General features: G+C 33.0%; 2 protein-coding genes and 1 long non-coding RNA gene across 7 annotated transcripts; 1 reads left to right on the forward strand and 2 right to left on the reverse strand.

Annotated features, from left to right (window-relative positions):
- Positions 1-2,155: 2,155 nt before the first annotated feature.
- LOC117688267 (NADPH oxidase 5) lies at positions 2,156-40,042 on the reverse strand. 5 transcript variants are annotated; one of them, XM_066088879.1, is made up of 17 exons: positions 39,918-40,042; positions 18,378-18,975; positions 17,899-17,940; positions 12,619-12,730; positions 11,929-12,079; positions 10,543-10,753; positions 9,861-10,051; positions 9,241-9,444; positions 8,476-8,657; positions 7,688-7,879; positions 7,146-7,278; positions 6,690-6,776; positions 5,444-5,490; positions 4,939-4,995; positions 4,532-4,741; positions 3,833-4,114; positions 2,156-3,178 (listed from the first exon to the last, which is right to left on the reverse strand). In XM_066088879.1, the coding sequence occupies exons 1-17, from the start codon at positions 39,946-39,948 to the stop codon at positions 3,047-3,049; spliced, it is 2,862 nt and encodes a 953-aa protein (XP_065944951.1). In that variant the 5' UTR covers positions 39,949-40,042; the 3' UTR covers positions 2,156-3,046. The 5 variants fall into 5 exon arrangements, with proteins under 5 accessions (XP_065944951.1, XP_065944946.1, XP_065944941.1 ...); XM_066088874.1 differs by lacking the exon at positions 17,899-17,940 and adding an exon at positions 15,383-15,397 and having other exon boundaries at positions 2,157-3,178; positions 6,624-6,776; XM_066088869.1 differs by having other exon boundaries at positions 2,157-3,178; positions 6,624-6,776.
- Positions 40,043-50,073: 10,031 nt separating this feature from the next.
- Positions 50,074-57,090, forward strand: LOC105345456 (E3 ubiquitin-protein ligase TRIM71-like). The gene is made up of 2 exons (XM_066088886.1): positions 50,074-50,148; positions 50,522-57,090. The coding sequence occupies exon 2, from the start codon at positions 50,535-50,537 to the stop codon at positions 52,194-52,196; it is 1,662 nt and encodes a 553-aa protein (XP_065944958.1). The 5' UTR covers positions 50,074-50,148; positions 50,522-50,534; the 3' UTR covers positions 52,197-57,090.
- Positions 57,091-64,518: 7,428 nt separating this feature from the next.
- On the reverse strand, positions 64,519-70,096 carry LOC117692220 (uncharacterized). The gene is made up of 3 exons (XR_010715074.1): positions 67,583-70,096; positions 67,213-67,356; positions 64,519-64,958 (listed from the first exon to the last, which is right to left on the reverse strand). It is a non-coding gene; the product is annotated as an uncharacterized lncRNA (long non-coding RNA).
- Between the last annotated feature and the right edge of the window lie 1,993 nt (positions 70,097-72,089).

Consider the following 72,089-nt stretch of genomic DNA (forward strand, 5'->3'; position numbering starts at 1 on the left):
GTTTGGAAAAAATCCCAAAACTAACTTCACGCACCAATGGTTAATTGGAAACGAAATTATACCTATACAAAAAGATTATAACCATCTTGGCATAATCCAAAACTGCAATTTTAAATCTATTACTAGAACAAAAGAAGCATGCGACAAAGGCCGGCGCTCATATTACGCAATAAAAAATTTGTCGTCTGGAAACTCTAACCCAGTAACTCTTGTGAATCTTTACAAAAAAGTAGTATTACCCTCTACACTTTATGGCTGTGAAATCTGGAATGAACTTAAACTACATGATTATCAATTATTAAATAAATTTCAACACTTTATTGTCAAAGACATTCAAGGCCTGAAAACATCAACACGATCGGATATGTGTGAAAGTCTAGTAGGTCTAAGACCCATCACATCAGAAATTGATAAAAAGAAATTACTGTTTTTTGAAAAACTGTGTAATTTTTCCCATGACATATTAGTAAAAAAAATATTCCTCTTCAGACTGTTTACATATTTGAACGACAAGCAAGATAAATCGTTTGGATATGTTAAAGATATATTCTCAATTCTTCACAAATATTCTTTAGAACAATATCTTACTTCTTATTTGGAAACAGGTATCTTCCCGAGCAAAACCGAATGGAAAAAAGTGATAAAGTCGGAAATCTTCCGTTACGAAAGTCACCAATGGACTAATCGAACAATTCATGATTCGGACTTTACAAGATTTATTATACTCCATAATGGAACGGGCTTACCAAGAATCTGGAAATTTGCGTGGTCGGCACAACAAAGTAATATAATCAAAGTTATAACAAAACTCTGGACTATTACCCCTACAAGAAATATAAGCACCTGTCAACTATGCAACACTCAATACACAGACATTTTTAAGCATGTTGCTTGTAGTTGCGCGTACTTCTCCACAAACAGGGACATTTTCTGGAGTGATATAATTAACTTCGATCTGGGCATTTGTGCTGAACTTTGCGCTCTTGACGAGGAGGAACTGTACTCATATCTATTGGGTAAAATCCCAGCCACCCCATTATCGGAACAAAATGAAAAAGAACTCATACTTTTATGTGGAAACTATCTTATTAAGGTATTTGCATTATATAAAAGAACAGTCAATGATACACAGTAGTCCTGTACATATATATATATTTTTATTACTATCGTTGTAATTTTTTTTTTTTTTTTTTTTTTCTGTAACCACCTCATTGAATTTATTTAGCATGATATATTTCACCTTTCAATTATAATATTCACATTTTCACACTTGTTAAAACATGTATATATATATATATATATTTTTGTATCTCTTTATAAATATTTCATAATTGTTGTATAATATGCATGTTTGATTTTGTTCAATAACATACATTCCATGTACTCTCTGAAAAGAGGAATAAAATATTGAATGAATGAATGAATGTTAAGAACTTTTCTAAACTCACAGCGAAGTCACATTTCGATTGACAGCTAAGAAATTCTTAAACAAAAGAGAGATGATATCTTATTGGCGCAGAACTATTGATCAGCCAATTAAAATGTGAGTTATGTTCTATGTAAGTTAAATCATATTCAGTAAAACTCACGCGATTAAGAAGGTGATCGGTCGCTTCGCTCTCTCCGCCCCCTTCTTAATCGCGTAAATTTTACTTAATATGATCTATTACATAGATGACGAAAGGCTATAGCAATGTCCTTTCCGATATATTTCATTTTATCAAATAAATTATACAGCATGACTACAATATATCGGAAAGGACAGCAACTGTCAAATAAGGCTCGAGTTTGAAAGATCGACAAACATTTTTTTTCAATGCATTCGATTCTGAAAAGAAAGCCAGTTTGTTTGTGAATTCATTTAATTTGCATTTTGAATAAAGCGATTTTTGATTTACTGTCAAAATGAATAAAGCTCATAACAATTCATATATTATGCATTACATGTAATTAAGTGATATCAAAGAAACGAAACTCTATATACAAATATCATTTTGTGTTTAAAAACCACATCATATTAAAAAATATGGCACACATGATTGATAAGACAATGAAAAATCGTATAACTATATCAAGAAAACGATATGTAAAAGAATAATAAGTTTTTCATTTCATTAGGTTAAATGTCAGACTGAAATCAAACTTAACATTTGATTTGATTTTTCAATGTGTTTTTTTCTTGGTCTTACATATAAAGACATGGCATTTCAAATGGAGTACTTATATATATGTTTCATCCAAGAAATATGCAATGAAATGAAAGTAAAAAGGCAAGGCTAAAATTCATTCGGACTACTTGGCCATTTCCGCTATTATTTTTTTCTCCAGCGGAAATGACCGAGTAAATACGATTGGTCTACAAATTTTAACGAGACGTTGATGTTAGAATGTATAATATAACTATATATTAAAACATCAAAACAAAAAAAGTTCAAATCAGTGCAAACTGTCGCAAGTGAAACATGCACGAATTACGTCATCACATCTAAGAGTCGCCAAAAAGCTGTTACAGTAGATTTCTGTAAACTAATGGGTGAATGGTGAATGGCCGAGAATAAAGTAGACACATCGCTGTTTGACACAAACTACATAATGGCAATGGTCGTGTTAAGTAAGTTGATGAGGTGGCGGAATCATAAAACAAGAGTTCTAGATCTACATGAAAAAACAACAACAACAATTTTATATACATTAACAGGTTAAATGTTTTGATTTTCACGGATTGTCTTATGCAGGAATTGCGTACGGTAGTCACTAATTTAAAATCTTTACGACACTCACAAATTGAATTTAAAAAAAAAATCAAGTAATTGCAACAAAATTTACAACAACAACAAAAGAACCTTAATAAGAACCAGCTTGTACAAAGAACAACATATTGAAAATGAATCAAAATACAGGCACACTAAATCAAATCGATTCAGATACAGAAGATGAACTCATTTGTTTCTTACAAATTCAACGGTCAGTCTGTGTTTTAGAAAATACATTAGCATATATTCGTTTGTGTACAAAGTCATTTTCTTTGTTATCATTGTTATAATAATTAAAAGTTTTCTTTGGAGAAATTAAACTTGTATTTCATACAGGTGGACTTGATTATTTTGCCCAGCTGTGGGGCCCCGCAGAAGAACACTTTGACTTTTCCTTTTTTCTCCTTGGAAATTTTGTCGAATATCTGCAGAAAAAAAAACATAGCTTCACTTTTTTGAAAAACAATCCACATCTATTTAAGAAACACACAAACGATACACATCTGTATATTCAATTAACGCTTATTTCTGCGATTCGGCTGGTTTTCATAATAATTGCATATGTGAATGTACAGTGTATTAACTTACGATTAAAAATTGCATACATTTGCTAGCGTTATATTTCTTTAACTATTTCATGTAAATCAACTTCGATATATTTCGCAGAATTAGAAATTAACGGTACCTGATCGCTTTTGAACAATTTTACAAGTATCATAAAGAAATTTACAGCACCTAGATGCGATTTAACAGTGTTTTCAGTATCGTAAAAAAACAATACCGCACCTGTTTGCGTTTTTAGAGTCCTTATGATTTTGACAGTATCATAAAGACATTTACAACACCTGACAATTTTTTTTAACGGTTCTTGCAATTTTTTTGAGCATCATACAGGAATTTACAGCACGTAATTGCGTTTTTTACAGTGTTTTCAGTATCGTAAAAAACAATGCAGCACCCAATCTCGTTATTTTTTTTTTTTTACAGTATCATAAAGACATTAACAACACCTGCTTGCATTTGTTTAATAGTTTTGACAATTTTTACAGCATCATACAAGAATTTACAGTTACAGGTACCTGATTCCAGTTAGGTCTCCCCGCCTGTGTCCGGGTCTTCAGCCCTGTAATTAGGTCCCTATTGTCCTTTTTATGGATGAGGTCCAGGGCTATCTGCAGCCCTATACCCTTCATGTCCGTCTTGCCCTGGGCGGCCGTCATGTACATGTGCATCTCTATCACTTTCTCTGGCTCCTTGCCCTCCTCGTACGCCACGTCTATCTGTTCTTTCTCTATGTGGTTCAGTAGGCCCACGAACCATTCAAAAGACTTCTGGTCCCGGTTGATCCATATAAAGTCAACCTACGGAAAAAACAGTTAATTTGTTGGGTCTTTTTTCAAATTTAATCAGAAGGCAATCAAATGGGTATATTCTTGCCTCAAAATTTGTAGTTTCATTATAACTCGTCGGCATCTATTTTTTGTGGATTAAAAAAAGTGGTCAGTTTCGAGGATATGGTAAGTTTTGTGATTTGTGTATGGAATTTGGTAATCATGTTAAAGTGTAATAAATTATAAATGTACATGTAATAATGTCTATAAACATTTGCTTCTTTGCTTAAAATTATATGTTCAACGAAAAATAATACATGTAAAACCACACGAGCGTAAATTCATTATAATTATGCATGTTCGCAGAAATTGGATATACATGTATATTCATGGGAAAACACAATTCAAATCAAACTGGTTGATCAAGATTAATTGAATCATTCTAACCTTTTTGAGTTTCATGGCGGCCTCTGAGATCGGTCCATAGAAGCTGTGCTGACATTGGGGACAGGTCCTCTTGGATTCCTTGTACCTATACATCACGCTCTGTAGAATGGAGGCCATGGGGGTGACGCCGATCCCCGCCCCCACCAGCACCGCGTGCTCTGTCTCAAAGATCTCCCTCGTAGCTGTCCCGTAAGGACCGTCTATATGGCACTGTTAAATGAATGGGAGATATCAGTTGGAAGTTGTAATTTTCTCGATTTGTAACACATGATATATGCAAATCAACTGGCAGTTGATTTGAGCGAACCTTTTCATTTATGAAAACACGATGGGCAATTCAAGCGTCAAAAAAAAAAGTTGAACGATTTTTCTCAGATATAGGTACATTACTTTGAGAAAGCACTGACCTTAATACGGACTTTCTTGTTTTTCTGAGCGACCCTTTTCTCGTGCTCCAATTCTTTCTGTGAACAAGAAATGTAGAAAATATGAAGCATTTATTGTATAGGGGGAAATATTTGCCCCCGTTTTATTTTCGACGTTTTCGCTCTCGTTGTTAGCGGGCGAATTATAGATTGTGCGGATTCCAATGTATCTATCCTTAAACACAACTTATTCTGAGTGAATTCAAAACGGGGCAAAACTGTTTGCAAATGTAGAAGGGCAAAAATTACATGGAACGATCATAACACTGTATACAGTATTTAGTTGTGTTTTTTTTTTACAACATATGAATGATCTTTAGTGTTTTTAGTACTTTTAATATCTATGGTTTGCTATTGTTCAACGTCGTCTAGCTTAACTTAATATACTAATTTAATTAATCGTACTTCGTATAATGATGTGAGAATTCATTTTGAGGCAATATTCAAGTAGACAAAGTAAGATTTACGAGAAGTTCTAAAAGCAAACCTGGCTTTTTTCCAAGTACTGTGAGCCCTTTCTTTTGATTCCTGACGCTGGTAAAATAAAAGATAAGAGTAAAAAATTAGTATATTGTAATTTAACAAGAAAGTCTTGGTCTGTCATATTAGAAGCTTCAAACATCTCTAGAAGGCATAAAAACTTTAATCTTGTAGTTTTCAAAACAATTTTCTGTAAGAATTCAATTGTTGATAGTTTGTGTTAATAATTAACATACCTTGATGACTTAAGCAAGACCATATTTCAAAAAAAACATTTTTTGTCTCAAATTGCAATATTTTTTGTATGTTTTATTTTAAATGTAAAAACGTACATAAAACAATTACAACAGAAGAATCACTATAAATGGAATATTACAGCCTTTATGATTCTGATCAATACTAATATTTTGAAGATGTTAACAATGACACAGAAACCATACCATGATATACAGGATAATATCTACACCCATATGACTGAAGTGAATAATTTGATGGGAAAATATGAACTTGTAAGACATTCATTCTATCTACAGCAAATATATCTATATCTAACTAATTTTCTGTTAAAAACATTTGTGAAAACGTCAACTATGTACATTATTATTATTTTCTTTTGTTAACAGAACAACCCATTCGTTTCAAAAGAGAATACAATCAAAGTGTTCAGCTGTTCTTACATTTAACAACTTTCTAATAATGTCAAAATAAAAGAAACACAATAAAAACCACACAGAAAGGGAAACAAATACATGAAATATTCATGCATAATTTACACAACATCTAAGATGGATGCATGAAGAACGTATGTGGCTTACCAAAAGCACCAAGAAATTGTAAATAATATAGGAGATGTTAACAAAAATCAAAGATTAAAAAAATTATGCATCATACGTAGCACTTTTAAATATCTCAAAATGCTTGAAAATCTAGTCAATACAGTAACGCGTATAAGACAATTGCAGCTGTGGGAAAAGAAAATACGGTCCGAAAACCCGAATTTTCTCCGTAATTTTCTCTTAAGAACTACCTACTAGGATTTAAATCTGCAGAAATAAATCAATTTAATATCTTTTTTATGAAAATCAAACAATAACAAATTGCCACTCTTTCGATCTATCGTATGCATTAATGTTTGCTTTGTAAGATGCATAACAGGAAAAAAATGAATAAAGAAAAGAACTAAATACCTTTGAAATTAAGAAGAGCAGGGGAGAGGGTTTGGCGCCTCTTTTTGAGGACAACATCCGGCTTACCAAGATTAACTGGGTCAAGCTCGGAAAAATACTCATATAGTTTGTTTGTCCAATGTCCGGCAGATCGCACGTGAAGCCAAATGTGACCTTGAATTAAAATATTAATAATAATTAATTATCATACTAAACTAATAGAAACACAGCTTTTGCCCTAACAGTGTTCTCATTTGACATAAAAAAGGTTTGGGGTGTTTTTTAAAATCACATGAAGCTGTTAGACACGCCTATTTTATGCCAATCAAAAGTTTTATTGAGGCATACATAAAGAAATTGAATTTGTAAGCTTTATCACGGTATAAGGCACTTGGAAATGTACCTATGAATCTTTCATTTCTAGATTACTGCTGATTGTGAACGTTTATATAGCAGTTTTGAGGATCAGAATAATATTTGGTGTTTGTTTTTCTCTCCATTACGTTTTTTTTCTATATAGTACATTTATTTTGCTTTTACAACCTTTCATTTCTGGGGCACTGCTGATGGTGAACGGATGCCACTCGTTAGCTGCTATCACTGGGATCTGTATGAAGATGTAGTCCCCGGGCTGGTACTTAAAGTTGTCCGGTCTCGAAATAGTCAAATGACAAACCTAAAAAAAGTACGCCTTAGAACTTATATCTTGGCTCGGACATTTTTCTATAATGAAGCTTTAAACAATCAAAAGTATATGTTTTTGTTTCATCAATAGAGATACTAGTATTACATTTTTCATGTTCAATTCGTAGAAAAAAAAATCAGATTTTTTATCTAGTTGCCTTAGGCTCATTCACTTGATGATATACATGCGTGGATCCAGAATCCAGGAGGGGGCATATTTTTTTATTTTACCACGTAAATATAAGAAATTTGGGGTTCTTTTCAAGGGTGATCAAAACTGACCCCCCTCTCTCTCTTTCTTTCTAGATACGCAGTAGAATATAGTCTACAAATGCCTACAACCATTCAGTTCTCTGATATCTAAATTCAATTTAACCTCAATTGCGTCATAACATCCATACCCTTGACGGAAGCAAATGGACTTCCGTAATATGTGTATTTCCGAACCGAGCCCGTTTGATGATCTTTGACCGTGATATTTTTTCAAGGATAAAAATAACACCCGGAAGAATGAAAAACATCCAGAAAATGGGACCGTGCAAGATGAGAAGTATCCAGAAAGGTATATACAGCATGTGTGTCCAGTAAAATACCTGTAGAATTACAAAAAAAAACCAAAATCAAATTCTTGACTGTGCACAAACTTTAATTTGCATGCACAGGATAAACCATTGTCATTAAGTCAACTAAAATGTGACTGAAATGTTACTGAAATGTGACTAAATGGCATAATGTTGCCATCCAGTCACATTTCCAGACCTCCCAGTTAACATTCAGTTGATTGAATGGAATTCATGTAGTTTGTTATTGTGATTCGACTTAATCTCGCAAGAACAGCGTTTGCGAATATTTCTTGCGGCGAAGTCATGTTAAAGTAGCTATTTATGCGTCATACTTCGATACACAGTGGGAAATTGTCGACAATAATGGGAGTTTAAATAAATCAATAAATGAAGCTGAACAGTTGATCCTCGATATCACAGAAATATTCTGGATAGGACGCTAAGAAAGAAGAAAATACAAGTGTATAGCAAATCTAGCACAGGGAGGAATAAGAAAGGGATTAAAATATCATACTTTTTTTTATATTATTGACATGATACATTTCATTTTAGTTCGATTAAAAAACATAAATGTTACGATTTAATTCCGCTCACACAAAACAGCAAAATAATGGACGCTTTCTTACTTGAAAATGGCCGCCTCTTCTGACAAACGGAAGTGAGCAGATCACTATAACGATAAGAATGACTAGGATGGGCCATCCCGTAATATAGGCTGAGTGCCCCACCCACCCAACTCCGGCTTTTGTTGTGAACAGAATATCAACGGTGGTGAGATTCTTTTCTGGGGTGGCGAACTCAATGAACACTAAACCAGAAGACAATGAAAAAAATAAATAAGATTTTTTTTTTCAAATGTGTATAATGGTTCATTTAGTATGAATTATCCATTTTCTCTATCATTTGTACACTGTAACATTACACATTTCATTTTTTATTCACTGAAAGAGTGTAGAGACAAAATCAACAATAAGACAACTATTTATATAAACATTGACCTCAAACATTCAAAATCTACAAAATGATCTTAAAAGAAGCTTATAACGAAGTCCCAGGGACGGCCAATTTAACTTCGTTAAAAGCGTAATTCGTTATATCTGTTAAGTTTACTACATGAAATAGAGACTTGGGGAATCAAATCCACTTCGCTGTAAGCGTCAATACATTACAAGCGTGTTCACTATAACCGTGTTTTACTGTATCGAAGTTTTTGGTACCAAGTCAATTGTTTTCAGTTTAAATATATATATATATATATATATATATATATATATATATATATATATATATATATATATATATATATATATATATATATATATATAAATATATATATATAGACAGGTCTACTGGCTAATTTTCCTGACCTAACCTACTGCTATTTGACTTACAAGCATTCCCTATGTGGGCGAGGGTATGCGTGATTCCATAGAACGCTATCATGCCACCAACCATCTTGTGAAATACGATATTTTGATCCAAGGGGAGAAAACCCGCTAACGGAGTAGCCCGTATGTAGGTCAAGCACTTCCGCAGCATCAGAACCAAAATAAACATACAGTTAAAATTGAGATTCATTCCTCCAATTCGGGCAACTGAAACAAAACAACACACTCTTGTTTAACTTTAATTTTATATTAAAATTTATAAGAATTAAAAATGTTTGTTATTGATGTCATGAAATACAGCAATAAACTTTCAGAATATGCAACATTCATAATACATGAATCTTAACAGCTTTAAAAAGACACTGGGCGCAAGAGAGATGTACGATGATGAAAATAAAAAATGTGCAATTTATTTTTCTATTTAAAATAAATCCACTCTCGCACATTTACAAAATTCCTGTGCTAATAAGTCAACCAAAATTATAACTAAAGTGACTAGAAATGTGACTGAATAGACAAGTTATATTTCAGAATTCTTTCAAGTTGACTGGTTAACGGAACCTCAACGTGACTTCGATCGAGTCATCAATACTGTTTTAGGAATACTTTTACGTGATCTTTACCTATAACGAATGCGTTGGAGTCAATGTACTTATTGATGGTGTAACCCGCCAGCCCCAGGTTGATAAGGACGTACAGAACAAGGAAGACAACTTTCCTGAGGTTGTTCCGAATGTACTTCCAGGTCAGCTTTTCGGTCCACCCTTTGGTCTTTTTCTTGGTTCCGGCCGGGGGTTTCAGCCACTGTGCTGCACTGTACAAAATTTATGTCAATCAGCGTGATTTTCGAACATTACAGAATTATATATAAAATTATACATTCAGTAAAAAGCGAAAAAAACTAGATGTACTAGAATAGATACTCTGATATCAAACAAAAAATGTTTCCCTCGTAATTATTAAATTGATAGCAGTGTGGTAATTAGTATTTGTATCTTGAGAATTCGAAAAAACCCAAAGTATTTCAGTCTTTAAAATGAAATCTTGGCTTTTACAACTATCTGTTTTTCTTGTGATTATCTACAAGGAGTAAGAGATGCTGTGATGTCAGGCGCGGGGGTCGTAGTTACGGGGGATAGTTTTACTTATATTTATCTTCCAAAAAATCTTTTACTATCATGACTGAAGATTAACATCTTTAAATAACTGCGTTACTGCTAGCTTTTTTGGTTTTGTTTGTTTGTTTGTTTGTTTTTTTTTTGTTTTTTGGGGGGAGGGGTAGACAACAGGGGATATGTATCTGACCTGATGGTGAGATTCTCTATGACCCCGGGGTGTTTTTCTAGCTCCGCCTTCAGCTCCTCGAAGGTTATACTTCCGCTATTGTCTTCATCCGCGGCGTCAAATAGTACGTCGGTGAGATCATCCAGGTCTTCCTCGCTCAAAGTGAGGGAACTCTCCTCCATACACGATCGTAGAACAGTCTTAAGTTCTTCACGATCGATAGAACCCGATCCTGTAAAAGAAGACGATTACGTTAAGATCACAATTTTTTCTATGTATAACAGAAATATGACATGATTTTGACTTTTTAAAACATATTGACGATCTTTAATGATTGTACAAATATGCCGTTTGCTTCAACTGCGACACTGCATTTATTTTTTAATGTGCATGACAAATTCATGAATTACATAGCCTGAAGTTTAATTTTGGTACTGTGTATTCCCCTTTTTTACTCCAGTACTTAAATTCACAATTCTACGGTTTTCCATCAAAACGCGAGAACATAAAATCGCGAATGCCGACATTTAGTTCTAGTTTCATGTACCTTACATATGTTCAAAAATTATAAGCGAGATTTTAAAATTTTAAGTTTAATCAGAAATTTTCTTACAGTAAATGGCGCTTAAAGGGACTTGGACACGATTTGACTTAAAATTTTCAAATTTTATTTTTCCATTTTCAATGTTTATAATGATGAATATAGAAGTTTTTAATGTTATGTCAAAATTTGGAGGTCAAATATCAAGTTATTAGCAAGATACAGAGTTCATAATTCTTTGTTTTGTAAACAAAGCTCGAATATTGTCATTTTTACATATGTGTTGTATTGGTGTAAATTTTAATCAAATGTAACTTTCTTTTGTTGATAATAGTATTTATGAAGATATTGAATCACTTGAAATTGTTTTTACATGTCATTTTGTCTAAGAAATGGCAATTCTCTACATTACATTCTTTGTAAACAACTATAAGACTCGAGCTTTGTTTACATAACAATCAATTCTTACCTCTGTATCTCGATTGTAAGTTGACCTCAACATTCAATATTTTGGTCATTCATTTAAAATGCACCAGTAAAACATTTTATACATTAAAAATAAAAATATTTTTTTTTATCTCAAATTGTGTCTAAGTCCCTTTAAATCAAATATTCGTCGTTGTGTCATATTTCAGCAACCAATATCAATTTGCCAAACGAAAACAAAAGCAGTATCGTAGTTATTCCAAAGATCGGTTTTTTTTAGTCTTGAAAATAAAATAATATTTTGAGAGATAAAAAAAATACAATTTGAAATGGTAAGGTACATGTAGCCAACCTAGTAGAAATATAAAATCGAATGGCGGTAACCGTTTTTAACAAAAACGTAATATACTAGCATTGTTACTAAAAACCGGAAATCATACCGTCTACATCGTATACATCAAACAGGAACTTCAATTTCTGCGCAGGCGTGCCCTTTGTCAACATCCGGAGTCCATCCATTAGTTCTCCACATTCGATACTTCCGCTTTTGTCTGTATCGAACAGATTGAAAAATCGTTCCGCGAAAAAAGACTGTAAAGTTCAATGAAAACTTTATTAAAACTAATATGGTTGGTCCTAAAAAAAACAATCAATATACATTCATTTCAATGAAATGAATTTATGAGTGACATTAATATGTAACCAGTGTAAGCAACTATCATATGTTTGTTATTTGTAAGTATTTTTTCTCATTGTCATTGTCATTGACTGTTTCATTACTAGTGTATACATGTAATTATGTGTGTGCGTGACTTACATGTAGATAAACATGTACATGTGCAATGTATTTTATAAAATCTACTTTAATGAAAAAAATCCTCTTTCATTCTTTAATTCATTACTCTTTCTTTCTATTCTTCTTTTTTCTCTCATTCTTTGTTTTTTGTTCTTTTTTTCTTTGACTTTCTTTCGTTGTTTTCATTCTCTTCATTTTCTTTCCTTTTCTCTCTATCTTTAATTCTTTTTCTTCTCTTTCTCTTCTATATCTTATTATTATTATTCTACTTCTTTGTCTCTCTCTCTCTCTCTCTCTCTCTCTCTCTCTCTCTCTCTCTCTCTCTCTCTCTCACCCGTTTGACCCCTAGAGCGTCCTTGAACTCCTCCAGGTTGATCTCGCCGTCCTCCCCCGCGATCTTGGTGAACTGTATCTCCATCCATGACAACCACTTTAATTCCTCGTCCCTGTTTTTAAATTGTACATCAACTTTAGATTTCATCACATCAAGTATATTCAACAAATGCTAAAAATCACAGGACAGGCTGCTGATACACAGAACTAAAATTCCTTTGCATTCCCAAATCAAAAGATTTTGATTGATTAATTAATTAGCCCGGTGCGTCTTCATTACAGTATTATTTGTCAATTTAACAGTTCATCATATGTAAAACTGACTGAAGAGTACTTTCTGGAATACAGGAATGAGAAAGTTGCCTGTGGTATTACTGTCTCTTGATCTGTTGATAGTTAATACCAGTGTTTTCTGATATACATGTATAATTAAAAACTGTGGTCAAATAGAGAACAGAAAATTGAAAAAAAAGACAAAAAACCTTCAGAAAGGAGGCAGCGAGACAAATCTAATAGACAAAATCGATAAAAAAAAATATTAGGAGAATCTTATCTTTGGTGTCCCTGATTTCTGCGGAATCATTTATTTTTCTCCAGAACGCAATATATATATTGACTGAAATGAGCGCTAACTTTCCTAAGGTCTGATATTATTTACCATTTAATCCAACGTACATGATTAATATATAATACAACTTCAAACTTGTGCCGGGATAATTTCTAAATAAATGAAAATCATTGAAGCAATCCTAAAAAAACCAAAACTGTGCAGATTAAAGAAAAATTCCGCATGTCGAAAAAACAAAAAATCGAGCATGTATTGGTTTATATTTCATAGTGTTTTGACTATGAAAGTATACATACAAGTGATAAAGCAGTAAATGATTGATGCCTCTAGGTGTGTGATCCAAACTATACATACAATGCATTGATTGTGCACTTTTCATTTCTTTTTTTATAAAATGAGTGATATATGTACATGTAGATAGGAATTGCTGAATCAAATTTCTAATTTGAAACAAAATCAGCAATATATGCATGACAATTGATTGAACATAAATTCTTGGAAATATTAAAGATAAAACAACATTAAACCAAACTGCACTGAAAAAAAACCTTGTTGAACTACATGTAAAATTAGGTCATTCAGCGTTTTAGGTTCAAGGCTGAATCAAGTTGTTCATTTTTGTCTTAGAACCATTTTAACAAGAGCTTGGTCTTTGGGTATTTGTGTCAATCGGCGATATGACGTAGGCCTGTCTATTTCATTGATGGCCACTCAGCCATTGCTCTTTGATATCAACACGATTTGTCTGGCTTCTGAGCTGAGACTACGCAATCAATCGGTGTATAATTCACTTGGAACCAGCGTCATTTTCAACTTGTTTTGAAGCTAAAAAATAAAGTTACGTCCTACCGAAAGTCCAAGGTCTTGTTAAAATGGTTCTATGATACCTTTATTTAAGGAGGCTGAATGGTCAACAAAATAGCTATCGGGTCTACCTTTCAAAATTTTCATGAAATTATTTCAGCTTCACACTATTATTTAGTAAAGGATTTTTTTTCCCAAAAGCATTAAAATTTGAACATTTTCCTGATATATAACTGTATAAACTATATATATAACTGTTCTTCTCAAGAAGATCAATAGAATTACAGAATATTGTTCTATTTTAATATCTAGCCCCCAAATATTAAGATAAGCACATATCTGCATGATTATGCATGTGATTTTTGTCGTTTAGAGTTCAATATTGTTGTTGTTGCCTTTGTTTGCTATTTCTGTTTTTTTTTTAATTTACAAACAATAGTATTTTTGTCACTTTTTTAAAGATAGGTATTTTGCATGAAATTTTCAATACGTACAATAAAAGTTCTATACATTTGATAGTTTGATTTCTTCTCAGGGTTTCAGGTTATTAACTGTAACAAAATGACAATTGACTTTACTAGGAAAAAAAAGTAATTTGTTGGGGTTTTTTTCAACTGAATGTTAAATGAATATAAAATGAATCATAAAAAGGATATATTTACAAGCTTTGAAACTAGCAGATGCAAAACTCTAGACATTTGGACAGACATTTAAGAGGATGGAATGATTGAAGGAAGAAAAGAAGGATGATAGATAGATAGATAGATAGATAGATAGATAGATAGATAGATAGATAGATAGATAGATAGATAGATAGATAGATAGATAGATAGATAGATAGATGGATGGATGGATAGATAGATAGATAGATAGATAGATAGATGGATGGATGGATGGATGGATGGATGGATGGATGGATAGATAGATAGATAGATAGATAGATAGATAGATAGATAGATAGATAGATAGATAGATAGATGGATGGATAGATAGATAGATAGATAGATGGATAGATGGATAGATGGATAGATAGATAGATAGATAGATAGATAGATAGATAGATAGATGGATGGATAGATGGATAGATAGATAGATAGATAGATAGATAGATAGATAGATAGATAGATAGATAGATAGATAGATAGATAGATAGGTGGATAGATGGATAGATAGATAGATAGATAGATAGATAGATAGATAGATAGATAGATAGATAGATAGATAGATAGATAGATAGATAGATAGATAGATAAATGACCAGAAATTCGAAGGACATAAACTCTGAAGCATGATAACCAATGTAAGCCATTATGTTTCGCAAATGATCCTCCTTTGAAATATATCATTCTATATAAGCAAAATATATTTGGCGCGTGCTAAGACAATACCTTACCGGTTCTTAAAATATCTGTTTTATCATAAAAACAAAATGATAAAAATAGAATTGTGCAAAAAAAGAGAAATAAGAAATAAATTTTAAAATATCCAGGTTTATAGCGAATGTAGCAAACATCGTTTTGTGATGTCCAGAACCGCATTTTCAAACTCAACTTACATAAAAGACTCGATCGTCAAAGAAATTTGAATAACTTATTGTTTAGCATTTACTATAAAATAGGAAAGTGTATACATGTAAATCTAAATTTGGCCGGACCGACTCTAAGTTAATTTATACATGGTGCTTTGGAAAAAAAATATATACTTTTGACGTGATGCTCATCTTTACCCACGGGTTGACAACGTCTGAATGATATAGGATATAAGTACACATAATTCATGCATGTCTTATACACTTTCAGACATAAATATGATCATTTTCAAATTGTTATGTTGTCAAATTTTGAATTTAATCTCACTGTTGTAAGAGGCTCGCAATCCAAAAGCTGCCTATTGGTTTTTATACAAAAACTTGAATGGATTTGTCAGACAAAAAAAAAATGAATGCAAATCTTTTATTTTTTTAGATTTATTCGTTGAGCATTTCATAAGGTATTTAAATGATCGCTTTGCGTGACACTAGGAAACCGGTTAAATTAGAGATGCTTCTTAAAATATATCAATAAGACTGTTCATATATCCACTGTTTCAAAATATAATATTTCATATTTTAATTCGTTTAAGCATCTCAAAAACATCTTCTATCTTTAGCGTGTCTAACCATACAAACCGAGGATGTAGGCCAACCTCCTCTCAGTTAAAAAAACTGAGATTGTTCATATATCCACTGTTTCAAAATATAATATTTCATATTTTAATTCGTTTAAGCATCTCAAAAACATCTTCTATCTTTAGCGTGTCTAACCATACAAACCGAGGATGTAAGCCAACCTCCTCTCAGTAAAAAAAACACATGACCAATTAACACGTATTAAAATGCATGCGCATTAGGAATAGGGTAAATCAACAAGTAACAAAAGCCCGATGAAAAGCGGGGCGGTATTAAGTTTGCAATAAAACGGACATTGCATCAATGGTCACTGGACATTGACCCTCTAACCTCAACACCCTACACCCCCCACCCCCCAAAAAAAGAAATCGCTCCCCTTAAGGAACATGTAAGGTGTAAACATCACATATATCTTTCATAAAAATAAATATCAGGTATATACACTACGTTCATTTACCTACATAACTACAATAAGTACGTATATTTTAAAATTGCAGGTTAGTGGATTTTGACACGTGCGCTGCTGTAAAGTTGATATTACATCGGGATCGAGTTACACATTACAAGGATTTTATTCTCTCACGAGAGGTCGTGCAACCCAAGCTTGCTTCTATGGAGAGAATGACGGTGATTTATGAATTCATCAAGGTTGCTGGATTTTTTTTTGGAGTGTCAGGCTTTACTAAAGAATAAGGATGTTGTTTGATCAACAATGTACTTAACTTAAAATATAATAAAGTATGTTTTTCATATTCAGTATCCATAATGTTAGTTAAGAAACAGTTTAATAAAGATATAGTTAACTGATGGTCTTCGCCATTCTACTTTCCCTTTTATGGATAACGAGCGATTCTCAGTTATACATGTATCCACTAGGACCAATGTAGAAAATTGGCTATTCTGAATTTCCAAAGTCGCAAACACAACTTCTCGGGCCTTTTCGGAGGAGCTCGAAATAAACACGAGCACTGTCGGAAAAACCCGAGAAGCACCGATTAATAAAACTATTAACCAACAACAATTTTTTTTAAGGTTATGAAATGATTGAATAATTTGCTGCAGTGTCTTGATTTATCAATCATTTCTATTATTTATTTACTTTTACTACCTTTACAGTCTTTACAGTACTGTAATACACGTATCCTTACAAAGAAGGATATGGGGTTACATAGAAACGACATTTTATGGGTTGGATAAGTAATCGAACAACAGTTAATATTTTATGCACTGTATAACCATGTGGGATATGTGAGTACATGTATATTTGTAAATTGATACATGGTATAAGGAGAGAGAATGTTATTGACTTGTCGACTCACAATACATGTACATGTGCCTTATACTAATTATTGTCATGGACTCATTGACAATTAAAAATTGTTAATTAGTAAAAGGCACATGTATCATGCCAAATAGAAGAGAACGTGCATATTTGTAAGTCTAAAGGAGTTTGGGGAGGGGATTGAAGTACAAATTAATTGAGGATTTGTTAAGATAGACTTAAGTATAGTGTCCATACCAGTTATAGGTTTTCGTATAGTGACACATGCAAAATGCGTGGATCCATATTTTTTCCGGAGAGAGGGGGGTGGGGGGGGGTCGAATGATCTGAATATTTGTGTTTGCCGGGGGAGAGGGGGGGGGGGGGGGTCAAAGACATTTTTTCGCGATAATATATTAAGTTTGGACCACAATCTCTCTGCTAGATCCACGCATGCACACGTGTATGGGACGTTTTTTACCTGATGGTAATGTAGTAATGGTAAAGATCGTAAAATGACGTCCTTTTTGTGAAGAAACAAGTTTATGTTAAACAAGTGACATACTGTAGGTCGGCACAATTATTTCATTTTAATATTTTTAGAAATATCTATAAACAAAAAGGATTTTTAATTCGAAAATATGGTGTTAAAATTCAAACGAACGAATCAAACTAAAAAAACTACAATATTTTGTTAATGTTTATCAGGAAATAAATGGCCGATAATCTAAAAATGAAATTATCAAATCCGTGAAATCGGTTTAAATTCATTTTTTTTTTATCTTTTCCGGCTTCTTCGTCGATTTTTTTTGTTTTACCTTTAAAATTAAACTTTATGAAAATCTTAGGAATTATTCAAGAGAGAATTTACTAATCATCTACAAATAAACTTAAAATTTAAATCATTTACGAAATTAAAAAAAAATTAGAACATCAGAAATAAAAAAAAAATAAACTTACTGAATGGCGACACTTTTCTTCCTATCATTGGCTTTTTCCGGTTGTGTCTGTTCATTCTGTCTTTCGCCGTTACCGACAAATTCAACCTCGTTCTGTTTTGATTCAGATCCACCACCATTCGGCAAATCTCGGCCATCTTCATCAATTCCGTGTACACCGAACGATTCAGCAGTTTTCTGTGTTGATGACGTCACGGTTCTGTCATTAACCTCGATATCGATAACCGTGTCGTCTGTTTTTTTGGCGGGTTTTATTTGATCGCCATCTTCATCGTCTGCTTTAAATCCAAGATTGTCATGATTATTGTTTGATTCTAAGGTCGCGACAGGCTCCATCATTTTTGTTGAAACTGAATTCAAATTCCCTGAGTAACTAATGATGGATTTTAATTCGTGTTTTGGTGACGGCGCTTTCTCGTCCGGAAGGTAGCGCTGAATGTTGAAACAAGGCTTCTCGTTGGTCAATTGCTGCAGACGTAGGTTTTTATTGTTCTCTGTCGTCACCTCCGTCCACCGGATTGATCTACTTCCGGTGATTTCTACATTGTCCTCATTGCGAGAAATTCGAACGATGAAATTGGCATCGGACAAGACTTCTTCTAGAAAACAATATATAGATAAGTGAAGTAGGATATTTTATAGTGTTCTACCCTCGTAAAATATATCAGTAAATCTTGTCTCGCTTATCCAACTACAAATTAGTGACTGTTTTTACTAATCATGTTTTCTCATACATGAGTTCAAAATTGAAATGTTTTAAAAATTCATTTTCTGCTTTTTTCAGAAAATAAAACAAGAACATCAACAAGGAATTACGTTGCAGTTTTTCTGTCACCAACCTTACAGCTGTTATAGTATTTCAAAGATGATGCTTTAAATATATACAATGTCATGTTCCATTTTATTTATTCCGGAAAGAAATGACAAGTAATAAATTTGCGGATTGATGCATTTGTTTTTCCAGGAAACATTGGTTGCAAACACATGTACATGTATGTGCTCGTACTCGTACTGTTTTACTTCCTGCATAGAACAAATTCTTTGTTAACTTTATCCGAAGTATGTTTCTGTTAATTCATGTCAGTATCCCAATGCATTTACACCGGAAAGCCTGTGCATTTATGTGTTTTGCATAATGAGCTATGTATATGAATCGGTGAATCTTCTACCTGCTACTGATATGTTTTGCAATTATACAATAATTTACATTATTCTGCCATTTTCTTGTTGCATCACTCGAGAGACCCGAGGAGTTGATTTGAAATTCGCATTTTTGTCTAAATCAATACATTTAGAATTACAAAACAAGTTTTATCTCACCTAAGGCAATACCACCTGTTTGAACATTTTTCCCCAGTCTGAAAAAATCCAAGTTCGAATAATGCACATAAATGTCGTCACTGCTCAGAAATCGTCAAATTTTGACAGAAATCATTGAGTCTGATGACATTGCAATTTTAACATTGTTCCAGGTTTGAAATATGATAAAGCTCAACTTACATTTCAGCACAGAAATTATAAATCGGCGGATACGCATGTCAACAACAAAAAAATATTCTGACTTTTCTCGTATCACGTGAGAGAATTATTCGTTCGTTAGAATGTACATGTTTATTCATTTCCGTCAGTATTTCCTGTAGTTTTCTCTATACATGCATGTTTCATTCATATTTTTGTTTTACAACCCAAGCCTTTTATTTGTAGCGGCAAATCTCATGGGTGCAGACGATGATTTTTTCTTCTTAAACATCTTAAATTCCAAGCCATCTACCTTATCTACATGTTACAACTATAATATTTTCAAAAAAAAAAATAAATAAATAAAAATTATATTTGTAAAATCGTGTACATATAGTCTCCGGCATTATCAATACAACGTATTTCATAATCATGGTAACAACAAATTCATGTTAAATTCGTAAGGACGTTTTCGGTTTTTCAGTCAGTGGAATATATTCTTCTTTATATTTTGCACGTCGTTTTCTATCCGTGCTCTAAAATGCGTAAAAAGTGTCAGATCTTGACCGCAAGCAGTTTATATGTGTCATTTATTTGTCATTTATTTATTTGTGATTAATTTTAACTGGTTAAGCAGTAAGCAATATACATGTAGGCTATATTATTCCTTGCATCTTTTATGCCAAATACAATTGTATTTGAAAAGTTAACACATGTCTACATGAAATAAAAGTATTTTGGAGCTATGTTTTCCTCTGTTATATTTATCATATTATCATTTTCGCTGAATATAAACAAAATATAATCATTTAAACCAAATATGTACATAAAAATGCACATGTACAGTGATATACAAAGTAATAAAACAACTCATGTCTTAAATAAGGTATTCCATGTGATTAAAAACTGTATAATTCAAATTTGCTAATGTTAAATAAAGCTAAGTTCAAAAATAACATTCGTGTACATGTATAACTCACTTTTTTCGTTGTTTTTTTTTTTTTGTTTTTTTTAACAGGTTAGGCTTTTTGCGTGCGCTACCCAACATACCTCCACTGTTAATGAATCTTTTGAAATTGTTCTTTAGTTCAATGAAAACAAGTTCTATGCTCTTTTTTCCCCGCGCGCGTCTAAAGAAATTGTCATTGTCATTGTCAGATTTCACTAAGTTACGTAACTGGAAATCTTGCCCCGAAGAACAACTCAAAGAGAATTTAAAAGAAAAGTCCAACTGAATGAAAAAATTTACAAAAAAAAACACTCGCATTGAATTTGAATTTCGGGTATCTTTTTTTTTAAATCTTAAGATTATAAGATAACATACCTAGACATTTACCCCTCATTCTGTGGCGTGTGCTATTTGCCGGAGACACTGTGTAAAGACCTTACCGTCAGAAAAAAAGTCGTCTGCCCTTGGCTATTCAACGAATTGAACATGCGTTTTCACCCCTATTTGCAGTGTATGCCATAATATTTTATTGCCTGTATTCTTGTAATTGCATAATTTTTCTATAATTCGATTAATTACATTATAAATGATAGAAAACATTTGTAGATCCGTCATCGGTGATTTCGGTATCGCACTGCTTTCATCTTTCTGGGGTTTTTTTTTTTTGGTTTTTGCTTTTACATGTATTTAAAACAACTTCATTACTTTTATTTAGTTATCAACAAAATTTTCAATTGAATATATTTGTTTCGTATACATTTATATTTGTATATCTGATGGGAAATTAAACGGGGGGGGGGGGGGTAGATGTACATGTATAAGTGTAAAAATTGCTCGTAAGATTTGTATGCATACCCTTGGTTTTGTACATACATGTATGTACGAAACGAAACTAGTGACACCCCGGGCTAACACTAACATAAATATCCCTCGTACACCCCCGGACTAACACAAATATTCAAATATTCCTCGGACACCCCCCCCCTTCCCGGATTAACACAAATATCCCTTGAACACCCCCCTCTCCGGACTAACACAGCTATCCCTCAGACACCCCCCCCCCCCGGACTAACACAAATGTCCCTCGGGCTCCCACCCCCCGGGCTAACACAAATATCCCTCGGACACCCCCCCCCCCAGGACTAACACAGAAAAAAATCAAAACTTTGTACATGTTCTCAGTGTATAAATCTATCAGGTATGCTGTAGTAGTTTTCAATAACGGCAGTCAGTTTGTATTATTATGTCTTTACATTTTGACTTTTGTTTACGTTTTTATACAATAAAATATGTTCAGTTTATTCTGGATAACAAAATTAATGTGATTTATCAGTTTAAACGTCGTGAAAGTGACAGAGATTTTTATTTGTAAACAACGCCATTGTGTATATTATCAAAACCGATTTGGTTTGACTTTTCCTATAGCGTCACGATCATTTCTGTCAGCTACGTCATGCATAAATTATACACGCCGCCGGTGTGAAAACTATATGATTGGTTAACTCCTATTTTTAGGCCGAGTTATCAGTATACGCTTATGCAATGCCAGAGCTGAAGGATTTCTCAGAACAGTTTATTCCCCCCCCCCCCAAATATTATTCATTCAAAATCGACTATCCCGTGTGTTTAAATTCTGTGCTAAACCCCCCCCCCCCCCTCTCTCTCTCTCTCTCTCTGTGTGTGTAAACGGGCGTTAAACCATAGCCTCAAGCTACGGTCCAGAGTACGGCGTTATAAAAAATATAATATTAAAAAGTTGCATGTGCTAAGCGTTCATTTCATGTAAATACCGTAAATGTATAATGCACATGTATTACCTACTAACTTGCCAGTCAAAGTGATAGGTATGAATTCCTCGATTTCTACACCTTTCGATCGGCAATCGACAGTCAGTAAAAGTATTGAACGATGATGTGAAAGAACGAGACGGAAGTGGAGAGTGCAAGGAGGTTTGTACATGTGCGTCTTCATTAGGCAAGTGTCCGATTCGTTTCTCTTCTGTTGCCCTATCACTTTCGGTGTAAATATATATATACTAAAATATCCACAAACCATTTACTGCAGATTTCTTTATTTTACCTGTCTCTGAACCCCCGATCACCCGCTCCATACATGAACACTGGTTTGTTTACATACATAAAAAATACAGTTCTTGATCCGCTTTCCGAGTACGGTTAAAGGTTGTTTAATAGGAGAAAGTTTGGGGCGGGTAAAGCTACAATTATTAACAGTAGTAAACTAAATGAAGAATTATTTAAATGGATTATTTGCACAAAATGTGGTATGGTATGATGTAAATATTTTTTAAAAATAGTGTTATTTTTATACGCGGCAAATTGCCGTAAAGTTTTTTTGTACATGTAAGTATTGTATGCACTGTAGCTTTATATTTTCTAACCCAAAATTTATACACAGAGCTACAGCTATATATGTTATGTACCGTATGTATTGTTTTATCACAAGTGAATTTTTCATTCTCTGATATGTTGTTGTTCTGTCCGTGCATAATTTAGTCTTAGTTAACCAGCAGCCAATCAGCGGTAAGCTGAATCCACCAATAAAAAAACTGTGGTTAAGGTGCGGGTATTGTTTATGTATGACGTAGCTGAAAAAGTTGAACGCGACGCGATCGGGAAAGTCAAACCAAATCGGTTTTAGTAATATCCGTTAAAATTGCCAGGGAAATTTAAATTCTCTACTACTACATAATCCTTTTTAAATAACCGTGTGGCCTTTTGTCAGGTTGGTTTAATGCATGAATAGGTGACAGGCTTTGTCACAGGAAAGTATCGCGTAAGTAACAAAAGGTCAAAGATATATCCCCCACCCCGAACTCCCACACACACCTAAATGACAGAAAATTTAATATAGTTACCATAACTCTTGTCCTCTGTTTCGTTTTGATTAATATAAAGTTTTTTTTTATTATTTTGACCGTTTTACCAATTTTCGTCAGCTGTGTTAGTGTTTTTTTTTAGTGTATAGAACCATTTTAGCAAGACCTTGGACTTTGGGTAGTTGGTGTCAAACAGCAATGTGACTGAGGCTGTTTATTTCACTGTAGGACACTCAGCCATGGCTCTTTGAAATCAACAAAATTGTCTGGCTTTTGAGCTAAGACTACGCAATCGGTGTATATTTCACTCGAAATCAGCGTCATTTTTAACTTGTTTTGACGCAAGAAATATTGAAAGTAACGTCCTACTGAAAGTCCAAGGTCTTGTTAAAATGGTTATATCTAAAACACGACCGACGAAAACCGGTAAGACGGGCAATTTAACTACATGTTGTTCAAAAAAGTGTTTAAGACGGGCAATTTACCTACTTGTTGTTCAAAACAGTGTTTAAGACGGGCAATTTAACTACGTGTTGTTCAAAAAAGTGTTTTACATTGTTTTTACATGATATTATTGTGTGGACCCTGAGGTCCACGCAGAAAATATATAAGCGAGGTTAAACCGGATGCTATGGGGAAAATTCAGCCTGCGCATGAGCTAGCCTGGTTCCTGTGCGTAATGGGTAGCTCAGGGAACCAGACTAGCACACGTTTATCTAAATCGGGTTCGGGATTCCGTGCCATATGCACACGTAAGTTCAAAGGCGCTGTAATTGTAAAGTTGTCGCTAACAGTACAGAAACAAAGTATTACTTTTAAAGAAATGATTGGCATGTGATATGGACTATCAGTATTATGAAATAAGTTAATGTTGTGCCGAAACTACAACATGCATCAAATAGCATAATTTGCAATGTTTTGTTGTTTTCCGAATACACATGTAACTTAACTTTACTTTTATAGTAGGCGAGGCTAGAGTACTTCCCGATTAAAAATGTTTAAGCATTTAAGTATGATTGAATAATTATGTCACTGTATACAAGTTTAAATCTCAAGAAAAATGCATCAAAATATAAAAATTTTAATTTACACAAAGCTGTCACTGCATAGTTAACAAAGTAGTGCGAATCGTAATGTGTGCGCAAATAGTAAAATTCACCGAATGCCTGATACTATACATGCAAACTTCATTCATAGATAGATTATAATTATTTTAGAAGTATGAACCCTTTAAATTCTGAGATAAAAAGTGAGGGCTATATACGTAATACAACGTACAAATTTAGTGGTTAAAAGCAGAGGGCTAGAGACGGTGGAATCTCAGATAATCTAAGGCTCTCACTTTTCCGTTGGAAACACATGCAAATGGTCCACGTATTGTAGTCCTTTTTTAAAGGACAGCAACTTGTATATTCTATATACATCGTTAGCCGTCCTGATATATACACCACAAAGAATCGCCCGCCTTTCTTCTCTTTAGCGCTTGCATTACTTTAAACTAAAAGATGGCCCCTTTGGTCAAGTAAGAACCAAATTTCAACCCACACGCCCCCCCACCCCCCACACACACACAACAATATCACTACCTCCTAATTGTCTGCTTTGACACAACATTCTGTCCGATTAATTTCTGGCCGCGGATTACATCTGTTGTTATCACGATCTGGTATAATCCCCCTTGCGATAACTAAACTACTAGATCATATAATGATTATGTGTAGGATAAGAGTTAAAGCTACGTGTAGCATACATTGTAATTTAATTGGTCACCGATTTAAAGATCTCATTGTTGATAGATAAGGTTTAATTTTGTTTTCAATTCTACTTGGATTCTTATCTCTAAACAAAATATTTCACCAACTAAAGAATAAAAAGTTATGACAGCATGTGTCAAAATTAGGGCTGTCGTCTCAATATTTTTTCACGTTTTGATAATTTCATGATTCTTCACACCCTTCTTAAAACGTCGGTGCTTTCATTTTTCTTAAAATGTGAGAACTACCGGTGTATTGTACATGTGTCAAAGGAGCAGGTTTATATTACAACTTTTTTGGACTGTTAACTTATATTCTAATGTACTGTCATGCTTTAAATTTTAATTTACTGGCATGGGTGTAAATACAAAATTTACAACATGACAACTAGTTGTCATGTTGTAAATTTCGTATTTACACCCACCCAGTAAATTCAAAATTTACAACATGACAGTACTAATGAAAGCATGAAAAAAATAGAATAAATAAAAAAAATATCAGAAAAATAATTATTGCAACGAAATGCATCTACATACATGTATTTAATTAGAAGGGAGCGTATGCTTTTATATCTGAGAAATATACACGTTGCAGCGCGGAGGGGGGTGATGGGAAAATAGCTAGGCCCTTATCTGTCTTATGAGAAACATGCCGTATTAAGGTTTTGGGCTTTTGGTTTTTATTTCTTTTTTTCGATATTTTTTTACCTACTACTCAAGATATTTTGAGAAAACGGAAGTTCATCTCCACCCACTACATAGAAAAGCGACACTCCCCATCGGAGTAGGTGTTAGGAGAACGTAATTTTAAAAAAACGCACGACATCCATTCCTTTCGTGTCGTTGTGTGAAATTCGACCCTTCAGACTTTTTTTCAATTAAATTGCGTTAATGAACTTTTAAACTTTTTAGGACTTCGTGTTAACTGCGACAAAAACCTTCCTTCTATTTTTTGACAACTATTTTAAAAACGTTCTATAATTTTCACACATTGTCATCTAACTTTATTCTCGCCTGAGGAATAGTCAGGTATGGACAGCTAATCTTTTAATTGACTTCTGTTTTATAATAACACTACATCGCGTTAATCCTTTCATGTACATACGTGTACTGCTAAAATGTCATGAGTTACTCAATAGCTTTTGATTTCCTTACATCTCACAGTGTACATATTATGGTAATCCCTTATTGAGCTATTTCATTGATATTAAATTGTAATTAAACTATCGTCAGTTGGAATCAGACCTTTGTCGCTGATACACCCCAAACTCATGTAAAAATCATATTTCATGCAAAGTTTTGGAGAAGTCTGAAAAATTATTAAAACGTTTTGGTTTGTTGGAGCTTTGATAATCTCAAGGTTGGCCCAGTAATAGTTCTGTACAAAAGAGAGCGCGCAGTAATACTGGACTATACTAGACGCTCTCTCTCTCTCTCTCTCTCTCTCTCTCTCTCTCTCTCTCTCTCTCTCTCAAAATAATAACACAGTAAGCTTCAGTTCTACGAAAAACAAAAATTACATTCCGGGAAATAACAACATTTATTTGCAATCGCAGATTTGTAAAATTTTAAGTATCTTTTAAAACCGTATGATTGACCATATCAAATGTGTTTGCGCTACAGAGAAATCTCTGTCCTTGATGGTTATTGTTTTTTTTTAAAGACTATATTAATGTTTTTGAGGAGGAGAGCTTTATAGACAGATCTAGGAAAACATGGGTAACTAGAATTACCGAAATGTCTGTTGAAAACATCCAAATTTTAAGCTCTATTATTTGGAATTGTTCATTACTTAATTTCAGTTTATGGTTAAAATTTCATTTGTATTATGATATCTAAATTGTTATGGACAATTTCTTATCATCCAGGCTCCTTTAAATTTGCTTATCGTGTTACAATTATATCATAATTGTTTCTAACCTTAAACCCCAAACAAGAGAAGAAAAATCTGAAAAACGATATATACAAATGTACAAATGAATTGCCTTATTCGTTTGTTTTCAAGATTCTTGTATGGTAATTTCTTAATAATGAGATCTACATCTAATTGATATTATTGATAAAATATGTTTAATGTAAATAATCCTTTAAGAAAAATAAATAACAAACAAACTTACTGTAATTCGACAAGCGTACTTCATTCCTTCCTCTCTCTCACCATAATAAACCGATTACGCTCGACAGCACAGACTCAACCTTTGACCTGCTTGCTCTCTCTCTCTCTATCTCTCTCTCTCTCTCTCCGTATGCATTTTTTGTTAGTGATCTTTTGTCTCATTTAAAGATCTTATGACTTTATGATTAGAATAACTCTTGATTGAAAATAGTAAGAGTTAGGAATTCCGCCCCTAAACCATAGCTAATATCTCTCTCTCTCTCTCTCTCTCTCTCTCTCTCTCTCTCTCTCTCTCTCTCTCTCTTGATAAAGTTAGGAGTACGGCTTAAACATATACTATGTTTTTTGTACGTATGTTATCTTTAATTAAATCTTGAATTAAACTGTTTTTACAACATGAGTCAACCTTGCAGAACCACCCTGATGTCGCGTGTAAGGTAGACATAATTACACTGACCGATGAAGTATTATATTATACGTGTAGGCAGACTTTTTTTTTACTTTTTTTTAAAGAAAAAGCACAATGCAGCTTGTTTTCATAATCTTTTCATTATTTTGCAATAAGTACATTCAGAGTTTGGGGCGACATGTTTCTAAGACGTTCATTAAAATAAAAAAAAAACGGATGAGGTTTTTACTTCTGTATATACAAAGTTTAGTAAATCAAGAATTGAACAAAAATCATCACAACAACAAAAGTAAGAAAGATAAGGTAAAATATTTAACAATTAAGCAATTGGTAACATTTTTTATCTATTCAATTCAAAATCAGTTTTGTAATCATATAACTTGAAAGTAAATACTGAAGGATTCTAATATTGGCAAATAAAACAATCATGAGATAGGATTGTTAAAATTATGGTGAAAGCTGAGGACCAAAGTTGGTATTTTTTTTTTATCTTACAAATTAAAATGACGGTTTCAAAAATAGCCGTGTAAAGACATCTGGGATCTTCATCTTCCCGTCATCATTGTCTCTTTGTCAAGTTTTAAGCACACATTTAAGATATGATACACTTAATTTTTACACCAATAAAAGGAAGAATTAAAAAAAAACAACATTGCACACCAATCTTTGAACACCTTTAGGGTAATCGTGACCGATTTGAATATCAGCTAGAAAAAAAACTATTCATTAAAAAGTGCAACTAACTGGTTTCTAAAATCCATGTAAACATAATTACACGGACGAAACACGATTTCCTTTCTTTTTTGTACTAAGATATGGGTCAATGTATTTAAAAAAAGAATTCAAAAAAATATATAAAGGGACAATTCATTATGGGCATCTTTGTAAGTAATCTTTGGCATTTAAAGATCTTACGATTTTATACTTAGAACGTTGAATGAAAATCGTGAGAGTTCGTAATCCATGGCTCTCTCTCTCTCTCTCTCTCTCTCTCTCTCTCTCTCTCTCTCTCTCTCTCTCTCTGCTACTCTGGTTTTATCGTGGATTTGATTATCCCGACCGTATTTGACCACTTTAAAATGCATGAAAAATGGTTTCTTATTCCTTAAATAAAAGCAACACCTTTTTTATAAACGGTATCATCACTTACATATGACTTGATCTAAATGGATTTCGGGTGTATCTTATTCAAAAGTCCAGTTTGTTACATGCAACACTGGACAAAGATATCATAACTTTAATTTTAATTAGCAAATGAACCTATATTGAAACTCATGCAAAAATATATTTCACTAAAAGGAAGAAACATTTTCCTTATTGAATGGAACTAAAAAAAAGTTTAAAATAAAAATAAAATATCTTTTTTCAATTCACACAATAAAGATAAAAAAACACGACCACAGCTTTAAGATATAATTTCGTACAGCCCACTTTAATTTTTAGAAGTTTCTTCTAATGTAAGAAGTCGGTGGGGTTACATTCGCACATACACTTGTATTTCAAGATTCAAAATTACATGTAAGAAGGAAGCGCATCAGTCCACTGTGTCCTATATAGTCGCCGTGCAAACAAATTGGTCTATGCAATATTAATAGCCATTGGATTGTTCACGTGAAATGCATGTGAAGCACCACTGTCTGTTTAGCCGTTCCCATGACAACTCATGACGAATTAAGACTTCCTCATTATGCTGGTTTCGACCAATTGTATTTAAGAGATTTTTTTTGTTGAATTTAGGGCGTAATTTTTTCTCCAAAGAGAACTTTCTCATACTCAGTTAATACTGTTGGTGGTCTTCAACAATCCAATCGTAGCTCTGAATCCCCGCTCCAAAAATAATGCACCTGCGCTTAAGTCATGTTGGTAAACACTGGTTTAGTAAAATCATGACAAGTTTTGTCACTGTTCAAACATATTGGAGTGCACCCCAGAGATAACAATAAAAGAAGTTCTCCATGGGTAGGTATGAGGAAGTAACATTTTCGAAATTTAAAATTTTTAAATTTGAAAATAATGTTTGATAAAATGGGATGGGCGAAGATTTAGTTCTCTTACAAGTTTGAGTAATGCAAGAAAAATAAATTACAGTACATAAAACCTGACTGACGGAAAGGTTCCCGATCTAACATTTTGAAAATCCTAATATGTTATTTTCGTATCCATTTTTTAGTTATCTCAACTTTTGTATTGAATTTGTCCATACAATTAAAAAAAAATTACGGAGGCGGAGCAGACAGACATCACTTTTAAAGGTGGCCTGATGTTTGGAGTTGACGTGCATCATATTTTTTCCCATTTTTTCATCTTAACCATACATCAATGTTTGTTTTATTTGCATGAATTATTTTTTTTTTTTTTTTTGGGGGGGGGGGGGTTCAAAGCTAAAATTTTAAGACTCGCAGAAAGTCTAATTCGTGTCTTCAATGGCTTTACTTTTTCAGCAAACACATTTTTCTTAAAGTCGCAATAAATAAGAATCAACGTACTGAAGTACTGACGGGAGTTGATTTTATCGATTATCATTTATTCAAAATCAACGATATGTGATTTTGCATGGCAAGTAGTATCAGTAATCGAAATATTTCTGAGAGATTGAACTCTTGTCTTGTTCAAACAAACGCTCGGCTGTCTCCGTTTATCTCCGACAAGCAAGAGAGACTCTGTTTTGTCGGATATTAACGGAGACAGTCAAGCGTCTGGTTGAACGAGACTACATTGAACTCTAGCGTAGGAATATATACGACTTTAAAAAAATATCTAAACTGTTTGTACAATTTAAAATCTTATTATTTTCATGGTATTAATAAATAAGTTTTCTTGAAAAACAATGCTTCAGAATACATAGCTTCGAATTTATCGATTATTAATTTTCAAGAACTAAGTGTTGTCAACGGTATCGATTTGTGCTTACATGTAGCTCCAAACACTGTTTCACTTTCGCTTTGCCCGAGTAAGTGCATAGGAGAGTTGATTAAAATCAACTCCCGAAAATGTAATCAGATATAAGGGAAGATGAGTTCTTTATTAAATTCAATACATGAACATTGTACTTTAATTTTAGGAAAATTCCCTACATCTGAGAAAAAACACCTCATATGCTATGTTACTATATGTATTTATAGCAAGCACAAGAGTAAGGCGGGTAAAGTCAATTCTAAATGTGCATTTGTTATTCATACGGGAGACTCTACCCTTATATTTTACAGAGAGAGAGAGAGAGAGAGAGAGAGAGAGAGAGAGAGAGAGAGAGAGAGAGAGAGAGAGAGCTGTTCTAATTGATAGAATGGAGGGGGCCGGGGGGGGGGGGTATACTCGATTTTATGTGATGAACATGAATCAAAAGGTAAAATTGAGTTAGGGTCTATTTTATATTTTGATAACTGAACACTTAGTAAAACTCGATTTGAGGGTGATTTGTGTTTTGAAATCAAGAAATGGTTGGATGTAGGTTGTTACAGATACAATTTCGTCCTAAAAATTGTAATGCATGTGTAAATTGTCAAATGATAGCAACTAGCAAATGCAAATCACGTTTATTCAACTGTTGAAGAATTCGAGACTTCCGCAATACAATGATTCCAACCAATCATATTTATATATTCTTTTTTTTTTCACATGAAATGTATTTTTTTGCCAATGAGTAAATTTTAGTGGGTGGGGACCGGCCATGGTTTTCTGATGCCGTGAAGGCAAAGTTTCACATGCTTATAAAACTTCTTTGATTTGGCGACTCAAAAATCCAATTATAACATTGAATGAAGACGCATACAGGCTTACGTGATGGCAAATACGAATTGTGTTGTAAGATAATATTACTAAAACCGATTTGGTTTGACTTTTCCGATCGCGTCGCGTTCAACTTTTTCAGCTACGTCATTCATAAACAATACCCGCACCTTAACCACAGTTTTTTTATTGGTGGATTCAGCTTACCGCTGATTGGCTGCTGGTTAACTAAGACTAAATTATGCACGGACAGAACAACAACATATCAGAGAATGAAAAATTCACATGGGTACTCGTGACTGTCGAAATTGGGCTATTTTTCGAAAGTGTACACTTGTGATAAAACAATACATACGGTACATAACATATATAGCTGTAGCTCTGTGTATAAATTTTGGGTTAGAAAATATAAAGCTACAGTGCATACAATACTTACATGTACAAAAAAACTTTACGGCAATTTGCCGCGTGTAAAAATAACACTATTTTTTAAAAATATTTACATCATACCATACCACATTTTGTGCAAATAATCCATTTAAATAATTCTTCATTTAGTTTACTACTGTTAATAATTGTAGCTTTACCCGCCCCAAACTTTATCCTATTAAACAACGGAAAGCGGATCAAGAACTGTATTTTTTTTATATGTAAACAAACCAGTGTTCATGTATGGAGCGGGTGATCGGGGGTTCAGAGACAGGTAAAATAAAGAAATCTGCAGTAAATGGTTTGTGGATATTTTAGTATATATATTTACACCGAAAGTGATAGGGCAACAGAAGAGAAACGAATCGGACACTTGCCTAATGAAGACGCACATGTACAAACCTCCTTGCATTCTCCACTTCCGTCTCGTTCTTTCACACCATCGTTCAATACTTTTATTGACTGTCGATTGCCGATCGAAAGGTGTAGAAATCGAGGAATTCATACCTATCACTTTTACTGGCAAGTTAGTAGGTAATACATGTGCATTATACATTTACGGTATTTCATGAAATGAACGCTTAGCACATGCAACTTTTAAATATTATATTTTTTATAACGCCGTACTCTGGACCGTAGCTTGAGGCTATGGTTTAACGCCCGTTTACACAGAGAGAGTTTAGCACAGAATTTAAACATACGGGATAGTCGATTTTGAATGAATAATATTGGGGGGAAATAAACTGTTCTGAGAAATCCTTCAGCTCTGGCATTGCATAAGCGTATACTGATAACTCGGCCTAAAAATAGGAGTTAACCAATCATATAGTTTTCACACCGGCGGCGTGTATAATTTATGCATGACGTAGCTGACAGAAATGATCGTGACGCTATAGGAAAAGTCAAACCAAATCGGTTTTGATAATAACTCATCCGACCCTGTTCAAACATTTTATGAAATACATCCCACAGATATTACTATGAGGACGTGCACTATAAGTGTCCGAATGAAAAGAAATCGTGATCGAAAAGGTAAAAAAGAAATATTAGGGGTGTGGCATGTAAGGGTCTGACATCTAGTGCACAGTTTTGTTTGAATAAGAAACACGGAACAGAATATTGACCAATCGCGATCTGCCAGAAGTCTTATAGAAGGGATGAAGTGTAGCTGTTTTAAAAACTCCCGTTTAACAAAAAGAACGCACTCGTCACCCCCCCCCCCCAACCACACACATCACCACCCCAGTTAAAATCATTTATATGAACCAATAACGATAACGAAAAAAAAAATTATATTTTACTATAAAAGAAAACCAATTACCTTGCAGTATTACAGAGCGACGTGATATTTTCCTGTTTTCCTATTTTTGCACGTTTCTTCAATAATAATTTTCTGCAATGCTTTTCAAAGTCCATAAAATGGAGTTTGCCTCCTTTAAAAATTCGCATATTATCATAAAACCATCCCTGTATGCGGACAATGAGTGTATCTATATACATGTATGTGTTATTATGTCGCTCTATGAATGACCACACATGAAAGATATTATGATATGATATATAACCATTAGGCAGATATCGGGTGAAGAAATTCTGACGTATAATTGGAGGTAATTGCTCTTTGCGTCCAGTGTCATTATAACTAAACTGCTCATCATTTGTATAACAAACAATACAAGCATACATCGGTATATAATCGTTAATATTTTATGCTACTCTATTATGATAGCATTTTCTCCGATTTTAAATCCACCTAAATGATATTTAGCAGCGTTTTTGCAGGTGCCTGCATCGTGGGAAAAAAATGGGGGGGGGGGGGTGTTAAGCAAAAAAAAAAAAAAGGGGGGGGCATGCCCATTTATATTTAAGGAAAACCCCATCCAATTTTTTGCATTTAGATTTCTCTATTCGAAAACGAATTTTGAACCATCTTCGCTAGCCAAGTATTTCCGATACACTACGCTTCTCATAATGAGAAGCGTAGTGTATCGGAAACCCTTGGCTAGCGAAGATGATTTTGAACATACTGCTTCTCCCTCCAATTTTGATATGTATAATCAAACTTTACCACTGATACCATGTACCCCATCCGCTCTCTTCAGCAGATAAGATATTTTGAATATTTTTTGGAAAAATTTAAGTAGCACCCCCCCCCCCCCCCAACATCCCATCCCTCCCCACCACATTCAAAGCCGACGGTACGTGCCTGCTCTCTTGGTTTCAAATTTATATATACATGTATATATGTACGTGTCGTATATCGAATTGATCAGTCTTCATGGAGAAAAAAACTCAGATTCTAAGCTGGGAAGGCCCATATTCTCTCATACAATCAATTACTGCATGTGTTTTGTACATTATTGATACCTTTAAATGGCCTTCTAGGTCATTAATGTCCACGGACGTCAAAAACCATTAATATTGAAGTGATAAAGTAATGAATACAAATAGAATGGGATGTCACACCGCGGATCCGATCTAGATGTGTCTCAATAAAAGTTTAAAAATCTGGAGAGTTGTCTATATATTTTGTTAAATGACCTGAGTATAAAGGGCATAAAGGTGGTACTTTTATTCATATAAATAATAAATTTCAACTTTTGTTTGACATTTATGGTTAGATCCTGTTTTTTCTTTTCTTTTCTGATTGGCCCGCCATTTTTTTTATTTTCTAAAACATATCCGGTGCAAATATTTTGGTGCTATGAAACTTTAAGCTCTAATTTAAAAAAACTATTCTTTTATGCAAATGAATACAAAAAGGAATTGGCGTTACGAAGAGTTTGCTCTTAATTAATGCGTAGGTTTATTATTTTTTTTCAATTATACACAGTGAAATGATTTGACGTAAAGGTTATAAAACTGTTTGTAGTATTTAATAATAAGGAAATATTCGTACTGCGTAGATAGATAGTTAAATTTTGATTGAATTGAGATGAAGATATCTTTTAGAGTCTCAATTTACGTTTCATTTTCTGCTAATTATAGCGGATACTAACTCAATAAAGATTTTTTTTAACTAAAATTATTTTATACTAAAATACCAAATTCAATGAAAAATCATTTATTTATCGTCGAAAGTCATTAAGATGTTTTCAAGGCTAGCAAAAATATGTTTGTCTGTATTGAAACAACCAATTGAACAAGATTTCCAATCAAATATTGGACCAGCAGTGTTAAATATGATTTGGCGATTTATGATGATGACGACATAAAAATAAAATTTGGAAACGTAAACTACCCATAAAATATAGGGAATTTCATGCATACTTTTATTAAAAGTCTCTTGTATCAATAAATTTTCCATTGCACTTCATTACTTATTATGGCCGGCCCTTGTGCGAATCGAGAGGGAGAGTCGGAGAAAGGGGGGGGGGGGGGATCCGAAACTTATCATGAAGTTCAAACCTATTAATTTCATATAGAGTAATTACCAAAAGGGCTTCAAACCCCCACCCCTCTTTCCCTCTCCTCTCCTTTAAACCCGGCAAAAGCAAATCATTTGTCGGACCCCCCCTCCCCCGCCCCCCCCCCCCCCCCCCATCGATCACTCAAAAGTTGATTTTAAATTATTAAGTCAACGAGACTTTAACAAAAATATGTTGTACCTTTCTGGAATTTGGAAAAAAAAGATACAAACATTAATACTACAGTATTTTACATTTTTAATGTATGAAGAATTTTTTTAAAGCATTTTTTGCTTGTAGGAGTGTTTTTTGTATACATACAGTTTAAATTTACCTTTATTCTTTTTTCTTCAATTTCTTGCGTGCCCTCGCCGGGTTAAAGAATCGAAACCTTAGAAGGTGACTATTGAAATATTTTTACCCTGTCACGACAAATCTAACAGTATCAAATTGGTCAAACCTTCTCATTGTTAATGAAATTTGACATCTGAATGAAACTTACACGACCAAAAAATTCTTGTTACACCTGTTTTTTATTTTGTTTTTTCTTTTTCTTTTCTTTTTCATCTTTTCTTTGGTTACATTGGTTAAAAGTCATATAAAGTTGATGCAGAAATATATGAAGCATATTTGAAGGTTTGTACATATTAGCTACACGAGGGAACTGTGTAAATATTGATGGGGGTAAGATATTTCTCTTGTGCCTAATCTCTGACCTAATTTTCTTCCCCCGATGGAGAACGGGGTCTAAACCCTCGTTTGCCTATAATGAAAAATGAGATAGAATGTATTAAATATTAAGTATTAAGTAAATACTTCTTGTCCTCGTTATCGTACGTGGGGGAAGAGAATTAGCAGAAAAAGGAGAGAGAAGAAATTCAATCGTTTGACCACGCCCATTCTGTGGAAGATATTTTGAAAAGTTTAAACGTTGATTTGTTTAGAGTACATTTTAAACGGAAAATCGTGACGCGAAAAGAGAGAGAGAGAGAGAGAGAGAGAGAGAGAGAGAGAGAGAGAGAGAGAGAGAGAGAGAGAGAGAGAGAGAGAGAGAGAGAGCTATGAACATAACTAATCTTGAGTATACAAGTCAAGTGTCAGGGCCTTATGTAGACAATTCCCATTACAGGTTAAATGTACGAAAAGATCTGTGACGATTCAATATCAATTTAGTTTTATTCCTGATTTGGTGCTGTGACAATACCCATTACAGTAAAAAGGTTAAATGTACGAAAAGATCTGTGACGATTTTAATATTAATTTAGTTTTATTCCTGATTTGGTGCTGTGTGGTTTATTGAAATTTTTTTTGCAGTCATCTACAGTGTAGATGTCAAAGACAAAGATATACTTCTCATACATACCAATACTTTACCCCCCCCCCCCCTCCCCCTAAAAAAACCCTGGAAAAAAAAAATTAAAACAAACAAACAAAAAATCCTCCCAAAACAAGGACCCCCCCCCCCCTATAAAAAAAAACCCAATAAAAACAAACATAATACCTCTTTTGTCAAATGAATTATGATGAATTTCATGGACGGGTGGATATTATTAATATTACGGCAAGGAGTTTGAATGTGATTTATCGCGTTGAGTCACATTTCATCAAACCTACAAGTTGGGCACCAATGATCAACGAAATATTACATGATCATTTTTATACCATTACACCATTAGATAACATGCTTTAAATATAAGTGTTCAATAATTTTTAGGTTTGTACAAAACAAAACTAAGTGAAGTTTGGAGACAGAAAAAAAATTCAATGTGGTTGAAATATTGCAAGGCTAACTTATAATAAGACGTCATTTTTTAAAAAGCTTTTTCTTTTAAATGTTCAGTTTTCTCGTTCATACGCGCAGATTTTTTTTTTAAGAAATCACCCAATTTTAAATTCGCCCACGAAGAGTTCTTGTGTAAATTGAAATAGTATAGAAGTAAGGGGTCACACAGTATCGGGGTATTAATTACATATTATGTATAATTGGCAATGTGTGTTTGTGTGTGCAATGCCAGCATACACAGGAGATGTCAGCAGAAATCGTGAAGACCCAGATAAAGATATAATCTGTGCTTTTCAATGGCTGGATCGCTGTGCCTCAATGCGTTCCGGTTGGATGCCATGTTCTGGCATTTGTTCTAGATTTTCCAAATTTCGTATTCAAGGGTTTTAGAATTGGAAATAAACGTGACTGTTTGTTCATTCTTTTTTGGGTTTTTTTTTCTTTTGAAAAAAAAGGGGGGGGGGACGAGTCGATACTCAAACTCTAAAGAAATGCATTAGGTAAGTTGTTAAAACTTGTGTTCGAATCATTTATGTATGTTTATACAATAAACTATGCTTAAACCAAACGAAAGCATTTTCTGTGCATATTGCATTATTATGATTTCAAAGGAAAGGAATATTATTCAGTCAAAAGTATATGCAAAAAAATAATTTTAATATTCATAATCAAATAAAAAAAAACCGGCCAAATTCCGTGTAACGATTTAAATGTTTAGAGTAAAAAAATCGATAATCAAATTTTTTTATTCTGATTTAAATTTTTTAAACTTGAAAATGATTGTAAAATTCAGAAACAAAATCAAAAACTTACCCCAACAGGTTTGTTGTTAAACCAAATATTGAAAACACTTTTCAAAACTTCTGATGTTTGACAGCCACATAAAGATAATCATTTTCCGAAGAAATTGTCACAATCTCCAAATACATAAGCAAATATAGCCGTGAATCCTTTATCACGTGACACTGATATTGTATTCAAAGTCGTGATGAGATTTACGTCACAGCAAAGAAAAAAAAACAGGGGCTGTGAAAATGTCAGCTTTTCGCACAAGAAAATTAAAGCGCCAGGATTGAATTAGAGAAACGGATAGTTAATCCCCATAATATTATCATTGCGAATTTCGATTGTTTGTATCAAATTAAGCGCTAACCTCAAAAGAGAACTCTTCTTCTTTGGAGGTAGAAAAGGGTCAACAATAAGGCGCTTTTTAAAACTCAAGAGGAATCATTTATTCACAGCATTAGGTTATGAGAATTCTGAACAAGTGAAAAAAAATCGTGAGGAGGTTTTAAAAATAATATTGTGATCCCGTTGTCGAAAGGTCAAGTCACTTAAAAAAAGAGTAATTCAATACAAGTATATACACCCCGACACACTACTGCGTGTTGACTTGCAATTTTGTTCTATTCAATGGACATCTAGAGATCTATATCTTCAGCGATATTGACTGCGCTGAATTTTGGGTTACTGCGCACAATGAGAGAGAGAGAGAGAGAGAGAGAGAGAGAGAGAGAGAGAGAGAGAGAGAGAGAGAGAGAGAGAGAGGACAAGGGGCTTTCTAATTATTGTCGACAAGTGTTCAAACTTTTGAGACATTAGAATCAATGTAAGATAAATGTTTAGATGTGAAAAGATGCAATTACTAGTAAGCATCATATCTATTTTCAGTTTATGTGAGCGTGTGTGTTAGAGAGTAAGCACATGTATTTGATTTTATATTATAGCATTATAAACTGCATTATAAAAATGCAAAAAGTGTCTTTAATTGGAAAAAAGGAACATAATATCTATGTTTTACATGTAACTGTGCAATACCCGTGATTTTTGTTCTAGTTTTGCTTAACCTTTCAGGGATGGTAATTATCCCGGCACCGTTTATGTCTACTTCTTATTTTGATGTATAATAAAATATTGTTTGAATTAAAATTGGTATTCTATAGAACTTGAAAATTGGGGAGTGGACCACACACGTGCTTTTTCTTTTCTTTTTTTGTGCGTGTGTAAGCCATTAGAATTTAAACTCAGCACCAAATCTTAAGGTTACGATTTTCCTTCAAGTTTAACAATTAACAATTCTCCCCAGTTTAAAAAAAATGTGCGACCTCGTTCTCAAATTCAACTGGAGTTCGCCTGGTCGGATTGTGTTTTTTTTAAAGATTGCTTTGAAACGTGAATTAGATAAAACATTAAAGGAGACTCCATTTCCCCTTTTTACTAAAAGCACACTTACAATTATCAAAACTTTTTTTGGTCGATGTTTTGTTATCAGAAAACAAAATAAAAGACTGTCAAAATCATCATAACTTCAATACAACTTTGTTATTTTCGGGGAAGATAAACAGAGACAAAAAGATAGAAAGAAAAAAGAAAGAAAGAAAATAGAGTTTTGCCTTTATTACCATTCATTTATAAATCTATCTGGTAGCTATAGGTTGAAACGTTTTACACAAAAAGAATGAATGAAAGAAAGAATTTGGTTGTATTTAATTTCAACTTCCTGTTCATATTTTTAAAACAAACGGGCGTTTAATTACATGGACATTCTGTACATACATATGATAAAATAGGAGCGGTATGGAGCAAGACGATAAATGATAGACATTCTTGTTTTTGTTTTTTTTTTTGGGGGGGGGGTGATAATAAAATTAGCTAAAAATATTCTATCAATTTACCTTGCCATTCGGAAAAAGATCGAAATTCCATATTTCTCAGGACTGTTGAGTTAACTTTCTCCCTCCCGAGATAACAAATTCTTTTAATAGAGACCACTGGTTTTACTTTTTCCCACCTACTTCCTTCAAGAACTTCATACGTTTGAAATGGTTGGTAAATGAAAACGATTTTATTTCAATTACAAAACAAACAAAACTGCTCGTTTTAAGTAAATCAGCTATGCATATATTGATCAAATGTGGGTACTTTGTAAATTATCTTAATCTAAGACTTATAAGATTTAAACAAAGGGGTCAGGGAATCGATGAATAAATTCAAATACTTCAGTTGTTTACACATCGTGGTGACTTCGAGTTCACACCTGAACTCAATCAATTTTATGTTCAAATTCCGTCAGAAACTATAAGAATTGGTTTGAATGTCATAGTATTTGCGATGAAATGAAGTAAATAAATATTAGTCAGTTCCTGTTTTGCATTTGTTTGCATTTCTACACGTAAAAACGATAGCGTTTTTAGGATTTAAAATCTTCCCTGAAATATATGCACGTGGAAATCCTTCAAAATTATGAGAGGTATTAGGAGAGAGAGAGAGAGAGAGAGAGAGAGAGAGAGAGAGAGAGAGAGAGAGAGAGAGAGCTCGGTTTTGGATCTAAATCATTGTATTGTTTTTGCCAACATAAATTTACAAGAATGCTGTATATAAAATGCACGCGTACGGTAACTTATAAAAAGGTTTTGATATACGGATACCATGTACAAATACCCATGAAATGATACAGGTTAAAACCGCATTTGTGTTCAAAGTTACGCGACCCTCTTATAGATTTAATACCTAGTGTCTGTGGAGAGCGTGTTGTTGTTGTTATTTATACAAAAGATAAATTGGGTGCACTAATCTCGTAAAGCATGTTTAAATTTTTGAATAAGTGTCGGAAATCGCCTCAGGAACGATCAAGTTACGTGCATACTAGTTCATCATGAGATGTCAGATTATCTGAATTTCTTTAAACTAAAATAATGGCTGTGAGGAATTTTTGTTTCCAGATTTGCTTCGTTTTTTTTTTTTTTATCTTTGACTCTAATTTGAATGTGTCAAGGTCATGAACTTAAAATAAAATGAACATTCAAATTTTACAAATGTGATATATATTAACAACAACAATTTCGTTTCTTTGACAACTTGTAATAATACAAATCATGAAAAACCCTACATCAAAATTTGGAAAATGTTTGAATAAGCCTACTGATTCTCTTAGATCTGGACTGTCACGATTTCCATTCATGTTTTTTTACTTTGGTGTCATATCTGACTCTTTAAATGCATGTAGGTCTTACATTTATTTTTAAAGACACGCGCGACTTTCCTATGAGACACCCCCCCCCCCCAAAAAAAAAAAAAGAAAGAAAATGTCGAAGTGTATTCAATTGCCGACGTCCAGTTTTTTAAAACATCAAATTGAATTCTGTTTGTAGCAATTTTGCCTAAATTCATATATTCTAACCATTTAGTCGGATTTTGCTTGCTTTCTTATTTTGTTGTTGTTTGTTTGAAGACCTGCAGAAAGCCCATTTCATTTATTTATAAGTTTAATTTTGATTTTTAGCAGAAACTTTTTTTAAATCAAATATATTTAATCAGATATAGATATAGATTTAAGATGAGACGAGATCTTATAAATGCATTAGTTTATTTTTTGGGAAGTTCTGTTCTCCCCAAATATAAGGAAAACTTAAATACTTGGTTACTTCACGTATTAACAACAAACACAGGGATGAGACGTGTAAAATGAAGGCATTGATTCTTTTTTAAAAGTGCATGAGAGAGAGAGAGAGACAGAGAGACAGAGAGAGAGAGAGAGAGAGAGAGAGAGAGAGATTACATATGATGTTTTTATATATTGTTTATTTGCTTGCATAGAATAACAAGCGTGCTGTAACTATAATGCATAGATACAGTAACTAATAAAATGGTGATTTTAATATAGAGATACCATGTACAAATACCCATGAAATGCTACATGTTTAAACCGTTTATGTGTTTTTAAAGTTACGTGACACCTATCACGCATGGCCCTTTACCTCGACTGCCATGGTTGTGGTTTTACTTTTCTTTTTGTTAGCAATGTTAATAAAGATATGGCCGAGAAGCGACCACTGTTTGACAGGTAATGTTTAACAGCACGATTTAAAAGAGAAAAGAAAAGGTTATTTACAAGTCATCTTGCGACCCTCTCATAATACCCAGTGTCCGCAGAGAGCGTGTTGTTATTGTTATTTATACAAAAGATAAATCGGGTGCACTAATCTCGTAAAGCATGTTTAAATTTTTAAATAACTGTCCAAAAATCGTCCCATGAACGATCAAGGTACGTGCATACTAGCACCTCATGAGATGTCAGATTATCTGAATTTCTATGAACTAAAATAATGGCTGTGAGGAATTTTTGTTTCCAAATTTGCTTTATTTGCTTTTAATTAATTTTTTGTCTATGACCCTCAATTAAACGTGTTAAGGTCATGAAGTTTAAATTATACATATAATATACACTGTATATATCTAATATATATATCTTTGAAAGAACCGAAATGGAGTAAGTTTTTACGTAAGCATATGTCACTTCAATTTTAATTGACAAAAGTATTAAATGAACATGAACCCAATATTGCTTGAACATCACAAAGAATGATCAAATCGAATCCTTTTGTAATTCAATAATTGTAAGGCGCATTGTATCATTATTACATTTTCAATAGAATATAATTATGTACATGCAAATTTGACACGTGTAACACATATGAACAACAACAAACACACATTTTTCTTCTCTATTAAAACTTGTAATAATTATACAAATGAAGAAAAAAAACTACAAAGAAATATTGAAAATGGTTGAAAGAGTCTACTTATTCTCAAAGACATGGACTGTCACGATTTCCATTCATGTTTTGTTTACCTCGGTGCCATGCCTGACACTTTAAATGCAAGCATGTTTTGCATCTATTTTTAACGACGCGCGTGACTTGTACATTCTCCAATGCTATTATTACTGTACTACATATCCACTGTTACCATTACCAGTTTGTTAGTATATCTATGCAATGTGCTGCATTTTGTTAAAATCATTCCATAATTATGCAATAAGATGTATGTCTTACGTATTAAAGAAAGTTGATATTTGCCTATTACTCCCCCCCCCCCTCCCGCCCCCCAAAGTCGAAGTGTACTTTAAAGCCAAAGTCTGTTTTGTTTTTCTAACCATCAAATCTATTTGTACGAATTTTGTCTAAAATCATAATCATATTCTTTATATTATACTTTACTCGGTGTTTGCGTTTTTTCATTTGTTTTGACTCGTAAAAAAACCTGATTCATTTCTTCATAAGCTTAATTTGATTTTCAAGATAAACATGTTTCAAAAGATTGTGATAAATGAATGAATGTAAACAAATAGCAGTCGTGAGAAAAGATGCGATCCTAATGCATTAGTGTAGTTTTGGGGCATTTCCCACATATAAGGAGAACTCCTGATATGTTCAGTTATTACATGTAAAAGCAAACAGGGGAATAAGGCATGTAAAATAAAACCATATATCTTTTAAACAAAGTGCATTTGAGAGAGAGAGAGAGAGAGAGAGAGAGAGAGAGAGAGAGAGAGAGAGAGAGAGAGAGAGAGAGAATTTGTTATACATCAATTTTTTTTTCTAGATCAGGCTATGATGCGCTATGATTAAAAAACTTTATTAATTTAATATTTGTTTCATAATTGTTAATTAAATGTTTATCAATTAATCTAAAAATTAAATGAATTCGACGTATTGTAAACAATCCATATAGAGTTCTTTAGCCAATATATTATATTTATTTTTTTTTATTTTTTCTTTCATCTTTTTATTCGGTTACTCGTGATATTTGCTGCATACAAATTGATGGCAAAACGTGTGCACTTTCCCAATTTGGATGACCATTGGCAATCTCTCTCTCTCTCTCTCTCTCTCTCTCTCTCTCTCTCTCTCATCTTTATTTTGGAGTCCATATTCTGTACATATTGTTGATAATACACTTTAATGTGTAAAAGATGCATGGATATGTAGATAAATGCTCAGTCGCTATTGTTTGTTTTTGACAATATGTACGCCCCCTTTTCATTTGGTCATATGTGACCTTATACTCCAATCTTTTCTTCAAATATGAGTGGATCGATTGAAAACATGATTTATGCAAACATTTTCCGGCAAGTTAAGTGACAAAAATCTTATGTTTATGTCTAACATTTGAAGACTGTCTATACCCAAGATGAACGGAATAAAGTTCAAATGTTCATCTGTTTCTATTTTCTTTTTCATGTTTTGGCAAATGTAAGATTAATAATGCATCAAATAAAAAAAATCTTTTCTTTTGATGGTTTTTTAAATTTTTTTTATTTTACTGGTATCTGCCATTTATTCTTTTTCTTCCACTTTATATAAGAAGCAGTTTTGTGCTCTTTTATCTGAACTGATAAAATTCATATATTAGAAACACAAAATTGGACTTACAATTATATAACATACATTTTATCTACCATTTCGGGGGGGGGGGGTGAAAATTTCAAATTTCAAATTTATTAAATTCACGTAGTAAATTTACCATAAATAGGCCTCGACACCCCGTCCTACCCATCAAATACAAATTTCCTTCGAACTGTCCTTTATCATGTCCAAATTTGGATTATCAATAATCTATTTTTTTGTAAAGGACAGAACCCTCTCCCCACCTTTGTAACATTTTTTACCTATCTGCGCATGCGACGGCAATTAAAACAATAAATTTACTTTGTTTTCTTTCAAATTTTACTGAATTTTAATTGAATTGTCTAAAAATGATTTTTAGTTCGAATAGTTTAGAAATCTTTAATATGATTCATTCAGAGCAAAAAAATTAAATGCCAAAAATTTGCAATCTGCAGCAAGGCTGCTAAAACTGGGGATTTCAAACAAACTGCTATCCTTACAATGTCAGGGGTCTTGTGTTCCGCGGCCACAAATGGATTCAAGACACGCAACGTTGCGAGGACAACAAACTGCAAGATAATGGCAATAGCGATGAACGGGAAGTAACTCTGATAATTTTTTTCATTTCTTATTCAGGCGTCACCAGAGCAGGATCAGCCATTTTACGGACACGCATACCAGACAAATAGCGATTGAGTAATTTCTTGTTAACAAGGTATGTAATCGATCTATAAATGCATATTCACTTAAACACCACATCATTTGTTTCATAATATAGCTATGGTGATTTAAACATATAATTCTAATTTAATTTGAAATGAAGCTACTTTCGTTTTGAATATAATAATCTTTTTATTTAATTCAATAAACTAGTGAATCAACTGAATTCATTATCATTTCATGATTCATTATAACCAAATGACTTATAAACTTTATACACTTTAATTTGTAAAAGAGGCATGGAAATGTAGAGAAATGCTCAGTCGCAATTGTTTGTTTTTGACAATATGTACGCCCCCTTATTCTTTTTCTTCCACTTTATGTAAGAAGCAGTATTATGCTGCTTTATCGGAAATGATATGAATTATATATTAGAAAAACACTAAATTGCACTTACAATTATATAACATAAATTGTATCTACCTTGTCAGGGAGGGGGGGGGGGGTGAAAATTTCAAATTTATTAAATTCACGTAGTAAATTTACAATAAATAGGCCTCGGACACCCCGGCCTACCCATCAAACACAAATATCCTTCGAACCCTCTCCCCACCTTTGGAAACTTTTTTATCTATCCGCGCATGTGACGGCAATTAAAACAATAAATTTACTTTGTTTTCTTTAACTTATTACTGAATTTAAGTGAATTATCTAAAAAAGATTTTCAGTTCGAATTGATATTATGTATTTGATACAATTCATTCAGAGCAAAAACATTAAATGCGAAAAATCTAGCGATAAAAATTTTGCAATCTGCAGCCAGGCTGCTAAAAAATTGGAATTTTTAAACAAACTGCCACCCTCACAATGTCAAGGGTACTGTGTCCCGCGGCCACAAATAGATTCAAGACGCGACGTTACGAGAATATCAAACTGCCAGATAACGGCGAAAGCGATGAACGGGCAGTAACTCTAATATTTTTTTTCTTTCTGATTAGACGTCACCAGAGCAGGATCAGCCATTTTACGGACACGCATACCAGACAAATAGCGATTGAGTAATTGCTTGTTAACAAGGTATGTAATCGATCTATAAATGCATAATCACTTAAACACCACATCATTTGTTTCATAATATAGCTATGGTGATTAAAACATATAATTCTAATTTAATTTGAAATGAAGCTACTTTCGTTTTGAATATAATAATCTTTTTATTTAATTCAATAAACTAGTGAATCAACTGAATTCATTATCATTTCATGATTCATTATAACCAAATGACTTATAAAGTTTATACACTTTAGTTTGTAAAAGAGGCATGGAAATGTAGAGAAATGCTCAGTCGCAATTGTTTGTTTTTGACAATATGTACGCCCCCTTATTCTTTTTCTTCCACTTTATGTAAGAAGCAGTATTATGCTATTTTATCGGAAATGATATAAATTATATATTAGAAAAACACTAAATTGCACTTACAATTATATAACATAAACTTTATCTACCTTGTCAGGGAGGGGGGGGGGCTGAAAATTTCAAATTTATTACCCATCAAACACAAATATCCTTCGAACCCTCTCCCCACCTTTGGAAACTTTTTTATCTATCCGCGCATGTGACGGCAATTAAAACAATAAATTTACTTTGTTTTCCTTAACTTTTTACTGAATTTAAGTGAATTATCTAAAAAAGATTTTCAGTTTGAATTGATATTATGTATTTGATACAATTCATTCAGAGCAAAAACATTAAATGCGAAAAATCTAGCGATAAAAATTTTGCAATCTGCAGCCAGGCTGCTAAAAAATAAGAATTTTTAAACGAACTGCCACCCTCACAATGTCAAGGGTACTGTGTCCCGCGGCCACAAATAGATTCAAGACGCGACGTTACGAGAATATCAAACTGCCAGATAACGGCGAAAGCGATGAACGGGCAGTAACTCTAATATTTTTTTTCTTTCTGATTAGACGTCACCAGAGCAGGATCAGCCATTTTACGGACACGCATACCAGACAAATAGCGATTGAGTAATTTCTTGTTAACAAGGTATGTAATCGATCTATAAATGCATATTCACTTAAACGCCACATCATTTGTTTCATAATATAGCTATGGTGATTAAAACATATAATTCTAATTTAATTTGAAATGAAGCTACTTTCGTTTTGAATATAATAATCTTTTTATTTAATTCAATAAACTAGTGAATCAACTGAATTCATTATCATTTCATGATTCATTATAACCAAATGACTTATAAACTTTATACACTTTAATTTGTAAAAGAGGCATGGAAATGTAGAGAAATGCTCAGTCGCAAATGTCTGTTTTGACAATATGTACGCCCCCTTATTCTTTTTCTTCCACTTTATGTAAGAAGCAGTATTATGCTATTTTATCGGAAATGATATGAATTATATATTAGAAAAACACTAAATTGCACTTACAATTATATAACATAAACTTTATCTACCTTGTCAGGGAGGGGGGGGGGGGCTGAAAATTTCAAATTCATTACCCATCAAACACAAATATCCTTCGAACCCTCTCCCCACCTTTGGAAACTTTTTTATCTATCCGCGCATGTGACGGCAATTAAAACAATAAATTTACTTTGTTTTCCTTAACTTTTTACTGAATTTAAGTGAATTATCTAAAAAAGATTTTCAGTTCGAATTGATTATATGTATTTGATACAATTCATTCAGAGCAAAAACATTAAATGCGAAAAATCTAGCGATAAAAATTTTGCAATCTGCAGCCAGGCTGCTAAAAAATTGGAATTTTTAAACAAACTGCCACCCTCACAATGTCAAGGGTACTGTGTCCCGCGGCCACAAATAGATTCAAGACGCGACGTTACGAGAATATCAAACTGCCAGATAACGGCGAAAGCGATGAACGGGCAGTAACTCTAATATTTTTTTTCTTTCTGATTAGACGTCACCAGAGCAGGATCAGCCATTTTACGGACACGCATACCAGACAAATAGCGATTGAGTAATTTCTTGTTAACAAGGTAAGTAATCGATCTATAAATGCATATTCACTTAAACACCACATCATTTGTTTCATAATATAGCTATGGTGATTAAAACATATAATTCTAATTTAATTTGAAATGAAGCTACTTTCGTTTTGAATATGATAATCTTTTCATTTAATTCAATAAACTAGTGAATCAACTGAATTCATTATCATTTCATGATTCATTATAACCAAATGACTTATAAACTTTATACACTTTAATTTGTAAAAGAGGCATGGAAATGTAGAGAAATGCTCAGTCGCAATTGTTTGTTTTTGACAATATGTACGCCCCCTTATTCTTTTTCTTCCACTTTATGTAAGAAGCAGTATTATGCTATTTTATCGGAAATGATATAAATTATATATTAGAAAAACACTAAATTGCACTTACAATTATATAACATAAATTGTATCTACCTTGTCAGGGAGGGGGGGGGGGGGGCTGACAATTTCAAATTTATTAAATTCACTTAGTAAAGTTGAAATAAATAGGCCTCGGACACCCCGGCCTACCCATCAAACACAAATATCCTTCGAACCCTCTCCCCACCTTTGGAAACTTTTTTATCTATCCGCGCATGTGACGGCAATTAAAACAATAAATTTACTTTGTTTTCCTTAACTTTTTACTGAATTTAAGTGAATTATCTAAAAAAAGATTTTCAGTTCGAATTGATATTATGTATTTGATACAATTCATTCAGAGCAAAAACATTAAATGCGAAAAATCTAGCGATAAAAATTTTGCAATCTGCAGCCAGGCTGCTAAAAAATTGGAATTTTTAAACAAACTGCCACCCTCACAATGTCAAGGGTACTGTGTCCCGCGGCCACAAATAGATTCAAGACGCGACGTTACGAGAATATCAAACTGCCAGATAACGGCGAAAGCGATGAACGGGCAGTAACTCTAATATTTTTTTTCTTTCTGATTAGACGTCACCAGAGCAGGATCAGCCATTTTACGGACACGCATACCAGACAATTAGCGATTGAGTTATTTCTTGTTAACAAGGTATGTAATCGATCTATAAATGCATATTCACTTAAACACCACATCATTTGTTTCATAATATAGCTATGGTGATTAAAACATATAATTCTAATTTAATTTGAAATGAAGCTACTTTCGTTTTGAATATAATAATCTTTTTATTTAATTCAATAAACTAGTGAATCAACTGAATTCAGTATCATTTCATGATTCATTATAACCAAATGACTTCTAAACTTTATACACTTTAATTTGTAAAAGAGGCATGGAAATGTAGAGAAATGCTCAGTCGCAATTGTTTGTTTTTGACAATATGTACGCCCCCTTATTCTTTTTCTTCCACTTTATGTAAGAAGCAGTATTATGCTATTTTATCGGAAATGATATAAATTATATATTAGAAAAACACTAAATTGCACTTACAATTATATAACATAAACTTTATCTACCTTGTCAGGGAGGGGGGGGGGGGGGGGCTGAAAATTTCAAATTTATTAAATTCACTTAGTAAAGTTGCAATGAATAGGCCTCGGACACCCCGGCCTACCAAACAAACACAAATATCCTTCGAACCCTCTCCCCACCTTTGGAAACTTTTTTATCTATCCGCGCATGTGACGGCAATTAAAACATTAAATTTACTTTGTTTTCTTTAACTTTTTACTGAATTTAAGTGAATTATCTAAAAAAGATTTTCAGTTCGAATTGATATTATGTATTTGATACAATTCATTCAGAGCAAAAACATAAAATTCGAAAATTCTAGCGATAAAAATTTTGCAATCTGCAGCCAGGCTGCTAAAAAAATTGGAATTTTTAAACAAACTGCCACCCTCACAATGTCAAGGGTACTGTGTCCCGCGGCCATAAATAGATTCAAGACGCGACGTTACGAGAATATCAAACTGCCAGATAACGGCGAAAGCGATGAACGGGCAGTAACTCTGATATTTTTTTTATTTCTGATTCAGACGTCACCAGAGCAGGATTAGCCATTTTACGGACACGCATACCAGACAAATAGCGATTGAGTAATTTCTTGTTAACAAGGTATGTAATCGATCTATAAATGCATATTCACTTAAACACCACATCATTTGTTTCATAATATAGCTATGGTGATTTAAACATATAATTCCAATTAAATTTGAAATGAAACTACTTGCGTTTCATATTTAATTCAATAAACTAGTGAATCAACTGAATTCAGTATCATTTCATGATTCATTATAACCAAATGATTTATAAACTTAGGAAGCATTTTTTGAAAATATATTATGATTTGTATGAACATCCGGCAAAACAAAATATAAGCTTAAAAAGTTGCGTGGTGTTTTAGGGGAATTTGAAGTATGAAATCTTTTATCTTTATATTTTAAAAAAGAAACAGCCAAACGTATTAATTTTTAATTTTCTTTCATAGATCAACCATATGCATGGATCCTCATTCTAGTTTCCAGGATGTACCCCGATGTGACCATTGTGAGACCGCCATGGTCCACAGCTACTGTGACTTTTGTCATGCCAACCTCTGCAAGCCCTGCATAGGAGAACATATCTCAGACGGATACGACAAACATAAAATAGTCCCATTCCCGGAACGAAGATCAACCCTCATTTATCCGAAATGTGGAACACATCAAGACAAAAATTGTGAATTACAGTGCAAAGATTGCAACATTTTTGTTTGTTTGTCATGTACTGCATCAAACCAGCACAAAGGACATAACTTTGTAGAAGTTATAGAAGTTTACAAGACAAAGAAAGAAATTATTAAAAACGACACACAAGAGTTCGAGAATGACATTTCTCCTACGTATGAAAAAATTGCACTGGACTTGGAAAATCAGCTTGCCAACCTTGATGAAGGATATGAAAAACTTACCACAACATTGTCCAAACAAGGAGAGCAATGGCACAGAGAAATCGACATCTCCATCAACAAAATAAAATCTGAAATTGGCGAGATAAAAGTAAAACACAGAGACATTTTAAAGAAACATTTGGATGAAATCAAAAACATGCAGTCTTTTATAAAAAAAACATTTCTGGCCTTGAGGAAAATTGAGAAGTCCACTGATATATCTCCTACCATTGAATACAGATCTAAGATTAGAAAGTTCCGAAAACTTCCAACTAAGATTGAGGTGTCCCCTCCAACATTCATTCCAAAACCAATAGACTGTAAAAAGCTGTATAGTTTGTATGGACATATCACTCCATTTTCTACTGCTACAAACGAAAATTTCTTTTCACAAAACCAACCCAGCTCTTCAGTTAAAGAAATACTGGATGAACCGGAGCTTGTTACAACAATACAGACTGAGCATGAAAATCTAACCGGTGTTTTCTGTTTTAATGACGACAAGATTTGGACGAGTGGACCGACCAATGATATCAAATGCTTTAGCACTAAATGTGCGTTACTCCAGACAATTAAACTAACAACAAGAAATTTTCCTCGTGATATAGCTATAAACAGTGATGGAAGTCTTTTGTTCCTTTGTGTGACAACGAGGACAGTTAAAAAAGTAAAGAATGGACAGACAAAAGTGTTGATCACGTTGCAAGGTTGGGTTCCATTAAACCTCTGTGTCACGTCCTCTGCTGATCTCTTGGTTATCATGTACAGTGATAATGAATATCAATGCAAAGTTGTCCGTTACTCGGGACCTACAGAGAAACAATCAATTCAAAATAACAAAGAAGGTAAACCTTTGTACTCAGGGAATGAAAATATTAAAAACATCACAGAAAACAGAAACCATGACATATGTGTAGCTGATTGTGGGGCTCAGGCAGTAGTTGTGGTCAATCAGAACGGGCAATTCAAGTGGACATACACCAGTCATTCCTTAGTTACCAAGAAAAAACCATTTGAACCTCTAGATATCACAACAGACAGTCTGAGTCATATCCTGACAGTAGACGGTAACAACCATTGTATCCACATTCTGGATGAGAATGGTCAGTTTCTCCGTTACATTGATAACTGTGATTTGGAGTATCCTTGGGGTATATGTGTGGACAATAAGAACAATCTGTTTGTGTGTGAGCTTTTCAAAGGCATTGTAAAGAAAATCAAATATTTAAGATAGACATCATCCATTTTTAAAATGTGATGTGATATGTGGTGTAAATCAAACGAAAGTGACCTTTTTAGCCCACCTTAAGTTTGTTTAAATCCTGATTCATGTGACAGGGTGGAGCCACAATGGGGGTTGAATTTTTACAAAGGAATATATAGATAAAAATCTTTAAAAATCTTCTTCTCAAAAACATTTGACTAGAAAAGCTTTAACTTGTGTGGAAGCATCTTCAAGTTGTGTAGATTCAATTTTGTTTAAATTATTATCTTCCGGGGGTAGGGTGGGACCACAAGGGGAAGTGGGGGTTGAAATTTTACACAGGAATTCAATAAATAGAGAAAAATCTTCTTAAAACCATATGAGCAGAAAAGTTGAAACGCGTGTGGAACAAATCCCAGGAAGTCTAGATTAAAGTTTGTTAACAGTAGGATGGAGCCATAATGGGGGTCAATTTTTTTTACAAAGGAATATATTGAGAAAAATCTTTTAAAATCCTCTCAAAACCATTCGACAAGAAAAGCTGTAATTTGTATTGAAGGATCCTCAAGTTGTGTAGATTCATGTTTGTTAAAATTATTATCTTCCGGGGTAAGGGTGGGCCACAATGGGAAATGGGAGGGGTGTTGTCCAATTCTTACTTTGGAATATATAGAGAAAACTCTTTTAAAATCTTCTTAAAACCATTAGACCAGAAAAGCTGAAACTTGTTGGAAAAATTCTCAGGAAATGTAGATTAAAGTTTGTTCAAATCATGTTCCCCAGGCGTAAGGTGGGGTTACCATGGGGTCAATTGTTTGCATAGGAAAATTTAGAAAATATCTTCGCGGGGAGTGTTAAGGTAGCTCGCAGGTTTACCTGTTTGTGAGAAAACCTACCGTACAAATTTGTCCACGTGATTATTTCTAAAATTTATTTGAGATTCGTCTGCGCGATAATGATATTATCGTGTTTCAAATACGGTGTCATTGATAAAATCAAGCAACGCCATTTCGATGAAATATATAGTAAAATGCACATCTTAATAGAGAAACCCATTGCAAACCTATGTTCCAAACTTTTAAACGATTCAGACGAAATTAATTATACTCAACACAATAACAGTGGAGATAATAATGAATCAATAAATAAAAATAATCAGTATGTGATTTTGGCCAGTTTTTGGCAAAACAACTTCAAAGATTTAAAAGATTTCTCAAAATCTTGTATTTTCATTATGACGTTAGCCCGACATCATCATTTCCTTACGTCTGAGAGCCTAAAATATTGTCAAGACTAGCTGATTAACACATTTTAGAACATGTAAATTCTAATTAGACATTATTGTGAATGCTATCAAATGCAATTAATGTAAGGCTGTAAAGATACAGAAAATTGCTATTTTGTTTTTATGAAACTATAAATCAATCAATGCAAAAAAATCGCCAGGCAACTACTGACATAAACAGTTTGTAATCGTATAAAATGATTAGCTCAGGCCAAAAGAAATAAAACAATTAGGTTGGTAGTTAAAATTGCGGAAGTTGTAATTGTAAAAAAGCGAAGTTAATGCATACGGTTTAATTAATGTACTTGTCTATTTTAAAACATAATTTTAAATTGAAGAGTTCCAACGCACACTCATATTTTATAGAACAAACTGTGACAATGTATGTGACATCTTTGAATTTTCAGCGCTTGATATTATAAATGTTTGTGTAAACAGTGATAAACTGCATTTAAGCTTTTTGAAATATTTCCTTTTATGCTTCTGTATGAGTTTACTATGACGGTCATCTCTTTACGTCGATTTCAATTGTGACGTCAGCAAACCCGCGAGCAACGTTAAGGAAGCTTTTGGGCAATTTAGCATCTTATTTAGACTGTTTTATTCAAAATCGTGGGATTTAATAACTGTTTTGAATAAGATCACAAACTTAGTATTATCCTTATAATGCAATGTCAATGCAGTAGAATCGGGTAGTACACTACTGCCACATCGGTGAAATATCACGTGACATCTATATGTAACAAAAGACACAATAAACATAAAAATTGAAAGCAAAACATCCCAGTTTGATCAAAACCACTGCTAGAATTTTATTTACTTCTTAATAAAATATTTATTGATCCAGTTTTCGAAAAACCTTCATGACCTCTATACAGTTTGCATGGAAAACGGTTCATTGCATCACAACAACACAAAACAAAGAATTCTAGCAGCACTGGAAGAGGGGGGGGGGTACTCAAATTTTTGCATAGTAATATAAAAAAAAAAGTCTTTAAAAATCTGTTTTCTCAAAAACTGTTTGAGTAGAAAAGCTGAAAAGCTGAAACTTGTGTAGAAACATTTCAACCATGATCCCTGGGGACAGGGTGGGGCCATATTGGGGTGTCGAATTTGTTTTCTCTTTTTAGAAAAAAATCTTTAAAAATCTTCTTAAAACCCATAAAAGCTGTTACTTGTGTGGTAGCATCTTTAGGTAGTGTAGATTTACTTTTGTTAAAGCCTTGATCCACGGGGATAGAGTGGAGTGACAATTTGGGTCGAAATTTTGCATAGAAAACAAGGCGTAAAACATCGAAAATCTTTTTGAACAACAAAGAATTGTTTTAAAAATGGGTGTAAACATTCTTGTTTAACACTTAAACTAAAAAAAATTGTTTATAAAAACTCATTAAAAAATAATACATGATTTATTTCTCTTTATTCTGAGTGATCTTAGACCTGATTTTCAGGTTGCAAAACACTGGTAAAACAAAATAATTTGAAAATGTGTATAACGTAGGAAATAAATTCGTTATCCAGGTCCAAGCAAGGACGCACGGCGGGGATTTTTCCCGTTTATATTGCATACACCATTCAGCCTGCGGCCCCAGTGTGTATAAAATACAACCCAGGTTAAATCCCCGTACACCTTTGCTGGGAGCTAAATAACTAATATTATCCTTGTATGACTTATTAAGGAGTTCCTTTGTACAACTTGATGTAAAGGAATATAGCATTGCTTACTGTATGTATGTGGGTTTTAATTCCCAAGATATCCCATATAACTGAGTAAATTGCCCAAGTGTTTTAGAGTATACCATAGACCACAACAAAAAGAATAAACGTTGTAAAAGAAAACTATTGATACACAGGCACTGTCTAATCTACAAACTTCTTTTTTTAAGCGGGAGACAAAATTCCTTGAATTAGGTTGTTGCTTATAAATTATCATAATAATATCATAATACTTTATAATATTTGTAATTTTGGGTTTCAAATAAGGGTACCCTACTACCCTGGGGGCGTTGAAGCTCAATCCTTTGTTTTCGACGCAGTAGGGGCCACTAAATCTGTTAAGTCAAAACCGAGGAAAATCTTCAAAAATCTTCTGCTAAAAAACCATTTGCTTAGAAAAGCTGTACTTTATAACTTTCATGAAAGCAACGTTAGATAGTGTACATTCAATTTGTCAAAATCTTTAAGAGTAAAGTGGATCCCTATTGGGGGTCCAATTTTACAAAGGTAAAAAGTTTAAATTATTTCCAAAAAAACAACAACACTCAAATGTTTTAATACATGGTTTTACTTATATGCAAGCATTTTGACCAATTGTTAATTCTGGAAAATTGTTAAGAATTTTGCCCCACCGACAATTCTTTGACCTCACTCGGGGTTCAAATTTTGATTGATTGATAGATTAACTTTAAATCTTATACTTTTTAAACAGTTGTTTAAGATCTTATCATAATGATAAAAAATAAAATGTCGTGGGGGGATTGAACTGTGTAAACAGAATATGTCAAACTACATTGTACAGATATTTTGTATATGGTTCCATGAAGCTTATTGTATTATGCTTTGTTACTCAAGTGGGCTATGTGTCCCATAGATTTTTTGTTTTAAGTACATCTATATTGAGTTTTATAATTGTAATTTTCATTGAAATACATTTAAAACAATAGTTTTGATTCACTAAGTAATTATTTAATTCTATACACTCACGTTTCATTAATAAGGATAAGATTTGATTTTATCGAAGATGGCTTATACAATCAAGACTTTCTTTTTTAAAGCACGAAGTAATTGTTCCTTGTTGAAGACTGAATAATATTCAACTATTATTTGATATTGGGTTAGCATTACATTTGTGTAGTATGCAACTATTGTGCCATATCGGTAAAGCATTGTAAGTATTTAATATAACTTTTGTAGCACCACAGGTTAACTGACAAATTGCATGCTTTGTATCAGGATAGAAGTGAATGTAGACTTCAAAGCAAGTAGATTTTTTTCTTTAGTTGAAATAGATGTTACTTTCATATATCATTTAACAATATTATGAAACAATTTAGATCATACTTGACTTTTGTGAAATATACCTAAACTATGTTACTTTTTATGTCAAGAGCAGTTATAATCTGTCCAAAGCATAATTTTTTTTTGCATCGCATACTTAAAGAAAATATTCTCTTTTTCACCCTGTGAGGTATAAATCGAAAAAAAATTTCGACCCGGGTTTAATGAACTCTAGAGGACATTAGAGGTGTGTAACAAAATATATTACACATCCCTTTCCGGCAATTTTCGGTTGTTATTACACATCCCTTTCTTTTATTCACCTGCTAAAATAACATAGAATTCGATATTTGTCGTTCATTTCCAATTTCAGATTATTATGTGAAATCATTACTTCGGAGTCATTTTGGTATTCAAACAGCTGGCGCAAAATGACATAAAAGTTTAAAAGAGATAACTTTATAGACTACGGCCGCTTTGTTGACAATATTGATTTATTACATAATTTATTTTTACTTGTTGTTTTGATATTTACTATAAGTATACGATATAAAAATCATGACATGGTATTTTCATATGGCATCAATTGATTTTTATTAATACCTTAGAGTTCAAACTATGTTTTCAATGATGTTAAGAATTTACTGAAAACTAAGGTATTTTAATATTTGAATGTTGTTTTTTTTCATTTTCTAAGATTTGTATATTTGTAAATAAATATTGAAAAAAAAAATCAAACAATTGAAGACGACTGGAGGAGGCAATGGCAAATTGATACACAGCAGTTGACATTTGTGACGTCGTGAAGTTTTCTGACGAAATGTCAAAAATGTGTTGACTTGTCTTACTACAAATACTTAAAAACACGATCTCTTGGCTATCTTTTTACATTTGAGCTCAGAATGAGACGGCTAATCTGAATTGACAAAAAAGTGAGTTTGTGAAATTTTTACATTAAGGGGGCCCTCTTTTCGTGACAGCATTCAAATAAGTTCCCAGTAAATATTTTCACTCTTTACGTCAACATTTAATATTATTTCATTGCAAGCATATATTTTGATGTAAACTCCCAATGACTTGGATCTGTCAAGGCGGGACCATCACCTTACTTTCATTTTTGCCATTTCGGGCTGGTTTCTCAAAAATGTTATCAGTTTTAAATTAAGTTCACAATAATTACTTAACAGGTAAAAATCAATGATATATGACGGATATCATCTTATACGTGTTATAAACCAAAAGTGTAAGCAGTTACTCTAATGAAGGCATTTTGTAGTTAATTGGCAAAATGTCTACATTTATAAGTATAGCTATTCCGATTAATCAACTGTGCATACCATTTACATAATTATATGTTTTCTTTGCATTTTGAAAATGTTAAACCATAACATCATTATGAATATCCAAAAATTGTATTAAAAAGTAAATCTATGAGATACAATCGATGTTGCTGCAATTTTTCAATAATGAAAATTTTAAAAATATATAAATATGAAAACATATTAACCATGGTACATGTATGAAATTATCAGATTATCAACAGTCTCAATTAAAGTCCTCATTTCGTAAGTTTTATGGTCGATACAACGACCTTGTCAGCAAATACAATTTTCCACTATGTTGAATGCTGACTGACGTTTTTCATACTTATTGTTAGGTCATCATTAATCACCGACTTGTGTACGAATTTTTCCGTTTTCCGTATTACGACAAATAGCACACGGCGGGTGTGACCGATCAGCAGTGGATGCTCACTCCTCCATGGCATCTGATTTTTGCAAAGGTCTGTGTTTGGTCTGCTCCTGTTTTGTAATTTTCCTTTGGATTTTTGATATTGAACAGTGTTCGTTATCACCACATTTCTTAAGAAGCATTTGATATCCATAATTAATTATTTTTTTGGTGTGGATAGTTTGATTTACTTTTCTTTTGTCATATTTATTGTTTTATGTATGTACATGTACAAGGGTCTCCTTTAAAACGACCACTTCTGTACTTTTCCATGTTCAATAATTTAAATTTTTTAAATCATGTTGCAAAGCTTACAGAAATTTAAAAATATGACCTTTTTATATTTGATTCTGTCACCAACACCAGATATGAGAAGAGGGGTTTATTAATAGTCATTTAGCACGAAAAAAAAAATACATGTACACTCAACTCTCCCATTAATTCATGCATTAATTTATGCTAGTGAAATGAGTTACGTATGCAAATAGTATCAATCATACCCAACATCTACAATATATAGCATGCTTTGAAGTAAATAAAGGTCTATATACGATATGTCTCATTTAATGGTTTTAAGCAATTATGAATCGGATACAACTTGGACCATGTGTGTAAATACTGTAATCAAAATGTAAGATTTATAGAAAATTTATATGTTGACTGTCTTCATGTCAAAAATAAAATTGGAAGAATAATCAAAAAGCAGGTTTAATTTTTTATAACATTTGATAAACAAATTATGCTTAATTTTTGATAATTTCAAAAATAGAAATATGTAAAGACTGCAAATTTAAACTTAATACTAAAAAACTTGCTACACTCAATTTAAACGCACTGATAAACTAATATTGCTTAAGAATTGTAAATTTACTGAGAATAATAAGCATTAGCATACTATAAACTATTATAGAATGTGCTTTTAAACGCTGCAATAAAATTGCAACTAAAGTACGTTATTCTTTCCCACTCTTTACCCTTTTCCACCCCTTTCTCCTCTATACTAAAAAAATAAAACTTTCATGGAGAAAGAGTCGATTGAAGAAAATGTGTGTCAGTGCTTGTGCATTTACCTGTGATTGTCGGTATATATCGACATTTACACTATCAATAAGACCATTATAACTTTTTGTAAATACTGTTATTGTAAAGAAATAATGTGAAAACTGAACATCGTGGGGGATTGAACTTTGTAAGCAGAATGTGTCAAACTACATTGTCCAGGTATTTTGTATATGGCTCAATGAAGCTGATGTCTTCATGGCTTGTTACTCGGGTTAATAACCGATAAAATATCAGCACAAAAAATTGACAACAAATGAATGCATATCATTCATGTTTAAAAAAAATTACCATTGGTGTTGGATAAACATACAAACATTTGTTGGATAGACATACTTAGATTTTATTCTTTTTTTTATATCCATGCATTATCGTAAGTTAACTAAACATCTTCTTGGCATCTTAGATAAATTAGATTTACTTCAGGATTGTCGAGGAGTTTAATATTTGTTTGCTCTACATTTCCTTAATTATTTTAGTGCTTTAATGACTTTTTTTGCAGGTAAATGCAATAGAAATATTTATTTTTTATCCAATAACTAAAGACTATTGAAGTAAGTAATGGAAAAAAAAAACATTTTAAAATTTGAGATATAACTATTAATGAAAAAATGACAATTACAAAATGTCAACCATCTCAAAAACCCATCAAACGAAATAAATATTCAAAGCAGAGCAACACGGACCTCTAAAAAGATAGAGGTAGGATCAGGTGCCTAGGAGGAGTGAGCATCCTCTGCTGATCGGTCACACCCGCCTTGTGCTCTTTGTCGTAATCGGGGGAAAACGGGAAAGTCCATAGACATTCATGTGATTAATTATCGTCTAACAATTAGTATGAAAAAGTCAGCATGCGACCCAGTGAAAGATTGTATTTGCTGACGTTGTATCGTCCAAAGAACTTACAACAATATGACTTCAAACAAGACTTTTGATAGTCCTGTTTTATCAATTTGTTTGTCAGTAGCTTGCATCGCCTGAGAAACTGTTCATGCGAAGAGCATGCCCTTGTGTATCGAATCAACTGAGAGACAAAAACACCATAAACATGTGATGAAGGTATACTGCTACATAAGTAAGAAAAGTTGACTACAGAAAACTTGAAGCCATTGCGTTTATCCAAATATGAAACGGAAGACGCAGACTCAGTGGTATCTTTTATTTCAAGTTCACTGGGATAGATCGAGTCGACGTAGGAATGGAAATAACAATTGTTAATTGATAATACGTCGTCAATATACCCGAATGTTGAGTTGTAGGCCACAGTAATTGATTTATTTTTTCCACGTACAAGTTTTTGAATACATTCTGCTTCATAAGAATACAAAAATAGGTCTGCTAATAATGGGGCACAATTGGTACCCATGGTAATTCCAACACATTGTTGGAAGACTTGATTTCCACAAACTTCATAGATGTTGTCTCTCAGAAACTCAAGCATTTTTTAAAGTCAATTTCAGAGTACTTGTGTGTGCAAACAGAATGATTATTTTAAAAAAATCCTTACAATATCGTGATAATCTTTATATATTTGTACTCATTAGACGTTGCATTATTAAAATTGTACATACAAATTTTTTACTTTAAGAATCTTAAATACCTTGAATTTTTACTCTTCTCAGTCGATCTCTCTAAGTTACAGTCACTAAGGTATAAGAGTATATAGTTCTCCATATCCTAAGATTTGCATCAATAGCAAATAGTGCACCCATTCATAAATACGAGTATATCAGTAATACGATACTGGTCTTGCCTAAACATTCCGTTATTTCAAGAAAACACAGACTCACACACTCGTACATGATATTTAAATTAAGTAAAGTGTATGATAACTAATTAACAATAACCCTGGCAGTTATATAACTATTGTTATAATATAAGGAATATTCATTAGTGAAAAAAATGTCAATCGAAAAATGACCCAATATTTTCGTAAAAAAAGATTGATGAGGCAGCTCGCGTAAGAATATGAATACGTCAAATTTACATTTCTTGGGGATATGTGGTTTCTGAAATTACTTGTTTCCTTTAATTTTGTTTGGAAATCTGTTGTACCTTCGTGGGACAGCAGCGAGCGTTTTTAAAGTGAAGAATAAACAGACAGAAGAGTCTATCACATTGCAGGGTTGGGAACTATTAAACATGTGTGTCACCTCTACTGGCGATTTCCTAGTTACCAGCGATGATAAAAACTAAATCCAAAGTTATCCGTTACTCAGGATCTACAGAAATAAAAACAATTCAATATGACAAAGAAGTTAGGCCTCTGAACTCAGAAAACGCTAAAATTAAATACATCGCTGAGAACAGAAGCCATGATGTCTGTGTTGTTGACTTTGAGGCTGCTGCTGTAATGGTGGTGAATGAGGACATGGAATTCAAATGGAGATGCATCGTCATTCCTCAGTAACCATGAAGTAAACATTTAGGCCATGTTGTATCACAACAGACAGTCAAAAACATATCCTGGCAGCAGATTACATTAATCATTGTATCTATATTCTTGATCAGGATTGACAATTTCACCGATACATTGATAACTGTGATCTTAAGTATCCTTGGGGTGTATGCGTAGACAATAATGCCAATCTGTGTATAAATTTATCAAAGACAATGAAAGAAAATCGAATAATTAAGGTAAACACCATCCATTGCTAAAATGTGATGTAAAATTTGAAGTTTATCAAACGAAAGTGACAGGCTTTATTCTGTGCTAATATATCTTTAATTTCATTATTGGGATTTTCTATTGAATACATTCATAACTATAAATTTGATAGGGTAAGTAATGTAATATTCCTCTTCATTCATTTGTCATTAATAAGGATCAGGTTTATTTTTCATCGAAGAAACTTTATCTCATATCTATTAATGCTTTTGTTAAGCAGGATCAGAAGTATGTTCTTGTTCAGTGTTGAGCAATTTAGAATATACAACTATCGTATCATTTTGCGAATGCATTTTACAAACCTATGTAATATACAACTATTGTACGTACCAGGTAAGCACTGTGTTTATGTAATATATAAGTTTTGTATCACATCGCTTAAGCACTATACTATGTATGCATGCATGCATGCATGGATGGATGGATGGATGGATGTGTCACAATTTGTGTTAAAAGGCCTGGAAATTCCCTCGTTTATAAACTGAACTTTGAAAAGATAAAGAGGCAGAACCGTGAAAAAAACTTTATATACAGTGTAAAGAAAACATATAAAGCTAATGCATACAATCCTCTCTAAACACACATACACTCATACACTCAATTCACACACGCAAATAGCTGAAAAATCACACAACGCATTCACACAAATAATATTAACAAAAAATAAACAACCACCCTAAATACCCCCCAACATATATAAACAAAATACATAACCCGACTTTGGCTGATATCACTTATGAATACTAAGTCCGGACAATGCTTTTGAGAAGTTGTATTTTGATAAATAATTTCACCCGCAGCAGGTACGCGCATAGTTGAGACCACAATTCATGTTCATCATTGGTAGTAAGGATACATCACACGTTCATGTATATCGCATAAACTGGTACACGTGCGTAGACACACTGTCATGTAAACCAAACCTTTCGTCACGGATGTTACTGGACCATATCACCAGCTCATATAGTGCCCGTGCGTCTGCGTGTGTCACATGTCCCACGTTGACTATGGGTCCACTATGGTTAGCTTGTCGTTGTCCTGCACCCACGGATGATACCGTCATGTTTATAACCGATCACACCCACTCAGCTAGTCACCTAAAATTCAATTCATTGTCGGGTCCTCAGTGAATATTATAGCACTACACTGTTCAAAAACACACATTATATTCAACAGTCGGGCTACCATATTTTGAATTCTTATACAAACAAACACAAATGTCATAAAACACTTAGCAAAGGACAATATAGATATATAGACAATATAGATACTTAAGTATGCGCATTCTAAATTGAAATGATAATGAAAAATACTTCTCACTTACTGCTGTTCTCTCTCAACACGGTTTATCGTACTTTCACCACACAGGAATTCTATTCAAACACTCCACACAGGATTAGACATAGGCCACACAGGTCCTAAGACATATTGTCAAGCTCCACGAAGGTTCATACAGAAGGACACACCTTCTCTCATCAACGACCTGGCCGGAACTAACTCATGCACGAAAACCGGTCTAACAAACAATGACTAGCTGACCGTGGCACTTTATGGAGCGTCGTTACTCACACAAATTAATAGACTAATAAAACTTTAATTGAACATATATACAAAATTGTGTCAGTATGTGTGTATGTATGTATGTATGTATGTATGTATGTATGTATGTATGTATGTATGTATGTATGTATGTATGTATGTATGTATGTATGTATGTATGTATTAAATTACTATTGTAACATAGCGCTTAATCGTTTGATGTACATAATGTACAATTCTTGTAGCAAAACAGGTAACTGACAAGTGGCATGGTAAGTATGAGGATAGAGATGCATGTAAGTTTAAAAAAAACACTTTGAACACAATCCAAATGAAAAAAGGAAAATCAAAATTCCTTTTTTTTGACCCCGTTTTTCATATCTGCATCCATATAAACCCCTTTTTGCCAAAAATAAGCCTTTACAAGTCAAAGTTCATGGATTTTTCCTGAATAATTGACATTTAAATGCATTACACAGACATTTAAAATGAGTAACGTTCCTCTTATTCTTATAAAAACTTATGAAGCATCAGAGGAACGTTCCTCTTTACCTAAACTAAAATCTCTACATTTCATCTGAGGAACGTTCCTCTTTTCACTTCAACAGAAATCTTCACAAAGAATCTGAGGAACGTTCCTCTTACACTTCAACAGAAATCTTGACAAGTCATCTGAGGAACGTTCCTCTTTTCACTACAACTGAAATCTTCACGAGGAATCTTGAGGAACGTTCCTCTTTTCTTTTTAACTGAAACCTTTACATGGTACCTGAAGAATGTTCCAATTTCCTACATTTGAAAGTAAAAACAGCAATAAGCAAAATACCGGTAATCTTAAATTAAATAGGCATTTAAACATGTTATACTTTACGTAAATATTAAGGATGTTAACAAGTACTCGAGTACTTGACTAACGCTCAGTCCCGATGATGATCAGCTAAAATTTTCTAAGTTGATTACTCGATATAAAGTAAAAAAGAGTTTGAATTTGTAATATTTTGTATCGCGCCATTTTGGGTGCCCCTTGTGTATTTTTTAAGCGGCAAATACATGTACCCGGTATATTAATTGTTGTCAAAAATTGATCTTGTATTGTAGATCAAACTATAGCTAATTGTTTTCAATAAAAATACATAGGCATGTAATTAAGAATACCACTTTAATATTTCTTTTTATATTAAATATCAAGTTTAGTTTGTAATTGGATTAGATGTTTATATAATTAAACATTTAACTACATTAATAATTGTCTCAGTGCATATGGTTTTATAATTACTAAAAACATAAAGCTCGCATCCATCAAATTCAGGATGAAGTTCCCAAGTAGAGCTTCATTTTCCAGAAAGCACTTTCACTTAATTCGGTCTTTGATACATGGTTGCCATGAATCAAGGTTTATCTTCTGTTCTGTTTATCTTCTGTTCATACTGTGTGACTGGCTGGATGGCTTTTGAACTTTTCTGTGGCCTCATTGATTTCCTCCCAGGGGGGATGTCCAGATCTTCTATAGAATCTATGTATAATACATATTTGCATTAAAACTCATCATCGCTAAATAACTTCCTGTTATTTCATTTCATAATGAAGATCTGGTTGTAATGCTTATTTTTGTTAATAACACACAAATTCTCAAACATACATTTAGGTATTGACATTCTTTAAGGAGAAATACCCAGTATATTAAAGGTCACATAAGTTTTTCCCTGCTTAACTTGAAAGAGAGAGAGAAATTAGAGAGATGTACGTAGCACAAGAGAGAGAGAGAGAGAGAGAGAGAGAGAGAGAGAGAGAGAGAGAGAGATTTGTACAACAAATATTTCTCTTCAGATATATATACCTATATACCTAAATACGTTTAAACATTTACAGAATCCAAGCAGGATAATTAAGCCTGAATTTGATTTGAATCTACCAAACATTAATCAATACTCTTGAATTTCTGCTCTAGTCTTAAAACCGTGAGTGAAGTGATTGGTATTATTGCATTATTTGTTTTGGATGGCGACAGATCTTAACACTTCACATCAAATCCCAAAGCTATTGTTATCGGGGCCGGTCATTCTTGTGAGTATGAGAAATTATTTGTTTTAAGCCAGACAGCTGCGCAGATGGAATTTGCATCACTTAAATAAAGCAGGAATTATTAACCACGTCAAACAAGAAAGCTGTATAATTCAGATTCTGTTCATCCTACCAATTTAATGTTGCAGCAAGGGAATACTAGAATTCAGTAAATAAGCTTGATGAGCTTGGTCAAACTTATTTTTGTTTGAAATTTAGAAGCATAAATTATTCAGAATATTTGCTCATCATAAATTCTGACTTGTTATACTAAGGACTTTATGTTTGTTTCATCAAAATTCTCTTTAATTTTTTACATGCTCCCAAAAAAATGTGGGGGGGGGGACTCCATGTCTATTCACTTTTTGATATGTAAATTTAAAAAAATTGTTTGCTGTGAGAAAAAGTTAAGGGGGGGGGTCCCCCCCCCCCTACATCCTGATGCTACGTCCCTGCTTAAAAGGGTTGATTTAAAAATAGGGTGGGTTTTTTTTTAAAGAAAACACTGCAAATAAATGCATCTTGGCTGATAGAAGTGAGGATAAAAGGCAAACATTTCTGATGAAACAACATTCCCATGGATGATTTAGCATCAATATTCCCAAATCACTTAATTTGCGGTAACTCCTACCCCCTACCCCCCTTCCCCCGACAAAAAAATAAGATGAAGAATACACCTAACATTTCTCCCCTAAAAGAAAAGCTAATTTCGTGGAGGGATAGGACAAATCATCCAGTCATTCTTTAATTGAGTATTTATGTAGTATTTATTCCTTTTTAAGATATTAGTAATTCTCAGGCATGAATAACTTAATTATCATCAGTGCACTAGCTATAACTATATACCCGCTATCCATCTGCGCGTGCAACCAGATAATCTAAAAAAGTTGTAAAAATTAAAAGTCTACACCAAAGAAATTAATTGAAGAAATATATCTATAATTTGATAGTTCTAATGTTTTCAGTTTAGAAGTAAAGTGGATATATTACAAGGAGAGGACATACATAGGCTATGCCTGTTGTCCAATCCTATTGAATTTATTCAATAAAACATGTTTAAATAAATTAGAAGTAAAGTGAAAAAAGTCTTAATGATACCCGTTATCTAGTATTTTTGTTCAACTTAAATGTGCATACAATACATTTCAATATAATATAAACAGTCACCATGTTAAGTTTGTTCCTAAAACATCAATTTACCTGTCTTTAAGTTAAAATTAAACGGATAAGTAATGAACTTAGGAAAAAGTTCTTTCCTAAGATATAACTTAGTCTTAAGTTTGCTTTGTGAAATGGGCCCCTGTGCACTCATTAGATTAATCCTTTCACATTTGTACAGGTTACAATTGTGTGATAATTCATTTCGGCAGATTAACCATATATTTAATATTTAACTTTTTCTTAAATAGAGCATGTTCCTATTCCATATGACCTAATATCTGTTTATAATTTTCCTATTTACAAAGTCTGATTTGTAAGATCTAAAACTCACATCATGTAAATGGAGTTTATAGTGTTACTGAATTCATTTGTCCCAAGAGGGCCATTTTCCTAGCAATGGCGTTGATAAGGATTTGTAGGGGAAATTGATAACCTGTAAAATGAGAAGTGGCTAGCAGATTACGCTATTTCAAAAGAGCCTTGTGGGAGTAGTCCCAGAAGGACAGCTATAGTGTGAGATTAATTTTAAATTAAGAATAACAAACCTTAATCTTCAAGCATTTTCCATCCCGATCAAGCTCTGTCCAAATTAATGCTCCCCATCCTCTAGACCAGCAAACAAATCAAATGCAGTGATTCCAAATCAAATCCACCAGGCAAAATATTTTGTCACTGCCAATCATCATTACCTATAACATTACATTGTATTATGATTATATTTTAATTTTGCACATCATTTTCAAAATTTGATGATTACAATAATTTTTTTAAATATCAGATAATCAAGAATTTTGTATCAATTTAATTTAAATGCTTTAGATTTGCAATTACCTTGATTGTAGTAAATTAGCAGAAGAGCAAAAGAAACTCAGTTATGTATTTTAAGCGTTTGGATATAATTAAAGTATTTATTACCTTGATGCATGTATCCTGCAAAGTTTGCAACTGCAATTTCCAAACAATATTTCTGTTCTGCTTCATAAAGTACACATGCAGCGTTGATCTTAAATTAAATTTGCGACCACATTTTGCATCTGTTCCTAAAGCAGGGATCTGCTGTTGAAAGCTCTCAAATTTCACACAGTTACTATTATTAGCACACCCCGAACATCTTATCAGCATCCAGTTAGTGATTGACATCTGATAGAGGACCTTAGCATGTGCATGTAACAACAAGTTGTTACTCAGCTTGAAATGGCCAGCGGTGACATTAGCAAACCAAATGAAGCAGAGGAAGATGGGCTTTAGGTCATGACATTTCTATTGACCATGCATGCTGAGAAGTTATTTACAGAATATACTGGAGTATTTTGATATTAGATATTTTCTAGTTGAAAAACATAGGTACTCCAAGAAAGCCAAAAAGTGAGTTGGTTTTTTTTTACCTAAAATATCCTACTTCATAAATACCTGAGGTAGATTTGTAGATTTATCAAAACAACGAGTACACTATTGAATTATAGCTCGTGTATATTGTGATTTCATTAGGAAGGGGGTGGGGGTAATTGTTAGCTAGTGCAAGATATAATTTACATGTATATTAATATAATGATTGCATTTCATATGAGAACTGTAATTCAAATTTTACATCCTAATAATGTTTGTTACTATCATCCAGTTCAAAGAATTTGACAAATGCAAATTTCTGGTAACCTGATTGTTTTCTCAAAGCTTAGGTCCTGTCACACCAGATTGCATTCCCCCAGAGTTTCACGATACTGTTATATTTCTGGAATTGTTGTGAGTTCGCGGGGAAATTCAAAAACATTGTGCAGTTGTATTTTAAATTTTTACAAGGTGAAAATGTGACAGTTGACCAAGGGATTTCTACTCAGCTCCTGCAGCGTGTAACTGCATTCCTACAAACTTTTACTAACAAATGACTGCGCTCCAACTGAGTGCTCATAATGTGTTTAGAGTTGTGACCTCAAGTATAGGTGTGTGGGTGTGTGTGTGTGCACCCTTTTTCATCAGTCCTTATATTACTTAACCAACATCATATTGTTGTTTCAGGGGCTTGACACAAAGTTTTTGATTTTATATTTAAAATTGTTAAATTATGAGCTGCAAACCCGCTATCATCAGGAGTAATTTTGCACACTTGTTAAACAAGTTATTTAATAAGTGACATAATTAGCATGTCTTCTAAATTTCAATTGTGCTTACTAGCTACAAGTGCAATAGGGGTTTTAGTGAAAATCATCCCTGCAATAATAATCATCGCAATGTATCATATCAATTTGCATCATGATAGATATCAAAAATAAAATCAGGATTTTCCAGTAAAATGTTGACAATTGCACATCAATTATTTACAATTAATTTAAAGAAAACTTTTTTTAAGTCCAATTGCACAGAAGACGAACAGACTTATAGTTGGACGGACGGACAAGGTGATTCTTATATACCCCTAAACTTTGTTTGCGGGGGGGGGGGGAGGGGGGTATAGAAACAATAAACTTAAGGTCAGTCGCGGGTTTACAATTTTGCGCCCTCTGCACAAGATATTGCATAAGGAAATAGTTTTAATGTCGTAAAACACAAATGCAGAGTAAAATGTTCAAATATTCAGGTTATCATGTAACGTTTTTATATTTTTAAAATTTACTTATCTTAAAAATTATTTTAAAAAAAGTGAATCCTTAGAAAAATGTTCAGAAGTATTTTAATCATTTCGCCTCTTCTAGATCTTCAAAATTGATGTTATCCACCTCGAAGTCAACGTCTTACGATGACGTCAGTTGAGACTCTGAGTCTCCTTTAGAATGATTAATTAGTTTACTTTTGGTTTGTCAAAATCGTTGTTTCAATATGTCTTTTATTAGTTTTACAAAGAGGATTGTTGCTAGTCACATTTTGCGTAATGATTAAAATACTAAAAAAGGAAATGTTTTTAAGTCCTTGGGTGAGAAGTAAACATTTTGTTAAATAAAATGAGGAACTTTCCTCGAATGCATTGTAAAGATTTCAATTAAAGGAAAAAAGAGGAACGTTCCTCGGATGCTTTATACAAATTTCATGGAAAAAGTAAACAATCAACATGTGAAAGATTGTGCCTTCCTCAGATGCTTTATGTAGCTTTCAGATGAAGTGAAATGAGAAACGTTCCTAAGATACAGTGTAAAGATTTCAAGTCAAGAACGTTCCTCAGATGCTTTGTCAGGATTTCAGTTTATATAATGAAGTGAAAAGAGGAACGTTCCTCAGATGATTTGTCAAAATTTCTGTTGAAGTGAAAGAGGAACGTTCCTCAAGATGAATTGTCAGAATTTCTGTTGAAGTGAAAAGAGGAACGTTCCTCAGATTCTTTGTGAAGATTTCTGTTGAAGTGAAAAGAGGAACGTTCCTCAGATTCTTTGTGAAGATTTCTGTTGAAGTGAAAGAGGAACGTTCCTCAGATTCTTTGTGAAGATTTCTGTTGAAGTGAAAAGAGGAACGTTCCTAATATGAAATGTAGAGATTTTAGTTTGAGTAAAGAGGAACGTTCCTCTGAAGCTTCATAAGTTTTTATAAGAATAAGAGGAACGTTACTCATTTTAAATGTCTGTGTAATGCATTTAAATGTCAATGATGCAGAAAAATTCCATGAACTTTGACTTGTAAAGGTTTATTTTTGGCAAAAAGGGGTGTAAATGGATGCAGATATGAAAAACAGGGTCAAAAAAAAAGGGATTTTGATTTTCCCTTTTTGATTTGGATTGTGTTTTTGGCATTCAATAAAAACTTTGATATAGCATAGATATCAGGTGTACAGTACAAGTGAAATGTAGAATATCAGAATGAAGGTTAGATTTGTATAGACATTATAACAGTAGTATGGAGCAAATAAGATCATACCTGTTTTTTTGTAAAATATACTTAAAATATGCGACATTTACCGTCGTAAACTGTTAATAATATACTGTGCAACATATATTTTTTCTTCATTCGATATTTATAAATGTCTTAGTTTTCAACCGATGTGCTGAATGTTTTTTTTTTTTTTACTGAAAGAGTATTTGCATGTTTAAAATGTGATATTTTCTTTTTAATATTGTTAGATATGTACAATTACAATAAAAAATATTCATTAATATTTCATTAAATACTTAAAAACAATTAAAGGAGGCATTGACAAATTGATTTAAAACATTGATCGATATTGAAGTATTGTTTTGTTGTAAATAACGCATTAATAGAATAACTTATGTAATAGATAAATTGATAGAGTTACCATTGGTTTTGAAATGATAGGGTTTACTGTATAAGCACGCATGCGTCTTTTAATGACTTGACGCATATCAAGCACGACCCTTTACTCCGCCTGTCATTATTTTGGTTCCACTTTTCTTTTTGTTAGCAATTCAATTGAAAATCTGGTCGAGAAGCGACCACTGTTTGATAGTTAATGTTTAACAACACGATTTAAAAGAGGAAAGAGTTATCTTGCGACCCTCTCATACCTAGTGTCCGCGGAGAACGTGTAGTTATTGTTATTATACGAAAGATAAAGTGGGTGCACTAATCTCGTAAAGCATGTTTAAATTTTTAAATTAAAAAACTGTCAACAAATCGTCCATGAACGATCAAGTTACGTGCATAATAACAACTCATGAGATGTCAGATTATCTGAATAAACTAAAATAATGGCTGTGAGAAATGTTTGTTTCCAAATGTGCTTTATTTGCTTTATTTTTTTAGATTTTGACTCTCAACTTAACGTGTCAAGGTCATGAACCTTGAATTATACATCTCTTTGATAGAACCGAAATGAAGAAAATTTTACGTAGGCATAAATATTTAATGTACATGAACCCAATATTGCATGAACATCACAAATAATGATCGACGGTGTCAAAAGTGTTTGTTTCCTAATATAATCCTTTTGTAATTCAACTAATTGTAAAGCGCATTGTATCACTACCACATTTTCAATAAGATATATGAACATGTAAATTTCACACGTGTAACACATATGAACAACAACAGGCACATTTTTTTCATCTTTATTAAAACTTGTAATAATTATACAAATGATGAAAAAAAACTGCAAAGAAATTTTCAGAATGTTTAAAAGAGTCCACTTATTCTCAAAGACATGGACTGTCACGATTTCCATTCATGTTTTGTTTACTTCGGTGCCATGCCTGACTCTTTAAATGCAAGCATGTTTTGCATCTATTTTTAACGACGCGCGTGACTTGTACATTTTCCAATGCTATTATTACTGTACTGCATATTCATTGTTGCCATTACCAGTTTGTTAGTAAATCTGTGCAATGTGCTGCACACATTTCGTTAAAAACATTCCATAATTATGCAATAAGATGTATGTCTTACGTATTAGATAAGTTGATATTTGCCTAGTATTAGTATATTACTCGTTTGGTTTTTTATTTGTTTTGACTCGTAAAAAACCGAATTCATTTCTTCATTAGCTTAA

This window comes from Magallana gigas, chromosome 1 (assembly GCF_963853765.1).
Source record: "Magallana gigas chromosome 1, xbMagGiga1.1, whole genome shotgun sequence".
NCBI classification, from domain to species: Eukaryota; Metazoa; Mollusca; class Bivalvia; order Ostreida; family Ostreidae; genus Magallana; species Magallana gigas.

Excerpts from the sequence above, each read along its gene's own strand:
- LOC117688267 (XM_066088869.1), bottom strand. The coding sequence starts at position 39,948 with ATGGAATTTCGATCTTTTTCCGAATGGCAAG. Across the intron at positions 17,941-18,377 it reads AAGAAAAGTGTCGCCATTCA|GACGTCATTTTACGATCTTT; the intron begins GTAAGTTTATTT and ends CTTCACAAAAAG. Across the intron at positions 3,179-3,832 it reads GGAGACCTAACTGGAATCAG|ATATTCGACAAAATTTCCAA; the intron begins GTACCTGTAACT and ends TTTTTTCTGCAG.
- LOC105345456 (XM_066088886.1), top strand. The coding sequence starts at position 50,535 with ATGGATCCTCATTCTAGTTTCCAGGATGTACCCCGATGTGACCATTGT.